Below are 61,476 nucleotides of genomic sequence, written 5' to 3'. Positions count from 1 at the left end.
ATGAACATTCTTACAGCCCTTTGGGCATAGTTCCAAATTGCTCTCCAGAATGGCTGGATCAGTTCACAACTCCACCAGCAGTGTAACAGTGTTCTAATTTTCCCACATCCTCTCCAGCATTTATCATTTTCCTGTTTTGTCATTTTAGCCAATTTGATAGGAGAGAGGTGGTACCTAAGAATTGTTTTGATTTGCATTTCTCTAATCAGTAGTGATTTAGAGCATTTTTTCATATGCCTATAGATACCGAAAAAAGAATTTTCTTAACAACTTGGTCTTGGTGCTACGGCTTTTCCCTCCTTTCAAAATTTTAGTCACTTTAGAGATGATTATACGCTAGTATTCAGAATAATTCTTGTGTGTGTGCATGTAGATAATTATAAAGATACATTAGGACCTTTAGGTCTTAACTCTAATTCTGAGATCCTCAATGTTACCTCTCTATCTTACTTAGGATGAATAAATGAAAATTTAGCCTGTAACTTTTAACTACATATGGATCCCAGCTGTAAATGGGGAAAAAAAAATTGAAGCTACGAGCACTTATTTTTAAGAAAGCCAAAGTTTAGCTTCTTTGGGCAGCTGAATGGCACAGTGGATAGAGCGCTGGGCCTGGAGTCAGGAAGATGTGGGTTCAAATCCAGCCTCCGATACTAGCCACGTGATCTAAGGCAAGTCATTTAACCCTGTCTGCCTCAGTTCCACATCTGTAAAATGAGCTGGAGAAGGAAATGGCAAACCACTTTAGTATCCTTGCCAAGAAAACCCCAAATAGAATTGTGAAGAGTCAGATAGGACTTCAGAGAACAACAAAAAATTCAGCTTTGCCTCTGACTTGGGTTGTACCTTTGCTGACATCTAGAATACAACTTTGCCTATTGAATTCTTTCCGATGCCTCCCACTTAGAAGTGATTTTTACTTAGCAGCCTTTAAACTCCTATGCTTGATATATTCACAAATGTGAAGAAAACAATTTCGAACTATTAGCTCAATATGAGCTAAAACCCAGACAAGGTATACAGCCTTAACTGCTAAAAGGGTCACTGAGACATATGTTTGCAAACAGTAATACAACACAAATGTTCTGCCAAAATAATCGTTCTAGGTGTTGCAGCAAAGGCTAGACGACCACTAGGCACTGGTTTAGGTACAGGGTGGAGGAAGGAGATAGCCTCCAGGTCTCTTCTAACTCAAATCCTATGATTCACATAAGCCCAGGGAAGAGGCAGTTGACACTGACACCCCCACCCCTAATAACTCACAACTCATAAAAGAAAACGACTCTGATGTAGCACTTTATATATAAGTTTACAAAACATCATATATACATTCTCATTTTAGCCCTTCAACAGCCCTACGAGGTAGGAACTAGTTCATTATCCCCATTTACAACTGAAAATATAGGCTTAAATGATTTTGTCCATGGTTTCCTAGCCTGGTAAATATCAGAGATGGGGAAAGTTTCCTTACTAAGATTGGTTAAATCTTTACAAGTTGCAGTTTTCCTAAAATAGCATTACTTTGAAGTAAGAAAATACACAAACTTATAAATGCATCTGAGTGTTAAATACAAGAGTATAAATCCTCATTTATGTGTACAGTTCACTGGTAGCAATTTACCCGAAGGCTCGATTTACTATCATGTTCAACATTTCCTGAAGTTTAGACAGCTGTTCCTCTCTCCAAATTCTGTTTGATTTCAGCTGTATATTTTCCATAGAATCTCTCTGCTTTCTTGTTGAATTTGGCATTTCTTTCATTAATGTAGTCAATATCAGAGTCATCGTTATAAGGACGTCGCCGACTGTACTTTTCTCGTTTCTCAATTCTGAAAAACAGGTTTTTAAAAAAATTAAACTTTTAGGTCTTCTGGAAATGAAAATGACTAACGATCAAAGTAAAGGATAAACTTAGAACTGGCTACAATCTCCCACATTTTGAACCCCTGGCAAACCAGTTTAGCTCAACGTTCCTCTCAAATACTGCCCCCCGCTTATTTTGCCTTCCCAAGCCTCGGCTCTGGATCACTCCTATTATGTATTGTCTTTGCTTCTACTCATGAATGAAGCTGGAGGAAATCATGAAATTGTGCCAAATGGGTCAACTTACATACTTTTATTTTACATCATTTCAACTGGGCCTAATCAATTCACTATGCCACCCACAGTGGCTTTTCTAAACCTTTTCATCTTTCCTCAAACATCTCACCCCAGGTGAGAAACCTGCCTCATATGAGGCCTTTTACTGAGAGCTCCTTTCCCCCTCGTCTCACACACTACATCTCTACCTGTCTCGCACAATGATGTGTGGTCCTTCTTGCCAAGGATAGTCCCCCCACGTGCCCAAGTGATGCTATTCTATCTCATTCTCTCCAAACAAACTGCCTCTATTATCCCAGCTCTCACAAATGTTCAATTTCTCCCAGTGCACTGGCTGCTTCCCTGCTGTCTAATATGTTTGTCCCCTCCCCCAATCCCTCACTTGGTCCATCCATCTCTGCTATCCTTCCATATCATGCCCTGTCAAGGTTAAACTCTTTGAGAAGGCCTTCTATGATCAGTGCCTCTCCTTAACTCTGCATTCTAGCTTTTGACTTCATTCCACCGAAAATGCTCTTTCCAAAGTAACCAGTGATCTCTCAATCACCAAACCTAATGGTCTTTTCTCAATCCTCATTCTTCTTGATCTTTGCAGCCTCTGAAACTGTCAAACCACCCTCTTCTCCTTGATATTCTCCTTCAGATATTCTATCTGAACAGTCCTTCTTAGATTCCTTTCCAGGATCCTCACAAAGGCCCAGAGTTAGCACTTACTAAAGTGTTCCCCAAGGCTCTGTCCTGGGCCCTCTTCTCCCTCTGTGCTATTTTGCTTGGTGATCTCATCTGCTCCCATGGATTCAATTATTAACTATGCGGACGATTCTCAGATTCATTTGTCTAATCCTAATCTCCCCCAATCTCCAAATACCTACTGGACATTTTGAACTAGATGTCCCACAGATATCTTAAACTGAACATATATAAAGGTGAACTGGTTACCTCTCTCCTTCAAAACCTTCCCTTCACCCCCTCCTAACTTCTCTATTACTGTTCAAGGTTATCACCATCCTCTCAATCTCTGAGGTTCAAAACCTGAGGGTTTGCTTCGACTCCTGATCCTCCACTATTCCCTGGCTCCCCTCCCCCAATCCAATCTCCAGAACACATCCTCTTCTCCCCTGACACTGCCCCACCCTGGAGCAAGCCTTCATCACCTCACATCTGGACTACTGCAAAAGCTGCTGGTGGCTGTGCCTGCCACAAATCTCTCCCCTCTACAATCCCGCTTAGCTGTCAAATTCATCTTCCTAAAATTATTGCCAATTCAGTAAGCTCCAGTGGCTCCCTATTAACTCCAGGATTAAATGTACAATCCTGTTTGGCTTTTAAAGTACTTAATTTAAAGCCTGGTCCTCTCATCATCCAGTCATCTTCTACGTTACTCCCCTACATTAGCCTCTGGCCTCCCTGACATTCCTTTCTCTCCTGACTTGGGGCATATTCACTGCCTGAGAGTTTCTTCTTCTTCATCATTGCCCCCTGGCATCCTTCAGTTGCAGCTAACCTCCTAAGAAGTGAAGCTCCTCTCCTGATCCCCATTAATGCTACTGCCTACCCCCAATTCCCCCTCGTGCATATCTTGCTTGTACACTGCTGCTCCCCTATCAATCTTTGAGAACAGGTACAGTTTTTTGCCTTTTCCTCTCCAGTGCTTAGCACAGTGCCCAGCATATGTTGATTAATAAACGCTTGATTGACTTCAAGGATCAACTACTCCAACCCCTACAACCTCTCAAATTAAATGTCCACTGACCCTAGTGCAGAGAAAAAAGAATCCTTTGCTCAATACTCTATTTCTTTTCTCCTTTACTAGACTACTAAACTCCACAGGAGGCCCTGGAAAATATCTTGTTCAGGGGAATCTTCATTCCCAATCCCTTCTGATAATGTCCTCTTAACAACTACTTATGTGTATTCAATTAAGCAATGTAAATAACCCAAATACAACATGCACTGTGATGTTACAAAGTAAAAATGGGTATCATTTAATTCAGAACTTACTCTTTTAATGACTAACAGTTTCATCAATACTCTGCTTTGATTTTTTAAAATACTACTGAAATCCAACTTCATAATAATCTCTTCGTAACACTTCACAGAAGTGACAAGTTCAAAATTAATTGTTCTACGAGAAATCTGTATATGACATGCAAAGTCAAGAGATACAAAGATTCTCGGCATGTTAGGTAGACGGCAGTATTTATAGGAGGATATGGACAACAGTTTCGGGATTGCAGTCTGCACCACTGAAAGAAACAACTGCCTCTATGAGATCAGAAATGCATTGATATAATAAACAAGTTAAGACACTGTAAGAATTCAGGGTGACTTCTGGTTGTCTGAACGAAAACTGCCAAACTCCAAGGATTGTGTTAAGCACTTACTGTTTTTCTAGATCTATAACCATCCTATCAATTTCCTCTGTAGAAGGTACATGTGTTCCATGAAGAAGACTATTGGATGTTGGGTAGAATTCTTCTCCACTGCAAGAAATCAAAATCATAACATCAAGAACACATATTTTGTCACAAATGTTGAGCAATGGGAATAAAAAGATTTACTCTGAAGCACTAAATTTAGTATTTATTAGAATCCCTAAGAATGTTAAACCTTGAGAGGCCTTTAGAGACCATTTATCCCAAGACTCCTCACTGGGACCTAAGGACATCCTCTGGGGGTGTGCAGCACTAGGGACAGACAGTGTATTGGTAAGCAAAATGGGCTCCTTAGCACTTAGTTCAACAAGTGATTGAAGAGTTTGGCTTTTGTTCCATTTGAGTAATTCAGTGTATTTCATTGAGCCTTACTAGGTGCTAAGCCCCAGGCCCAAACCCCTATTAGGTGTGGAACCTATGTGGGTGTGGATTGATGACTGGGGTGGAGCCCAAGGTGGGGCTGGCTAAGGGGAGGTGTTAACTCCAGAGCCATGCCCTATTAGGTGTTAACCTAATCTATGTGGATGTGAACCTGCCAGGGTCCTAAGGGGAGGAGCCAACTCAAGAACCAATCACCAGAGCCTAAGCTCTGGTCATTCAGACAATGTTTGATGATGTGGATAAGAAGTGAGGACAGAGCCATTTGTGCAGGGCTCTCGAGATGGTGTTGATGAGGAGACTCCAGCAGCTGTAGCTAAGGAGCCCTCCAGCTTGTAAACCCGGATGCTGAGACTTTGTTGAACTCTGGTAACTATGTATTGGGATTTGAATCAGACAAGGTCTGTCTGTTGATGTTTGTAATTTGTTTGTATTTTGTTCTGAATTTCAGGGTGCTGGATTTTTCCTCTGAACTAAGTGAATAATATTTGTGTGCTGAATTAAAGTAAGCTTGTCAACCCCTTCACCTTGCTTTCCTCAGTTAAGCAGATCAAAAAAACCTGTGCTGTTGGCAGCTTTCTGGGTGCTGGCTGTGGGTGGATCTTATACCCCCACAGAAGCTGCTAGCCAGATTATTGAAACAGAAGTGGAGTCAATGGTGTTTATCTTAGGAGAGGAAATAAAGTCTGATCGATCCTGGGTCCCAGTACTTACTGTTTTTCTCTCAGTTTTTCATATGTTTCCATATCAGGTTTGATCTGCTTGGTCAACCGATGATACTGGCGTAACTGAGCAGCTGCATAGTCTTTAAAATAAAATGGGAAGTTGTTTGGTTATGGAGATGGTAAGTATTCATTTCTCAGTCCGAGTCCTGAGGTAACAATAGAGTGCAGATCAATGGGGTAAGGGCTCCGTTCACCAGTTCAGATGGCAACCCTACCACACCCTAGGAAATTAGCTTCATCAGTTGCTTTGACCAAAAAATACCCATAACTTAGTGGCCAACATGCCTCTGAGGGCACACGTAGGAGCGGTGGATAGAAACTGCACAGAGGCACATTTTGGCTGGATGTGAGAAAAAAGCTTTTTAAGGACTTGAGCTACCCCCAAATGGAATGGGCTGCCTGGAAAGGTTAGGAGGCAGGGTTTCCCATGGCCAGAAGTCTTCAAGCAAAGACTACTTCAAGCACGGGCCTGGTACATGGCATATGCATAATAAATGCTTTTTGGTTTACTAAATGATCAGATGACTCCTTGTGTTGGGTATACTGTAGAGGGTTTTTTTTTGTTCAGGTATAAGCTGGACTAGATGGACTCAGATCCCTTCCAAATCTGAGACTGTCTGAAGTTTGCAGGTCCACAGAAGAAACGGGGTGGCTGGGGAGAATGGCTAGTTTGGTTTTCAAAAATACAGCAAACAGCAGAGAAGTTACATGAGATAAACCCTTATTTCTGCTCAGGCCATAGCGTGTTTCCTTGACCCTCTCTGTGGAGCTTTGGAGACCATGCCTACAAAATTCTTCTAACTGTTAACACTTAACCCCTTGGCTCTTGTTACCCTGCCAGTTCTGGTTTGACCAGTATTGTGGCATGGCAAAGCACTCCAGTCACTTTTATGGATGAAGAGCTGTCTCTTACCAGCCCTGTTCACCGATAATTCGATTGAAGAACTACAGAAAGGCCAAAAGGAGCTGGCCTGGCCAATGAGTTCTGCACTCCTCTAGGCTGGTCCTCAGGCACAGGCTGATATCTGAAACCTTCACAGACTGGCAGAAGTCAAACAACTTGAACTCTGCTAGAATCAAACCAAGCTCACCTCCATGCCATAAAGACAACTTTAGGTGGGTGGGGTGAGAGCAGACATGGTTATCACTGATCAAGTCAAAACCCCAAGCTTTCCTGTAAGAGATGTCTGAGAATGACAGGATGCCGGATACTGTCCCTGTCCTTAGGAAACTGATGATATAAGCTTTAACAAAGTTTTGGCCACGGAGCAAAAAACAGCCATCTATCTATTAACAGCCTGTCCCCCACATCCAAACCAGGATATGATGGCTCTTGGATGCATAAATGGTGGCATTTCTGACAGCGGGCAGAATTACATTTTAGTTATTACACAAGACTTTTCAATGATCCCAAGCTGTTTTTAGACAGACAGACACAGACACAGACACACACACTCTTTTCAACAGCAATGTTCTTCTGGTTATCCTATGAACACACCTCTATCTAAAAAAATCAAAATTATAGGTGACCCAAAGGCGAGCAGAGAGACAGCTGGTAAGAGTAAACAGGCAGTGGCATGTTACCAAAGATGACCCACATGAGAGGTAGTGAAAAAGGCATCACTGAGGAAGGAAGGGTCTGCCTGACAAGAGAAGTGGGTAGGCTATGTGGTGACAACAAAGGACAGGCTCCATGCTGTGAAATGAGAAGAGCTCTGGTGGACGCTCCAAACAAGCTGGTCAGATCCTTTACAGAGGATCTGTAGGAGAACATGATGAGTAGGCAGGATAGGCTGTAAGCTTCACAGGCACGTGTGGGCTTAGCATGAAAGCATTCTCCTGACACTATAAGCTTTTGTTGATTTACTCTTTGAAGGTCTAGACTGCTGAGGAGGTGCCTCACGCTGAATCACTGGACGTCTTTTTAAAGCAAACCTATTCAGTGAGAAGGATTTACCTGAAAAGCCCAGATCTGGGTTTTTCCTCTTCTTTTTTCTCTCCCATCTTTCTGCATCTTCAGCACTGATCTCTAATAGTTTCACTCGTTCATAGTCTTCCCCCCTTGCGGCACATTCCTAAAAGATCAAAGTTCTTTTTAAAAATAATAGCTGAATTTGTATCTTTGTGTGACACTTTCAGCTACCAAAGGCTTCCCACATGATATTAAATCAAAGGAACAGAGACTGAGAGCGAGGAGGGACCTCAAAGACTATGAAGTCCAACTCCCTTGCTTGACAGATGAGGAACCGAGATCAAGAGACACAGTGACCTGCCCAGGGTCACACAGTTAAGAAGTATCTGAGGTGGAATTTGATCTCAGGTTTTCCTGGCTCCAGGGCAGCTAGGTGGTACAGTGGATAAAGTGCCAAGCCTGGAGGTAGGAAGACTCCTCTTCATGAGTTCGAATCTGGCCTCAGACACTTACTAGCTGTGTGACCCTGGGCAAGTCACTTCTTCCCATTTGCCTCAGTTTCCTCATCTGTAAAATGAGGTGGAGAAGGAAATGGCAAACCACTCCAGTGTCTTCGCCAAATGGGATCATGAAGAGTCGGACATGACTTAAAAAAAAAAGACCTTCCTGAATCCAGATCCACCACATCACACTGCCTCTCCATAGGGCATTCTGCACACGAGGCACCTGAAGCCCAGAGAGGTGAGCCAACGTTACAGTGTTACTGAAGGATGCTGAGGGGACTTAAACCTAGGTTTTCCAGGGGTTCAGTTACTCTCTTTCCATGTCTCTTCTGAGCTCCAGTCTCATGTCACCAAGGCCTGCCGGACATTTTAAAGCAGATGTTCTTTAGTACCTGAGCATCCAACCTCTCCATAGCAGCCCCAAGCCTACTCTACTTCCAGACTTCACTCTCGCTGTGCAAGGACCACCATTCTTCCTCCCAGTTTTAAAACATCTGTGTTATCCTTAATGCTTCACTCTTCTTCAGACCACTCAGCTGCCAGAGACCCTGTTATCTCACCATTTCTCACATCCATTCCTAGCTTACTACGCAAACAACCACAGCTGTCTCCTATCATCTCCCACCTTCAAGCCTGTCCCCATTCCAGCATATCCTGCACAGATGTACCAAAGGGATTTTCTAAAGTGTAGGTCTAAATATGTGACTGACTTCTGCCACTCCAAGTCCCTCCCAGCTAAATATCTTATGATCCCATAACCCTGACTTGGGGTCCCAGTTTTTCTGTGTCTTAGGTGCTCTCTCTGTAAAACCAGAGTTAGATAAGATCACCTCTAAGTTTCTCTCCAGCTCTAAATCCTATGATTCAATGACCTGATTTAAAAAATAAATAATGACCTGAATACATTTCCACAGTGCTTTTTCACAGTAGGCAATGTTTTAAGATTTGAGGATCAGCTTTAAAAACAAGCCGGATTCCACGTAGAATCACAGGTTTAGAGTTGGCATCGACTGTGGAGATCACTTAGTGCAGCCATCTCATTTTACAGCTAAAGAAACTGAGGCTCAAAGAGGTTGTGAGTATCCCAACAGAGGAACCACCTGCTCAACCCCTGCCGCCTGACTCTGAATTCAGCACCCTCCCCATGGCACCATGCTCCCTCACCTTGAAGTACAGGATGGTCGTACTTACCTTCTTCTTTTCTTCGACTTGAAGTTCCCACTCCAAACGAGCCTTCTTAGCCTCCCAGTTTGCTGGCAGCTTGAGCCTTTTATCTTCCTCCACAACCTCCTGATGATTTAGCTTTCGGGCCTCATTCTAAAAACAGGAAAATAACATGTCGTCACCACAAAAGACTAGCATGGATAAATACCTGGAAGTTGAAAAATCAGGATGAACACAACAATGTGGGTCTCGAGTCTCAGGGCCCAGAACACCTCTGAAAAATCTCCCAGAGTCTCTTACTGACTGTTAAAAACCTGATGGATGGGGGGCAAGTTTTAGATGCAGACTATCTTTTCAAATGAATTTGCCAAATGGCTACTAAAAGCTAGATGCAGATAAATAGGAAAAAAAAGAAACAGACCCAGTATTAGTCTAGTGGAAAGAATAGATTTGGAGTTGAAAGAGGATTAAATAGGTCATCTAGTTCAACACCTTCATTTTACATTTCAGATGAAGAAACTGAGGCTCAAAAAGGTTCTCAGTGACTTGTTTAAGGTCACACAAGCACTAAGAAGCTGAGCTAGGAATTAAAAACTGGACATGAAATCAGGCGACCTGTGTTTGAATTCCACTCTGATATTAGTTATGTGTCCCTAGGCAATTTACGTGATGTCTATCTCAGTTTCTTCACCTGAAAAATGAGGATAATGTTTCACACTTTATCTTTAAGGATGCTTGAGGGGAAAATGCTTTGGAAACCTAGAAAAATAAAACAAGTCAAGTTGTCAAAGCATATGAACAAATTGTTCTCAAGAGAACCACTATTAATATCCACATGGAGGAATGTTTCAGATCACTAAAAGTAGTAAGAGAAATGACCATCCAAATTCAGTGAACTTTCTTGTTATTCTCAAGTGCATATCCAATCCCCTGCCATCCTTCCAATGACCTGCCACCCTTCCAGTTAGCAAGGACCATGGCTCTTTACTCTCACTCACCCCACACAGCCAACCAGCTGCCCGATTTTGTTGTTTCTATTTCCACATTTCTGAAATGGATGTCCTCCTCTCCTTCCACATCAATCCCCCTCATTTAAGCTAACAGGCCCATTCTCCTGGATGACTACAGAAGCTTCTTCTTTGGTTTCCCTGCCTCCAGCCTCTCCTAACTCCAATCCACCAACCATATAGCTACTGAAATGATTTTCCTACAGTGAAGGTCTCATACCCCTTTCTAAATAAATTCCAGTGGCTGGCTCCTTATTACATCTAGGATCAAATCGAAACTCCCATTTGGCATTCAATTCTCTTGACAACTCAGGCCCTTCCAACCTTTCCATTCTTGTTACACAACACTCCTCCCTTGCAATCTATGTTTAGCCATACTGACTGACTTGCTGTTCCACCCACAACACTCCACATCCTCTCTCCATTCTAAATGCACCATCCGCTCACCTCTTTTGGCATCTGTGGTTTCTTTTAAGGCTCAGCTCAAGCAGGACCTTCTAGTGAAGTCCTTCCTAATTCTCTCAATTGCTAATATCTTCCATCAAAACATAAGGTCCTTGAAACTAGGGGCTGTAACATTTTGTTCTTTGTATACTGGCACGTGGTCAGCACTTATGAATGACTCATAAATTCCTAGAATTGCTCCCTTTCTCTCTGCTCAGTCTTCACTCTAGGTCAGGGCACAGTTCTCCGTAGTCACCTCTGGCCTGGACTACAGGAGTCTCTTGATTGGTTTCCTGGTCTCCCACCTCTCACTCTCTAAGCCATCCTCCATAGAGCAGTGATTTCCCCAAAGCACAGGCATGGCCAGGTGCCCTTTCTCAGTAAACTTCAATGGCATCTGGATTACTTCTAGGCTCAAACACAAACTCCTGTCTGGCATTTAAAGGCCTTTATGATTCATCTCCAGGTGACCTTTCCAACCTTATCTATCAGCCCCTTCATGCTCTTAAATAACTGGCTTTCTTGCTGTTCCTCAAACATGGCATTGCTTCATCTGCTCTCTGCACATTCGCACTGGCTGTCGCCTCCATCAGTTTAAAATGTCATCTCCTACATCAGGCATTTCCTAAGCCCCTGCCCCCCAGCTCTTAGTGCTTCCCAACAGCAGCCAAAAAATAATCTTTATATCAACTTGGTTTCCATGTCCATGCTCCTAAGACAGAAAAGGTAACTTTTCAGGCATGAACTATGACTTTAGTCTTGGTAGTCCTAATGCTGAGCACAGAGGAGGCAGGAAATAAAAGCTTGCTGATCGATGACTGCCAAATCTTGGTCACCAGTTCAGCACTGCCAGCTTCCTATGGGATTATCTCTGCTTGTATATCCACGGCACCTCAAACTCAATACAACCCAAAGGACCCTGATCTTCTATCCTGTGTACTTGCTCTTCTTTCTAGCTTCCCCATTAATATCAATGGTTTCACTATTCTTTTAATCATCTGGAACTGAAACCTGGATGTCACCACTAGAGACAATGTACTTACAGCCAGAAGGCCTTGGACTGGCATCCTGGCTGTGCCACTTACTATCTGTGTGACCTGAGCGAAGTCACTGAATCTTGCTGGCCCTTAGTAGCTTTATTTGAAAAGGAGGAAATACTTGCTCTACCTAGGCTAGGAGTTGTGAGAAAAATGTCTTGTAAACTTTTAGTTGTCACATAAATGTGAACTCTTGTTTTTCTTGGCTTCTTCCTTTCCTATATCACCCACTTTTTCCTTTTTTTTTCACTGAGAAAAAATCTGATTTTTCTCATTCATTCAACCACCATTTATTAAACGCTCACCTCGAGTGAAGAACACCTGAGGAAATACACAGAGAAGCAAGACGGGAGCTTGCAATCTAGCAAGGGCTCAGTGACCACCAAATATGCAATTCAATATAATGCACTGATAATCACACTACTGAAAAGTGGAAAATAATGAGAAGCACAGTAAGCTAGGATTCTTTCTGACAGTACACCACTGCCCAGCTCGGAAACTTTCAGTTGCTCCTCACTGAAGCCTCTTCCTCAGCATGTTTGTTATTCAAAGCTCAGTTCAATTTGGCCCCACCCCTCTCTATTCTCATGTCTAGCCTTGTCTATTATTTTTTAATTAATTTTTAGTTTTCAACATTCACTTCCATGAGATTTTGAGTTCCAAGTTTTCTCCCCATCCCTCCCCTCCCCACTCCCCAAGACAGCATGCAATCTGACATAGCCTCTACATATACATTCATATTAAACATATTTTCACATTAGTCATATAAACAAGAACTAGAACCAATGGGAGAAACCACGAGAAAGAAGGAACAAACAAAAGAAAAGAGCGAATAGTCTGCTTCAATCTGCGTTCAGACTCCATAGTTCTTTCTGTGGATGTGGATGGCATTTTCCATAATGAATCTTCTACATTGCTGAGAAGAGCTATGTCTATCAAAGTTGGTCATCTCACAATGTTTCTGTTACTATATACAGTGTTCTCCTGGTTCTGCTCCCCTCACTCACTATCAGTTCATATAAATCTTTCCAGGTTTTTCTGAAATCTGCCTGCTCATCATTTCTTATGGAATGATAGTATTCTATTACATTCATATACCACAACTTGTTTAGACATCCTTCAACTGATGGGCATCCCCTACAATTCCCAGTTCTTGGCCACCACAAAAAGAGCTGCTATCAATATTTTTGTACATGTGGGTCCTTTTCTTTATGATCTCTTTGGGATACAAACCTAGAAGTGGTATTGCTGGGTCAAAGGATGTGTAAATTTTTATAGCCCTTTGGGCATAGTTCCAAATTGCCCTCTAGAATGGTTGGATCAGTTCACAACTCCACCAACAGTGTATTAGTGTTTCAGTTTTCTCACATCTTCTCCAACATTTATCATTTTGTCACTTTAGCCAATCTGATAGGTGTGATGTGGTACCTCAGAGTTGTCTTGATTTGCATTTCTATAATCAATAGTGATTTAGAGCATTTTTTTATATGACTATAGATAGCTTTAACTTCTTCATCTGAAAACTGCCTGTTCATATGCTTTGACCATTCATCAATTGGGTAATGATTTGTATTCTTATAAATCTGACTCAGTTCTCTATATATTTGAGAAATGAGGCCTTTATCAGACACTGGTTATAAAAATTCTTCAATTTTCTGCTCCCCTTCTAATCTTGGTTGCATTGGCTTTGTTTGTGCAAAAGCTTTTCTATTTAATGTAATCAAAATTATCCATTTTGTATTTTATAACGTTCTCTATCTCCTGTTTGGTCATAAATTCCTCCATTCTCCATAAATCTGACAGGTAAACTATTCCTTGCTCTCCTGGTCTGCTTATAGTATCAGCCTTTATACCTAAATTGTGTACCCATTTTGACTTTATCTTGGTATATGGTGTCAGCCATTGGTCTATGCCCAGTTTCTGCCCTACTATTTTCCAGCTTTCCCAACAGTTTTTGTCAAATAGCGATTTCTTATCCCAGAAGCTGGAGTCTTTGTGTTTATGAAACAGGAGATTACCAAAGTCATTGACTACTGTGTACCTAAGTTATTCCACTGATCTACCACTCTATTTTTTAGTCAGTACCAAGTAGTTTTGATGATTGCTGCTTTATAATACAATTTAAGATCTGGTATGGCTAGGCCACCTTCCCCTGCATTTCTTTTCATCAATTCCCCTGATATTCTGGACCTTTTGTTCTTCCAGATAAATTCTGTTATTATTTTTTCTAGCTCTATAAAATAATTTTTTGGTAGTTTAATTGATATGGCACTAAACAAGTGAATTTAGGTAGAACTGTCATTTTTATTTTATTAGCTTGGTCTACCCACGAGCAACTGATGTTTTTCCAATTATTTAGATCTGACTTAATTTGTGTGGAAAGGGTTTTGTAATTGTGTTCACACAGTTCCTGGGTTTGTCTTCGCAGGTGGACTCCCAAATACCTTATAATGTCTACAGCAACTGTAAATGGAATTTTTCTTTTTATCTCTTGCTCTTGGGCTTTGTTAGGAATATACCGAAATGCTGATGATTTGTGTGGGTTTTATCATCCACTTTCAATCCGTTGTCAAGTGGGTGGATTTTGCTTTCACAAGACTTTTGCCTTTTGTCTTCTTCTATTCATTACTGATATTACCTTGGTTCAGTTCCTCTTGCGCTCTGGCCTGGCCAACTGCAATTACTTAATAGGTGTCTTGGCTTTCAGTCTCTCTCCCTTCACCCTGAACTCCACACCAATACAAAATCATCTTCTTAATGGGGAGATCTAATCACAAAGCTCAGCACCTCAACACCCCTCAGCTGATCCCTTCCCTTCACAGAATAAAATGTAAGCTACTAGTTATGTCTCTATGATGTGGCTCCAGCTTACCTTTCAAATCTTATTTTACAAAAGCTCAGAGTTGAAAGGGACCCAAGAGGCATCTAGTCCAAGCCTTTCCTGAACAAGCACCTCTGCTACACAATCCCCCACAAGCGTCCATTCACACCAACTCCTTTCATATGCTCTTTCCTTCAGCCAAACTAGTCTCAGAAAGCCCTAACTATGCACCTAAAAGCACTGTGCTAGATGCTGGAAATAGACAAATACAAATATTCTGCCCTCAAGAAACTTTTATATTCTACTTTGTGGACAAAACATATATACAAGTAAGTAAATACAAGGTCATCTGAGGAGAGGGGAGTGCATCTAACCAATAGGAGGATAAATAAGTTCTTTACAGAAGAGGTCATACCTGAGCTGAGTCTTAAGGGAAGATAAAGTCATTCTGAGAGGCTAAGATGAAGCATAGGGATCTATTTGTGCAATTTATATCGAGAGAGGCAGCAGATAAAATGAGGGGTTCAGGAAATAGCCAGTGGGCCAGATTCACTAGAATATCTAGTGTGGACTGAATGATGTAAAAGAAGAATGGAAAAACAGGTTGGAATCAGCCTGCAAAAGGCCTTGAACATCAGGGTGAAAGTTTCTATTTTATCCCAAAAGTAACAGATTTTTATTCTTAAAAGCAGGACATGACATAGTGAAACCTGTGGTTCAGAATGATTGCTCTGGCAAATGCCTGGAGGACTGGATGGAGCCTAGAGAGATAAAGCCCAATAAGGAGGCTACTTCTGGGACCATGCCCAAACCTTCTGCTACTGTACATTTCATTCACTAGAAGCCACTCACATCTCCACCTGGCAAAATTATTACTTTCCTTTGAGGCCCAGCTCAGGTGCCAGGACCTCTGGGAAGCTTTCAATGACTGCCCCATGGGATTCTCCGAATCCTGATGACCTCTCTGACTGAAATCTCCACTTAATAACCTAGCTTGTAAAATAGTGGATGGTTTACCTTTAGGTTTTAAGCTCTTTGAGAGGCTGGGTCATCTTTGTTTCCAAAGCAGAAGAGATGCAGTAGAGTCAGGAAGACCTAGGCTCAAATCCTACTTCTGACATACACGGGATTTGTAATCCAGAGGCAGTCACAATTTTGGGGGGCCTTAAGCAGCTTTCTGGGAATCTAAGCTGCAGAGAATTCCAACCTGAATTAGTATATGTAGTTCCTATCCCCATCCTAACCAAAGCACAAGATCTGGACCTGGCAGGCACTTAATGAATGCTTGCTGGCAAAGGAGTTTTGTCCTGATTCTTCTTTCAAAGCATGACTAATGTGGAAATTATGTTTAATATGATTGTACACGTATAGCCTAAGTCAGATTGAGTTCTGTCTTGGGGAGAGAGGAGGGAAGGGATGGGGAAAAAGTTTGGAACTCAAAATCTTATTGAAGTGAATATAGAAAAACAAAAATAAATTATAAAAAAATGCTTGTTGAATTAAGCCGAATGGACAAAGAATGGGGATATGTCCTCTTTCCCCATTAGACCCGAGTGACAATACTACCACTATACAGCTGTGTCATCTGAAACATGTCACTACCCCTCTCAGGGACTCAAGTTTCCTTATTTAAAATGAGAGTATGAACTAGATTTTATCTGTGGTCTCTCCTGGCTCTGGAACACCATTCAAAGGTCCTAGCTCTGATATTCAATGTTCTCAGGTCCCTCTCTAGGACTTAAGAGTCTATGACTCTCCCAGCTCTGACATTCCATTTTGTGAGCTCTCTTCCAGCTCTGACATCCCATTTCCTAAGGTCTCAAAAAGACTCAGTAGCTCCCTACTGCCTTTAGGATACAACACAATCTTTTTTTGTTTGACATTTAAAGTTCTTTTCAATCAGGCTTCAGCTTACCTTTCCAAGCTGACTATATATTTCCACTTTGAAGCCTCACTGGCCCCAGTGGCTCTTCCTCATACAATCATCTCCAGTCTCTGGGCCTCTACCCTTGCCACCCACCTTGCGCTACCCCGCCCCCATTAGAATTCACACTTCCTTCACATCCACCTCTTAGTCTTGGACAAGGAGACTAGATTTACACCTAAGCCTTATACCTTAGCCTGCTATATTTACACGTAAGCCTGTTAATTTAACCTTATTTTTTGCCCTATAATCAGCCATTTGTATGAGTATCAAATGAAGAAGGCACTATAGATGTTCCCTGACATTCTAAATTCTTTAAAGCACAATTCAGCTGCCAAACAAGCATCTATTAAACACCTACCATATGCCAGATGCTAAAAGACCTTTTCTTATTTCCCAGCACCTGGTGCCTCCCCCTCCTACACAAAGTTTATATTTTATATATTTGTAATTTATTTATATGCGGTACTTATTACAGGTGCTCACTACAACAAGAGGATGCTTATCACTGCAAAGGAAAGCAGGTGTTCCTTGTTAGCACAGCCATTTACACTAGCCTTCACAGGTCAACTCAATGGGCATTTGTTAATCATACGGTAACTGTTTTATCAGACAGGACAAAGAGAAGGTGACTACTTTTCTGAACTATCAAAGGCCTCTGACTTTTCTTTTGTAGTCATAAATCATTTGGGAAGGGAGCTATAAGGGAGACGTTTTGCTTTTAAGCTGTCTCTGCGGTACAAGATTTAGACTTCACACAGCCTTAAAAAGAAATGGTAAATACAAAATACGAAAAACAAAATGTAGTTACGGTGGCTCTTAACAGATGACCTTTAGCTCTCAAAAAAAAAAACCAAAAAACCAAACAAACCCTCTCTCAACAAAAGATAAGTCACTTAGCCTGTGTCAGCCTGTTTCTTCTTCTGTGGATCGAGGACAATGGGCACCCGACCTCACAGGGCGGTTGGATCAAATGAGGTAATACATAAGGCGCCATACAGACCTTAAAGAGCTATATAAATGCTAGTCATCATTACTAAGATCGCAGATTTGGAGTCTGAACGGCCCTCGGACACCATCCAGTCCACCCTCCTTCATTTGACAGAAGAGGAAACTGACGTTCGGAGAGGCTAAGTCTCAGGGAGGGAGGATTTGAAGCCAGGTCTTATCTCGTGGTATCTTCATAACAACGCCGCAATGGGGGTAACATCATCACCCCCGTTTCACAGAGCAGAAAACCAAGGCTGAGGGGCGTCCTACAGCCGTTACGTACCCGAGCTCCCCATCCCGCCGCTCGGCTGATAAAAGGCAGTCCTAGCCCCGACCTTCGGTGACAGCAGGAGCTCCGAGGCAGATCAGGGCCACGGCCCCTCCCCCCATCTCCCCGCAACCCCCCCCCCCGCCCCCATCACTGCGGGGCCCAACTTACCCTTTTCATGTGCAGCTCCCGGAACTTCCTTAATCTCTCCTCTCGCTTCTGGGCAGCCAGGGCCTCCGCCGCGGTCAGGGGCCGCTCCTCTTCCTCCTCCTCTTCCTCATCTTTGGGGGTCTGCCTGCGGGCCTGCACCGCGGAAGGGACAGTCAGCCAGACCCGTCTTCCCTCCGCGGAGACAGTCCCGCGCCCACGGCCTCCCCGCCACCCCGGGCTCCCCAACCCCCCTGGGCTCCCCAACCCTCTCATTCAGAGCTCCCACTACCTCAGCCTCCACTCCAGACGCCATGGCCGCAAATCTCTCTCCTCCGCTGCCGACTTCCGGTAAAAACAAGGAAATGACTTCTACAACATCCGGTCTAACGCTCTTCCGTCAGTGACGCATTTCCTGAAATGGGTGCCCGCCCCTGCTCGAGACTCCGCCCCCGACGCAAAGCTGTGCTAAGAAGAGAAAGCAGACAGGGGTGGGGAGGGGAAGAGCAGAGGACTTTGCGCAGGCGCAGAGGTAGTTGACGATACCCGAGGATGAGTGGGCAGGAAAGGTTCCTGGAGGAGAGGCGATTTGTAAGTTCATGGAGGAAAAATAAAGCATGTTAGAAAAAGATCCTAGACCCAGCTAAAAAATAAAAGTCACAGGATCGTAGAATGTCAGAGTAGGACGGGATCTCAGAACATAAAATGAATGAAAAAACATTAATTAAGCAATCGTATATCTTGTTTGTGCAGAGTTGTGTGCACGTTGTTTCCCTCATTAGAGTGTAAGTTCCTTGAGGGTAGGGATTGTTTTTTGTGTCCCTAACACTTAGCACAGTCCCTGGCACACAGTAGGAGCTTAATCAGTTTGCTTGTTAATCAGTTTATTGACCGTCAAGTGTGGTGCAAAAGCAAAGACAGTCCCTGCCCTCAAAGGAGCTTACCTTCTAATGGGGGAGACAACACATACAGGAGAATAGACAGGGAGACAGTATTTTGGTTCAAAATGTTACAGGGAAGATGAGTGGATCCATAACAGAGTGGACTTAACATCTTTTCCAGTAGCAAAGGCAGCATCAAATTGGTTACGGTTCCAGAACTGGAAAGATTGGGATGTGCAGAGGGTACAGGTAGCTGGAGAGAACATCTCTCTGGGCAGGGAGTGTGAAGTGATGTGGAACCACCCTAGACATAGGGGGCCACTGAGGCGCTCACCAACATGGAATGTTAGAGCTGAAAGAGACTCAAGAATCAAAATGTCAGAGCTAGAAGGCATATAGAACATAGAAGAGTTGGAAAGGTCCTTAAAGTTTATCTAGATGAGCTCCCTCACACTGAGTCTCTAAGAAGGGAGTTGATTTGGATATGGTTTCCTAGTGAATACAGAAGGAAGATTTGAACCTATGTCTTCCTGAACTCAAATCCAGGGCTCTTTCCCCAATTTCACGCTTCCTTGATTTAGTCTAGCCTCATTGATCGCCAAAGTTATTTTAAAATTAATTTTGTTCAACTAAAACTTTTTTCTTTTTCAAAATAAATTTATTTTGTATTTTTAGTTTACAACACTCAGGTCCACAAGTTTTTGAGTTCCAAATTTTCTCTCCTTCCCTCCCCCACAAGACGGCATGTGATCCAATGTAGGTTCTACATACACCTTCACATTGAACTTATTTACATGATAGTCTGGTTGTAAAGAATTGTAACCAATGGAATGAATCGTGAGAAAGAAGAAACAAGACCAAAAAGAAGGGAAAAAAAGAGAGAGCAAATAGTTGGCCTCAATCTGCATTCAGACTCCATAATTCTTTCTCTGGATGTGCATAGCTTTTTCTGTCATGAGTCCTTTAGAGCTGTCTTTGAACCTTGCATTGGTGAGAGGAACAAAGTCTATCAAAGTTAGTCCTTACAGATACTGTGTGTCTGTAATCATGTATAATGATCTCCTGGTTCTGCTCCCCTCACTCAGCATCATCAATTAAAATTTATTAAGAGGGTGTAAGTAGTTTTTGCAAAACATCTATCCTTGCTGTTGGTACAGGGAGCTGGGAGGATGCCCCTAGGAAGGAAGCACCCACCTGGGGGGGCTGCCTAGGGTTTGCTCAGGGTCTGTCTCTGCTTAGGCTGGGAGCTCCTGGCTAGTGCCTGGCTTCATAAATGCTTATTGAAGGAAATACCCCAAAAGGGGGCTGAAGACCAGCCCCTGCCCTCAAGGAGTTTACCATCTAAGGAAGAGCCAACATGCAAACACCTCTGTGCAGACAAGATAAAGGCAGTTCATTGGAGAGCATCACTAGCTAGCTTGGCGGGGTCCTGGAAAAGCTTTTTGTACCCTGTGTTGTAGTTATACCTTCTCCAGAGGAGGATGAGGACACAACTTCTTTTGAATAATAATAATTGTACTTGCTGTTAAGAGCCAGATTGCAAGAGAGTTTAAAGTGCCCTCAACCCCTTATGATCTAAAAATGAAGGGAGCTGAATATGGTGGGCATGATCAGATAGATTTGTATGATGACGTCATCTCTTCATCTACAAATAATAGAGATGCCCCAGAGGGTTGATTACATGGATGCTCTCCTACCATCTGTTGGTGGTGATGTAGGTAAAGCATCAGATGTTGTCTATACATATGCTGGAAAGACAATTGCATTGTACACTGGTAATCTTAAATGGTGGACAACTGATGAAGATTTAACTGAAGCTGTCCGTTCTTTGGGAGTAAATGATATTTTGGAGATTAAGTTTTTTGAAAACTGTGCTGATGTCCAGTCAAAGGCGTTTGCCCTTGTTGGTGTTGGAGCAGAAGCATCCTCAAAAAAGTTAATGGATCTGTTGCCTAAAAGAGAACTACACGGTCAGAATCCTGTTGTGACTCCTTGTAATAAGCAGTTCCTGGGTCAATTTGAAATGCAATTCAGGAAAACTACACAATCGGGACAAATGTCTGGGGAAGGTAAACCTGGGCCTCCAGGAGGCAGTCCACGTGCAGCCTTTCCACAAGGTGGTAGAGGACCGGGCTGTTTTCCAGGGGCTGTTCCAGATGGGGACAGATTTCCTGGACCAGCTGGACCAGGAGGGCCACCCCGACCTTTCCCAGGAAATTTGATCAAGCATCTTGTTAAAGGAACTCGGTCTTTGTTCCTGGAAACTAGGATTCCATGGCATATGGGGCACAGCATAGAGGAAATACCCATTTTGGGTCTAAAAGCTGGACAAAATCCACCACATCCACCCTTAGGTCCTCCAGGCCCTCCCGGCCCCTAGGCCCTCTACCTCCTGGTCAGGTTCTTGCTCCTCCATTAGCTGGGCCTCCTAATCAAGGTGATCACCCTCCACAACAAGTTCTTTTTCCAGGACAGCCTTTTGAGCAGCCTCCATTGGATCCACTTCCTCCTCAGAAAGGACCACGTCTGCCTCTAGGCCCTTTTCTACCTCACCCACCTGGCCCTCTGGGGCCACCCTTCACACTTGCTCCTCCTCCGTATCTTCCTGGACCACCTCCAGGTGCCCCCCCCCAGCTCCACACGTGAACCCAGCTCTTTCCCCCACCAGCCAACAGCAGCACGCCAACATCAGACAGCCGGGGTCCACCACCCACCGACCCATATAGCTGACCTCCCCCATATAATAGAGGTGACTATGGGCCCCCTGAAAGAGAAATGGATGTTGCAAGAACACAGTTAAGTGACCAGAGTTTGAAGAAATCATGAATAAAAGCAGGGCGAGTTTGAGCAGGGCCATTTCAAGAGCTGTGTCTGGTGCCAGTGCTGGTGATTATGGGAGTGCTATTCAGACATTGGTAACTGCTATTTCCTTAATCAAACAATCCAAAGTATCTGCTTAGTTCCTTGCAGGATCGCCTTCACGCAACTGAGTCTAAATCTTATGGTTCTGGATCAAGAAGACATGAAGGAAAAAAAAAGAGGGTGTGAGTAGTGTGCTCCGTACTAGAGGAGTGCAAAGATAGAAATAAGACAGAACTCTGCCTTCAAAGGGTTTTCAATTTAGTCACGGGAAATAACTGAAGCACATAAAACGCATCATTTCAATGAAAGCCCAGTCCTGGGAGCATACACAGGGGACCCATGTGGAGTTTAGTGAGGCTGCTGCCAGGCATGTGCTTTCCACCTCAGAGTGCAAACAAAAGGTTTCTCTCAGCTCTTCTCTCAAATGAGAGATGCATTGAGTGTGAGTGTGAGTATAATCACTTCCTTCATCCAAAGGTCCAAAATGCAAGTCAACAGCAGCTGTGATTCTTGCCCAAACACGATCACTAACACTGTGTAAAGCCTGTAGCATCATTCCTGCTGGAATTGTATGCATATATCAGAAATAACAGATATTAACTCTACTGAGCTTTTTATTCCAGTCTCAGGCTGCCCATCATATTCATCAGTGTGTGATAGAAATGTTCAGGCTGTGGGTTTCTTTGCTGGATGGCAAGGAATAGTTCTAGACTTTTTTGATATCTGTGGATGCTAGATTTTCCTTGAGTAGCTCGCTTCTGTGAACCATTTTTGAGCTCCCCATCACCTGAGAAAGGTCTAAAGCCTGGATTGGCCAATCAGGAAAAAGACATTTTGGCCCACTCTGAGCTCAACCTACCACAATGCTTTGTGTGCTCTGGCATGACAGACATGCTTTGCTCTGCTCTCCGAGTGAACCTGAAATGCCTTTTCCTGTGTCAGCAACTACAAGGCCAGATGAAGCTGACCAGGAATATTCTTCTGTTTATGACTACCAAGGACAAGGAGTCTTCAACCGGAAGTCATATTGAATAATGAAACTTTTCTTGGTATTTTTATGGACACATGCTATGCTATGCTATACAATGATATATATATATATATATTATATATATATATATATATATATATATAGTATATGTGTGTATATGTATATATGTAAAGAACAAGAGAGAGAGAGAGAGAGAGAGAGAGAGAGAGAGAGAGAGTCATGTTAAAGATGAAAGAAACACAGACATCCTGGATCTATAATTTCAATTGACTCCTTGACATTCTCTTATCTTACTGAATTTACAACCTATCCCATTAAGGAATTCCTTTCTCACATTATGGTTAAACACATATGGAGACTATAATTTCAGGTCAACACAGACATTCTGACTTGAGATGCTCTAAGTGAATAAAGGGTCTCCTTAAGCTGGTTTATCTCTAAGTTCAGAATTATTTTCTGACTCTATCATGCATGATTCTCTGGCTTAATGAGAATAAATAAGCATGTTATAGCACATGTACAACTTAATTTTTTTGTTCCTTGTTCAAACCTTTGGTAAGGTGAACCCCATTCTGTTTGTTCTTGAACAAACCTTTGGTAAAGGGGGAACCCCATTCTGTTTGTTCTTAAGACAAACCTTTGGTTAATGGGGAAACAGATGCTGTTGGTTTTTTTGGGACCAAACCTTTGGTAAATCGTTGACACTTCCAATTTTCCTTTTAGTCCAAGAAATCCATAAACTGGAGAAAAATTTCCCTACAACATTTTGCTTTCTGGTTTCTTGTTGGATATACTTGTGCATACCTGGTGAAATGCACAATCATCAGTAAGATACGAAGTTTTACTATCTCTTCCCAGAGATAACAAGTCAATACATCCAAGTTCCCCAGGCATATTGGTACTTATATTCTCCAAATATGCAGCAAGGGTGGGTAATATTTATGGCGTGAATTTCATACTTCACTATCTCTGGCCAGGAAGAATCTGTTAACATGGCAGATTGAACCCCAAAGTGTGTCCAGTATACATTCCACCCCCACCCCCTGGAGAAAGCAGGCTGTTAAACATTTACTAGAACACCTCTGCCTCTATCCCAAAATGACTTTGTATTTATTCTGTTTATGTGTTTCTATGTACAAAGTTGTTTCTCCTATAGAATGTGTAGCAAGGGGTTGGGCTTGAACATTTCCTGTCAAGTTGGATTTATCTGGTCCCTTCTGGTAAGATGGGCAGGGTGTTCTACCACATGTATCCTCAGGCCACCCCTGAGCTAGAGTGTGTGCCCAGCCCTATGCCCACCCTGCCTCCCTGCTCCTGGAGAGGATATTCAACTTGTATCTTTGCATTGGCATATGTTTTAGCATTTAGCATAGTGCCTACCACATAATGGACACTTAATAAATATTTGTTGATTGATAAAGGACAAATAGTCATTTAACAGGTGAAGAAGAGGACATCCTAGTGTGGTGGGAAGATTCTCACAACCTAATTTGAAATCCCAATTCAAGTCCTTTCTAATTGTGTGACCTCCTGCAAGGCATCTCCCTCCCAAGCCCCAGTTTACTCATCTGTAAAATGAGTGTGTTGGACTGCATGATTCCTAAGGGCCTTTTAAGTTCCCTCTCAGGAGAGAGAGCTCATTCCAGGTGCTTAGATTAAGATCAGCTATGGCTTAGAGATCATCAGCCCCGGGGGTTGGCAGAAATGTAGGGTGTCTGGAAGGGACAAATATAAGATCAGGCTGGTTAGGAAGGGGGATGGCAGATTGTGTGTTCTTGAATGCCGAAGTAGTTTGAAATCCTCAGTGAGCAACTGGGAGGCACTGAAGCCATTTCTACTGAGTGCCAGATTCTGAGACTCACGTTGCAAAGTGGTTCAGAAAATCATCCGTGTCAACGTCTTACCCGAGCTCCCCTGACTTCGCTCTTAACTTGAAACCTCTCTCTTACCTCAACACAATTCTCAACCACATAGATCACTTTGACTTCTGTTTAACTAGGCTGCCGCATAAAATGACAGTCTGGGTTTTTTTCTGCTATAAGAAGAGTTTTCTAATCAATACTATGTTTTGTTTAGTTGTTTTTCAGTTATGTCCAACTCCTGGTGACTCCATTTGGGGTTTTCTTGGCAGAGATACTGGAGAGGTTTGCAGTTTCCTTCTCCAATTCATTTTGTAGATGAGGAAACTGAGGCAAACGGGGTTAAGTGACTTGCCCAGGGTCACACAGCTAGTTTCTGAGGCTGGATCTGAACTCAGGAAAATGAGTTTTCCCAACTCCAGACCGGGCCTTCTATCCATTACACCACCTAGACTTACCAGATGATAAAAGAAATAAGATTGGTGGGGATTTAAAGCGGGGGGGGGGGAAGGGAAAGGACTATTAAGTAAGGCCTTAGATTTCCAAGCAAAAATGTTGAGATTTGAGGCTAATAAAAATGTATGTTTTTATGCAGGAAAGTAATGTGAAGCTTTATCTGTCATAGTTATGTTGTTTGTCCTTCATTCTCAAAGAGGACCATGAAATCAGGAAGGTGATGCCATGACTTGCAAGTGAATTGGATTTAAGTGAGGCAGGGCTGTGCAAAGTCACCAACCTCACTTTCCCCTCTGAAGTCATCTGGGTGCAGTGGCCAGATATATATCAGGATGACTGGAGATAGGTATGTGCACATACAGGAAGGAAGGAGTAATGCCACTTAAGAGGCTAGTGCAGCTATCCAGGGGGAAATGGTGTTGTCCTCAGCACTAACAAAGGTTCAGACTCAGATAGTGCCTTTACAAGGTGCTAACGGAATGAGACTCACCTGTCATATTTCAAGGCCTCAGGTGATGTGAGAATTTGTCCCCTAGTGTGGGGTGTCCTTGTGTGGCTCCAAGGGAGGTGGAGTAGAGACCGAGCAGCTTCTTCTTCCCCTACCTTTCCCTAAGGGAGACTTTTATTTTACTCCCCCACAGGAGAGGAGGGAGGGAGTTGGGACTGGAGGCTGGAGATGGGGATACCAAGTTAGAAATATATCCGTCTGCTCCCTTAAATATTATTTGTCTAGGGAATATGATCAGGTTTGGACTGGCTTCTGATTTCTATTATTGGGGGGAAGGAGACCCTAAGCTATCTATCCAAGGCTTGACCCTTCCCCCACCAAATACCAGTTTTACAATGAACATGTATAGAGAATAGCAAAGAAAACCATTAATCTAAGTTGATAGCAAAAAAGAAATCAGAGAAGGTAATCCGTAGGAGAATATACACCAGACAATACGGAATGAAGTAACTCTCTCATTGGGAGTGACATAACTCAGCTCAACCAAGAGAAAGAGTCTTGGATTTCACCCAAGGGAAAACTCCCCAAAGCTCTAATGCAGAAGGCTGGGGATGGGAACATGATGGAAATGGTTGGCTTCTTTCTTGTTTTCCCAGAGTCAGTGACTTGAAGTGGAGTTGGCCTCTTCTGCCTTTCCTCTGGAAGCTATAAGCCAGCAATGCCTGAAGGAACTCAATGCTTGGAGAGTCCCCAAGAAGGCTTAAGACAGTTGGTGTCTCCTCTGCTCTTGCCCACCTCCACCTGGCCCCTCACGCAGGACAAGAGGCTCATTTCCCTCAATAAGGAGAGCATCCCATGCCCATGATCTCTGGGCAGGGGTCACACTTGGTTTCTTCCCAACAGTCCTGGGACTTCTCAAGGGATCTCCCCATTCCAATCCATCCTTTTCTAGGATGTCAAATTGATCTTCTTAGAGTTTGGGTCCGCCCATGTCATAGCTCTCCGTCACTCCCATTCAGTATATTCCAATGGCTCCCTATCATCTCCAGGATCAAACATAAAAGCTTCTGTTTGGTTTTTCAAGCTCTTTATAACCCAGATGCTTCCTATCTTTCTATTCTTCTTACAACTGAGTCTTCTCTATGGACCCTGCAATCCAAAGGCATCAGTCTCCTTCCTCTTCCTCACATACATCACTCAACTCCACGCATGTTCAGGGCTGCCTGCCTGCTTGGAATTCTGTCCCTCTGCCTTGACCTCCTGGCTTCCCTGGCTTCCAGCTTCAATCCCATCTTCTGCAAGAAACCTTTCCTGGTCCCCCTTAACGCTAGTGCCTTCCCTCTGTTGATCACCTCCAGCTTATCCTGCCTATAGTTTGTTTGTACACAGTTGTTTGCATGTTGTCTCCATTAGATTGTGAACTTCTTGAGAGCCGGACAGTCTTTGCCTTTCTTTGTATCCCTAGAGCTTAGCACAGAGCCTGGTGTACGATAGAAGCTTAGTAAATGCTAGTTGACTTGACCTGAGGTGTGGCATAATTTTTTTTTTTTGGCAAGGCACTCAGGATTAAGTGACTTGCCCAGGGTCACACAGCTAGTAAGTGTTAAGTGTCTGAGGTTGAATCTGAACTCAGGTTCTCCTGTCCCCAAGGCCAGTACTCTATCCACTGCTTCACCTAGCTGCCTGGAAGTATGATCAATATTCTCATTTTGCAAATAGGGAAGCCTTAGCATTATTAGAAAATTTAAATGGCTCACCCATTGTTGCTAGGAAATGTTAAGGGTCAGAACTAGGAGTTTTGGCAGTAGGAATGAAGACTGATAGATTCAAGAGGTTTTTGGAATCTTGAATGTGCTTTCTTTCTTAATTATATGATTATTGAGATAATATTGATAACATAATAATTAGCATTTATGTAACTATTTAAAATTTGCAAAGCACCTTATATGTATTATCTCATTAAGCGTCACGTCAACTGTATCAGGTAGGCGTGACAGGTGTTATTATTCCCTTTTTATAGGTGAGAAAACTGAGGTTGAGACAAGTTAAATGACTTCCCCATTATCACCCTGACAGAGAGTGTCAGAGGTCAGATTTGAACCCCTGCACTTCCTAGCTCCAAGTCTAGCATTTTAACCACTTTATACAATACTGGCTCATCTACTGGCTACAAGGACCTGGTGTTTAAGAACTGTTTTCCCAGTATTCCCACTTTTCTCCTCAGGATAAACATGCAAAGTGTTTTACATACATTTAATCCTCAAGAGAATCCTTCTAAACACAAACTCAGATCGATTAGCACAAGAAGGGAAAAAACAGTGCCAACATCTCGGAAGAGTTAACACATTAAATTATCAGCAATTCACACCTTACCCTAAATTAGTTTAATCAGATCATTTCCAGCTAAAAGTGCTTGTTTTTTTCTTTTTCTTTCCTCTCTTTCTCTCTCCACTCTCTTTTCTCTCTTTCCTTCTCCTCCTCCTCCTTCTCTTCTTCTTCTTCTTCCTCTTCCTCTTCTTCTTCTTCCTCCTCCTCCTCCTCCTCCTCCTCCTCCTCCTCCTCCTCCTCCTCCTCCTCCTCCTCCTCATCCTCCTCCTCCTCCTCCTACTCCTCCTCCTCCTCCTCCTAGTCTTCTTCTTCTTCTTCTTCTTCTTCTTCTTCTTCTTCTTCTTCTTCTTCTTCTTCTTCTTCCTCTTCCTCTTCTTCTTCCCTCTCTCTCCTCTCTTTCCCACTCTCTTTTTTCTCTCATTCCTTCTCTCTCCCTCCTCCTCCTCCTTCTCCTTCCTCTCCTTCTCCTTTTCCTCCTCCAGCAGCAGCAGCAACAGCATCATCATCATAGTGGCAAATGGGTAAGAACCCTTGACTTGGAGTCAGGAAGACCTGAGTTCAATCCCTGCCTCAATCACTGCCTAGCTGTATGACCCTGGGTAAGCCCCTAAACCTCTCTCAGCCTTGATTTCCTCCTCCATAAAATGGGTATAATAATGCCACCTCCTTCAAAGGGTTTTTTTGAGAATTAAATGAGATAACCTTTGCAAACCTTACATCACTACCTAAATGTTAGCCATTATTTATTTTACAGATGATTTGAGACTTTGTTCACAACGCTTTTTTTTTTTTGGAGGGGAGGAAAGCAGGGCAATTGGGATTAAGTGACCTGTCCAAGGTCACACAGCTAGTAAGCGTGTCAAGTATCTGAGGTTGGATTTGACCTCAGGTCCTCCTGACTCCAGGGCCGGTGCTCTATTCACTGCGCCACCTAGCTACCCCTCACAATCCTTTTTTGGTCCAGTGGGTAGAGTAGCTGGCTGAACTTGAAGTCAGAAAAACCTAGGTTCAGAGGCTGTCTTGGATGCTCACTAGCCGTGTGACCCTGGGCAAGTCACTTAACCTTTCTGTGCCTCGGTGGCCTCATCTGTATTGGACTCATTGACCTCCAAGATCCCTTCCGCCTCTAAATACATTCTCTTATGATCTAAATCTTACTTTCTTGGGACCAGCAGCTTTGGAAAAGTTACCAAGGTGGAGTATGTGGAAGACTGCGGTCCTCCCTTTGGCATCTGTATCATAATAATCGTAGCAATAATAACAGCCAACACTTACAGAGTGCTTCCTGTGTGCCAGGCTCTGTGCCAAGCCCTTTATAGTTACTGTCCCATTTGATCCTCACAGCGACCCTGGGAGGGAGGTGCTGTTATTATCCACATTTTACAGATGAGGAAACTGAGGCAGGCAGATTTTTTTTCTTTTAAGAATTTTATTTGGCACATGAGGGTTTTGCTAAAGTAGTATATAAACTAAAAATTGTTATTGTACTCAATAGTCACATCATTATATCTGTATTGATGTATACAACACACAAAAAGAAAGCACAAAGCGATTTTGATACAAGGCTGACAAAAATTGAATTATTCTGTACTTTCCATTTTAAAATAAATGATAAAAGATGGCTCCACTGCCTTTATATTCATTTTACTCATACAACAAACTTAACTTAAAAGAATGGATTTCACTTAGATAATAAATTTTAGATTTGTTCCTTTTAGTATAGGAAAATACAACCAAGTACGGTATATGTGTAAAAGAGATGTAAATATATTTACACATACATGCACACACATACGTGAAATGTAGCATAGTGTAGTGAATAGAAGTCTGGCGATGTAATAAAAAAGATGTGAGTTAAAATATTGGGTTGGAACCTTGTAACCAAGAACAAGTTGATTAACATCTTAGGGCCCTAAGCAACTGTGTAAGTGATAGAGGAGTTGCTGGTGTGCATTTGTACAGGGGATTTCCATATCACCAATTAAATCACCCTCCTCCTGAGGGGAGAGGTAACACACGCATACATGTACATAGATGTCTATACCTCTCTCTCCATATATATGTATATGTGTGTATGTATACATAAAACACGTGTTTGAATAGGCAGAGAACGTACAAATGATGGTACTGATCCACCCTGCTATGTCCCTGCTATGTAACAGTTCCAAACATTATCGTTCAGCTATTTTCCAGTTGTGCCTGACTCTTCGTGACCCCATTTGGGGTTTTCTCTGGAAGGATACTGTAGTGGTTTGAGGCAGATAGAGATTAAGTGACTTACCCAGGGGTACCCAGCTAGTAATTGCCTGGATTTGAACTCAGGTCTTCCTGACCCCAAGCTGAGGCTCAGAGGGATTATGTGCCTTGCCCATCCGTGAGCACACAGCTACTAAATGTCGGGAGCAGGATCTCTCCTAACTCCAGACCCATCTCTCTTTTTGCTCGGTCATGTTGAGCTTCTAAACTACGTATTATGCTCTGGACTTCTCGGCCCCTTTTTGCCTTCTAATGTTGGAAGCACCGTGTACAATCGGGCTTTCACATCCCAGAAAGCTGTCTTCATGCTAATGCTTGAAGAGCCTGCACCTGTACCAGCAAAACGCCCTGGTGAAGACGTGGTGCCTCCCTGCCGGATGACCCCATCCTCCACTGAGGCCTCGGCCAGATGCCTTGTGGTAGACGGTTTTCTGGAGGGTGAACAATTCAAAGAAGCTTTTGTAGAATCACAGAGTCTCTGAGGTGGAAGGGACCTTGGAAGTCGCTTAGTTCTGCCTCTACACTGTCTTGGACAAGTGGACATTCACTACCTGAAGACCACTAGTCAAGGGGACCCTGCTACTCCCCCAGACGACCCACTCCCCAGTGGATAGCTCTGAACATACAGGAAGCTTCTCATAGCACCATAAATCTGGAGCTGGAAGAGGTGATCTAGCCCGACCCCCTTTTACAGATGAAGAAACTGAGGCCCAGAGCTTTTGAGTGAGCACAGTTACACAGGTAATAGTGGGCAGAGCTGCGGTTTGACTTTACATTTTCTGGAATCCACTAGATCGCCTCTGTGCACCAATAATAAATACTTGTTGGGTCAGACAGATTGGATCAAACCTAGTTCCTCCAGGCTTGTTACTTCTTATTCAAGAGAACTAGCTGGCGGAGGAAGCGATGCCATTCATGCTCCTCCATTTTCTATCTGATTTTGGAGAAAAATGTATGGTGAATTCAACTGGTCCTTGCTTCTACTTTTCTTTGGGAATGGGTATATTTAGTCAGTGCTGGTCAGCTTGAAACTTTCCAGTGAATGAATACTCCCAGCTTGTCTTTGTTGGATGGATTTTCTAGTTGTCTGGAATCAAGAAGACTTGAGTTCAAATCTTGCCTCAGACACGTATTAGTTGTGTGACCCTGGGCAAGTCTTTTAACCTCTCTCTTGGCCTTAGTTTCCTCTACTGCAAAAAGTGGAGATAATAATAGCCCCTATCTCACAGGGTTGTTGGGAGTGTCAAATAAGATCCCATATGGAAAAATTTTAAATACATTTTAAAGCGCTTTTAAAATACTGTTTTTCTTATTGCTGGTAGTCATTTCAGTCATGTCTGACTCTTCATTACTTCATTTAGGATTTTCTTGGCAAAGATACTGGAGGGGTTTGCCATTTCCTTTTTCTGATCATTTTACAGATGGGGAAACTGAGGCAGACAGAGCAAAGTGACTCGCCCAGGGTCACATAGACAGTAAGCTGAGGTCACATTCAAATTCAGGTCTTCCTGACTCTGGGACCAGCTCTCTATTCATTGCACCACCCAGCAGGCAGCTGTTATTATTATTGGAAACCAAATTTATGGTGCGAGAACTCCTCTAATTTGTTCAGCTGTTCCCCAAGTAGTGAACATCTACTTTGTTTCTCATTCTTGATGTAATAAAAAGTTCTGCTACAATTTTTTTTAATGCATAGGTCCTTTCCCTGTCTTTGACTTCTTTGAGGTATATGCTTAATGGTGGTATCATGGGTCAAAGAACATACATAGCATAATAACTCTTTGGGGAATAGTTCCAAATTACTTTCCATAATGGCTAGACCAAATTAGTGCTTCACTGATAGCATCTATCCTCCCATAGCTCCCCCCTCCCCCCAACAATCTCCATTTTTCCCTTTTGTCATCTTTCTCAATCTGATAGGTGTGAGGTAGAACCTGAGAATTGCTTTAATTTTCACTTCAATGATTTATTTAGGCATGGTGCATTTTTTAAACTGGTCATCAATAGTTTGCTTTTCTTCTTTTGAAAATTGCCTTTGTATATTTTTCTAATTGGCAACGACCCTTGTTCTTGTATATTTGTATTCATTTCTGATGTATTTTGCCTATCAGATCTTTATCAGAGAAATTTGCCTCAAAGATTTTTTTCCCAGTTGACTGTTTCTCTTCTAATTTTAATTGCATTGATTTTGTTTGTGCCCGTACTGTTTCCTCTCTGTTTGAGTCCTTTCCAAATAGTCTTTCCTTGCATTCAGGAGTATTCTCCCCCTCAATCCCACCCCAAAAGGCAAGACTTCCCTTTCTACTTGGGCCCCAGATTTTAAACTTGCCTCTGTGAAGTAAGATTTCATGGCAGCATGGGCTGTTAAAAGTCTTTGCCGGCTTTCTTTTGGTAAGCAGTCTCAGTACAGCATCTGTCTTTATACCTGTCAATCTGATCCTCTGAAGAGAACAAAGTTCTATAGCTTTTAAGCCTATTAGAGAATTCAAGACCTAAGTTGCCCCTGGACAGCAGTCGATCAGGCATCAGCAGCTGTGTGATGCATTACAGAATGATGGGCTTGGACCACTGGGAATAGATGGCACTTATCAGTTAGGACAAGATTAATTCAAGACTCTCCCTGGAATTCTTCTCCATTCAAAGAGAGTTAGATTCAAAATCTGGTTTCTGAGAAATGACTCAAGCAGACAGCAGAGGAGTCAATAGAGGAATGTTGATAAGAAAAGTAAAAATAGACCTTGGCCTTCCATCTCGTTGGTGATACCCTGTGAAAGAGCCCAATGTCTTTTTTTTTTAAACAAGCTCAATGTATATGGAGACTCTAGCCCCCAACTAAGACATCTGCTCTCTACCCCTCCACCAGGAACCTGCCTTTCTGACACCAACAGCTTCTTAGGAGCTCAGTTACTGCCCAGAACTGATGAGAGGCAGTGGGGAGATGGATGGCCTTTAGTCTGGGAGTCAGGGGTGGCCTGGTGGGCCAAGTACTGGACTTGGATCCATCCAGGGAGTCCTGGGTTCAAGTCTTGCATCTGACATTTACTTAGCTCTATGACCTGGGGCAGGTCCAATAACCTGTCTGAGCCTCAGTTTCCACAACTGTAGAATGAAGATTACAATGCTTGCCTCACAAGTTTAAGGTGAGGATCAGATGAAATGATGGGTGGAACTCAGTCTGCAGACTTTAAAGCCCTAGGCAAACATCGGCTAATCTTTCTTCTCTTGGCATATTGTAGAGAGCCAGCTCTGAGAAAGTCCATTCTGGGATAAGATACAGGCCAGAGGCCCGTTCTTGCCCTTGGGCTGGTAATGCGGAATGTGGGCTCTCCATCCCTCCCTTGACATGCATGTGCTGCTCAGGATGAAGGCTCTTCAAACCTCCTCAGTACACATTGCTCTCTCAAAAACCCACCCGTGGGCTATTAACACAATATTGTTTATGGCAAAAGGGGAACAAAAGCAGAGGAAGTCATGCGTTATGCAAATGCCTCGCATGTGGATTTGTTGATTCTGCTTGTCTAAAAGGTATATAAGCCCTGTCCCTCAGTTAAATAAACGGAGCTGTTCTTTACTCTTCTACCTAGCCCGTGTTTTTCTTTTCACTCTCTCTGGCATTTGGCCATCTCTGGCCATTTCGGCGCCATAGCCGCTGGGGGCAGTATATTCTAAAACTTGCCCATCTCTAACCCTGATGGGTGATACTGAGTCTCTGGCTCTCCAGGTCCCTATGGCTGCCTCCCTAAATTCACAGCTTGTTCATACACAGTTGTTTGCATGTAGTCTCCCCATTAGACTGTGAACTCTGGGAGGGCAGGGGATTTTTTTTCTTTTTTAACCTTCCTTTGTATCCCCTGTGCTAAGCACAGTGCCTGGCACATAGTAGGCACTTAATAAATGGTAGTTGACTTGAAATATACGATCATGTGGTCATATTGAATTATTATATAGAATTTAGCTCCTACTGCCAAGTGAATTCAAATGAACCTATGATTTCCCACCCCCCTTTACAGGTACAGTGACAGCCTTCTCAGTGGGATTGCAGTGTGTCAAGCTTCATGAGGAAAGAGCAGCTGCATTGCCCTTGATCCCCTTTTAGAAACTGGCTTAGAAATCTGTATGTACCTGGATTGTGATCTGTCTTCGAGATAGCACTAGCCCATCCAGTTGGTATTGCCTGCTAAGCAGCACGTAGCCTTGAGATGGAGCAATCAGGGTGCAGCAGAGATGTGATGGCCCATCCCCTTTACGATGTTTGCTTATCGGAATAGTCTTTCTTTGATTATGAAAAATTGTCTTTAAAAGCTGTCTGTTTAAATTCCTGGGGCCGATCCTCAGTGATCAGTCCGCCAATGCTTTGTTTCTGTCTTGGTGTTTTTTTTAATAAAGTCCTTTGAATTATTCCCCGCTCCCCTGAGTTTTGCCTCATTAATCAGGAGAAAAGCCCAAACAAAGAATTTTCCTTTCAGCAGTCATCTAAGAACTTGTTTGGAGACCTTTAATGAGGGAGAGTTCAGTCCCTTCCAAGAAAGCCCATTTTAATTTTGGTTAGGTCACTTTAAGGCTCAGTTTGTCTCTCTGAGGCTTCCACCCATTTCTCCTGGTGCTGACATCCAGGGATCAACAGAACTAATATAAACAGAATCACAGGCTTATAGGAATTCCTTTCTGCATTGGAAGGGACCTCAGCAGGTACTGATTCTAATTCAGATATGAAAAAAATCTCCGCTGTAATATACTGGGCAAGGGTGATCCAACCTGTGCTTGAAGACCTCCCAGATGGGGAGCCCACACCTTTCCAAGGCATTCCATCCACCTGGTGGTATAAAACCTGTCTTAATGGGCTTCTTTCCAACTTGCTCCTGGTTCTGCTTTCTTGGCCAAACAAAAGGTTTCCTCCTCATGACAACTCTTCAGACACCTGAAGTCAGCTTTGATCTACAAGCCCACCTCCAGCCCCATCCCCACCCCTAGTGTTCTCCTCTCTAGGCCCAGTTCCTTCAATCAGTCCTCCTCACATGACATGGACTTAAGGCTTTCCATCATCCTGGTTGCTCTCCTCTGGAGCACTGACAACTAAACATAATACTCCAGATGAGGTCTGATGAGGGCAGAATATGGTGGGGCTATTGTCTCCCCATTCCTGGAGGCTCTGGCCCTTTTAATGTAGCCCATTAACATTTTTGGATGTCACACCACACTGCTGCTTCATATTGAGTTTCCAATCCACTAAGACTTCTAGATCTTTTTCAGAACAACTATTGTCTATATTCCCTTTCTAATACTTGTGAAGTTGATTAGCTCTTGTGGTGTAGCATCATAGAGTGAGAGCTGAAAGGGACCTTAGAGGTCATCTAGTCTAACTAAGGACCTAGGTGGGGCAGTGGATTGAGTGCCAGGCCTCGAGTGAGGAAGACTTGAGTTCACATCTGGCTTTATGACCCTGAGCAAGTCACTTAACCCTGTTTGTCTCAGTTTCCTCAACTGTAAAGTGAACTGAAGAAGAAAATAGCAAGCCACTTCAGTATCTTTGCCAAGCAAACTCCAAACTGGGATTGTGAAGAGTTAGAAACAACTGAGAAATGATTGAACAAAAGTTTAATTCTGATATTTTATGGTTGAAGAAATTGAGATGAAGTGATTTACGCAAGGTCAAACACATAGTAAGTGGCAGAGCTGTAATTCAAACTCAAATTCAAACCCAGTCTCTTTTTAAAAAAATTTTTTTTTACCTATGCTATGTCAGTCAGTCAATAAGCATTTATTAAGCACCTACTATGTGCCAGGCACTGTGCTAAGGGGCTGAGAGTACAAAAAGACATTCCCTGATCTCAAGGGCTCCCAATCTAATGGGACATCAATGTCCTTTCTAAAATGTGGTACTCAGAACTTCACTGATCACAAAGATAATTAACTGCTTTAAAACGGTCGTGTCAAGTAGAAATGGAGGCTACTGGGTACATGAGGATCCCTGCAGGCTACATATTAACTTAGAAAACTACCTATTAACGTCATCTAAATTTTATTGTATTTTATTTATTTTGATAAATCTTTCCCACCTAAATTTAAATCCAGTTTGGGCCACACTTGGGAGTGTGGTCTGCACTCTCTACCCATCTGACACCTCTGTTTTAAAAGACCACATAAAAGCTAATGTCCCAGTGGCAGCCAGTCACCCAGGAGCAAGAACAATTCTTCCAGGAGAGTTCATCTCTTTCCCTCCCTTCCCCTCCCCTCCCTCCCCTTCCTCTCCCCTCCCCTCCCTCCCCTCCCCTCCCCTGACCTCCCCTCCCCTGCCCTGCCCTCCCCTCCCCTGCCCTCCCCTTTCCTTCCCTTCCCTCCCCTCCCCTTTCCTTCCCTTCCCTCCCCTTCCCTTCCCCTTCCCCTTCCCCTTCCCCTTCCCCTTCCCCTTCCCCTTCCCCTTCCCTTCCCTTCCCTTCCCTCTCTCCTTCCATTTCTCCCTCCCTCTGTCCCTCTCTCTCCCTTCCTTCCTTCCATTCATCCATTTTATTGATTGTGACTGGTTCTTACCATCTATGGGCTGGAAGTTCAGTGGCCACTCACAGGCCAATATTTATTGTCTTGGAAGCTTTGATCTGCTTGATTTTTCCAACCTGGCCTGGTTCAGAGGCCCACCAGATTGTCTAAAGAGTAGGGAACTGAGTCAGGTTGGGATAACCAAGCAGATCAAAGACTGGCCCTCTCCTTAGACAGCTTGGTGGCCTCTACTCCTGGAGGCTCACCATATTGGTGACAGAATGAATGCAGACACCCAATTTGCTTTAGCCCTACCGCTGCTCAGAAGTCCCCAGGTCAAGAGATCCACCAATCTCAGCCCCCTTCAGTTGCAGGGATTACATGCATGGGCCACCACTCCGGGCTTTATACCACTTTCCCTTATCTCCCACCCCCAAATTTAACATACTTTGCAAGGGACATCTTCCCACAGAGACAACTTTCAAAGCTGAAAGAGAAAAATGGCTCGATTTTAGGCTAGAATATTCCCAGTATTGTATTGTGATGGATAATTAAGAAGAAAGACTGGACCAGGATCTGACAGTCAGCACTGGTGACTGTCCAGGCAGAAACACGAGACCCTGCAACTGAGAGAAGAGTTAAGCTTAGGAGGATTCTGTGTGTACGAGGGTCAGGTCATTGTGTGGTAAAAGATCATAGAGGATGAGGGGGCAGGGACAGAGTGTGCATGTCAGAGAACCAAGTGTTTAGGGAGAAAATAATGAAGGGAGGTAGAATCAATCCGCAAATGACGCAGTGGAAGAATGGCAGGTAGGTGGTAGGATTGCAGCTGTTTGGACGCCCCCTTGTGGTACTCTGCTGGTACAGCACCAGCATTTTAATCTAGGCCCCAGATTCCCATCCCTTGGAATATCTCTTACTTTAGCAGCTGGGTGCTATAGTGGATGGGGCTCTGAGCAGGAGTCAACATTGACTAGCTGTGCGGCCCCAGGCCAGTAACCTCATGTCTCTGGGCTTCAGTTCTTCACCTGTAAAGCGGGGACGCGATAGCAGCGCCTTCCTCGTAAGGTTTCAGTGAATATCAAATGAAATAATGTATGTTAAAGCTCTTTGAAAACCTTAAAGAGTTATATCCGGGCTTGTTTTTGTCATTACTTTGTGTCACCAGGCTTCAAACTGAGTTCAGACAAGAAAACTCATACAATGAAGAGGCTTATAACTCAAGCATCTCAAGCTCTTTGAGAAAGGGACCTTCATAAGGATGGTTCTTTTAAAAGCCTCCTGGGGCTCCTTCAGACATTTACTACTTGAGACTCCCCCCCATCCCTCAAGGAGGAAAGGATAGAGCGGAAACAGAAAGGAAAAGGAGACGACTCCCTGGCAGTTTTGAAGGTGATGGTTTCAGGTAACAGCTAAATCAATTAATTAATAAAGATTTATTGAGTGCTTTCTATGTGCCAGGCACTCTGCTAAGTACTGGGGATACAAAGAGAGGCAAAAGACATCCATGTCCTCAAGGAGCTTACAATCTAATGGAGGAGACAACATGTAATGAGTCATCCTTACTTTATTGGCACACAGTACAGTGTTGTGAGCTGGTCTGAGCTCAGGAACACATGGGTTCAAGTCGGCCCTTGTACGCACACTGGCTGTTTGATCCTGTACGGGTCACTGATGCTCTCACAGTGCCCCAGGCAGCTAAGCTGCATAGCAGGTACCCATCTATGCTGGCATGGGCATTTTCCTCACTGGGATTTCCCCGTGCTAATGAAATCTCAGGTCCAGTTTAAAAAAATTGTGTAGATACATGTGTCATCATGCGTTTAAGACCTATTTGAAAAATAGAGAATAAGCAGAAACTTCCTTGTCTATAAAGTGAGCGATTTGGACTAGCTCTGAATTAACCATCCAACTCTAAAATTCTATGCTCTTAACATTCTCTAAGATTCTCTCTAGCTCTGACATTTTATGGTCTAACATTTTATGTTCTGAGGCCCTTTCCCTCTGTAACATTCTTTGTTCCAAGATCCTTTTCAACTCTGACACCCTGTGTTCTAACATTCTATGTTTTGAGGTTTCTTCTGTGTTCTAAGATCTTGCCTAGCTCTGACATTTGAAGCACCGATGTTCTACATGGGAAGGGCCCCTCCAGACGTGACACTGTTTATGGTGTAGTGGAGAGTGGACCGCCCTGAGAACCAAGAAGACACTTACTGTGTCTTATAAAATGCAGGTTATTTGAATTTCTCAGCCCTCCAACCTGCTCAATCCTTCTAACCCTGTAGGTTCCAGCTGAATTGTTGATCTATACTGATGGAGAGAGTTTCCGGACCATGGCTTCCCCAAACTGTTGAAAATCTCAACCAAAAAGAGAAAAAGTTCCTTATAATTCTGACAATCTGATTCTATGAGGTGGTTAAGGGGTAGTAGGGAGGATTTTTTTAAGGCGGGGGGAGGTGCTGCAGTGTTTGAGAGAGTGAGGGAAGTGCTAATTGCCCCCAAATTATCCCAGACTGAGGAAAGTTCCCAATAACTTCTGGAACCAAAAGGAGTAGCAACCTGAAGATGTTACTAAAAGAATGTGACAGAAGACCTGGGTTCAAATCCTACCTCTGACACAACCTGTGTGACCTTGAGCAAGTTACCCTTCAACTCCCTGGGCCTCAGTTATACCATAAAATGAAGGGCTTGGACCAGCTGAACTCTGATCTCCCTTTCAGCTCTGGCTCCTTTCTCCTTTGGCTGGGAAAAAAATGACAACAACCAGCAGCCAATCAAGTTCAAGTTAGATGTGGGTCTCTGATGCAGAACTGGGAGGGTTTTTGAGGTCCTCTATCTAGTCCAGGGGTTCTTAATCTGAGGTCCACAAACCTCTGGATAGATTTCAGGAGGTCCATGAAGTTGGATGTGAAAAAAATGACATCTTTATTTTTGCTAACCTTTAATTAAAATTGAGTATTTCCTACACTTATAATTCAAATACAACCACAGTTACTGAAGACCCAGAAGGGAAGCAAAGTCCTTGGTATTGTCAAATGGCCCAACATTAGAAATGGATAGAATTTTATCAGCGATGACATTAAAGAAGAGACATTCCCGTCTGCCAAAATTTTCCATATATGTTTTCTCCCCCATTAGAATGCCAGCTTCTTGGGAAAAGGGATTGTATATATTTTTTTATTTGTATCCCTAGGACTTTGCACATAGCAACCACTTAATAGGTGCTTTATTCATTCAATTATATATGTTTTTAAAAACCCCATTATTCCAATGAATCCATAGGCTTCGCCAGACTGCCAGAGGGGTCTAAGGTCCCCAGATAATTAAGAATCCCCGATCTAGTATAACTTCTTTATAGGTGAGGAAGACAAGGCTCAAAAAGGTTGATTATTTTACAAGGTCACACAGTTAGTACTTAGCATATCCATGGTTTAAACAGTGACATGAAGGTATTGGCGGAGAACTAAGTGGGGAATCCAGGGTATGGACTTGCCTCTTATGTCATTTGCTTTTGGACTCTGAGAGCAGGCTCCATCCAGAGGGGGTGGCACATCTGGCTCCACATCTGGGGCAGGGGTGGGGAGGAGGGAGGTGGGTGGAGGGGCAACTTTTGCACATGTGCAGGTTATTTCTCCCAATAGAACTACAGAATCACAGAAAGTGGTCATATGTACAAGGAAGCCTCTCTGTGATATCTCACTAAGTGCCTATCCATCCTCCACTTGAAGACCTCCAAGGTGTGTGTGTATGTGTGTGGGAGGGGCAGCTGCCCATCCCTCTTTTGGACAGCTCTCCCGGTTAAGAAGCTTTTCCTGAAGTCAAATCTAAATTGGCTCCTTTGTATCTTCTACACTTGAGGGGCAGGGGCTGTTTCACTTTTACCTTGGTTTTCTCAGAGTGCCTGGGAAAAAGTCGCTGGCCCATTGTAGGCTCTTAATAAATATTTGTTTATTTATTGATTTTTTTTCAGGTGGTTGGACTAAGTGGGCACTGAGCTCCCATGTGACTTTGAATTTCCATGATTTTGTGATTTGGCAATTGGAAGGGAATCGGTGGTCTTGGAGAGAGCATTTCAGTAGAGTGATAGGGGGGCAGAAGCCAGATCAAAGGGTGTTTAGGAATAAGTATGGGTGGTGAAGAAATAGAGACTAGTCTTTCTGGAAGATCAAGGGGGTTGAGCTAGCCCTCAGGGTCAAGATTTTTTTTTTCACGTAAGGAAGAAGAATGGGGTCACATGTATCTAGTGAGGTTCTATGTGTTTCAAGGGGTCACCCTTTTATGTGGCTGGAAGGAGGGCAGAATAGTATCTTCTCTCCGCACCCTTCTCCAAGGGAGACTTTCATTCCTACCAGGAGGGGAACTGGGAGGTTGGGGCTGGAGGCCATCATTCTGCTCTTCTCAGAAAGAAGGAGTATCAAGCTCGAATCTACCTGCTGTCTTCAATATTGTTAGCCTAGGGGCTATGATCAGATTCAGGCTGCCTCGTAATCAGTTTGTCATTTTGGAGGGAAGGGTGGACCCCAAGCTCTATAACCAAGGCTTGACCAAATACCAGTTCCACAATGAATACACATAGAAAATGGCAAAGAAAACCATTCATCCAAGTTGATAGCAAGACAGAAATCAGAGAAGGTATGCATAGGAGAATCCATATCAGGCAATACAGAATGAAGGAGCTCTCCACTTGGGAGCAAGATCACTCAGTTCAACCGAGAGAGAGTCCTAGATCTCACCCAAGGGCAAGCTTCAGGACAGTGACATGTCGAAGACTTCCAGCTCCTTTTATGGCATCTTCTCCTTCAAAACTGGAAGCCTTGGAGTTTTCTTGGCAGAGATACTGGAGCGGTTTGCCATTTCCTTCTCCAGTTCATTTTACAGATGAAGAAACTGAGTCAAACAAGTGACTTGCCCAGGGTCACACAACTAGTAAGTGTCTGAGGCCATATTTGAACTCAAGTCTTCCTGACTTCAGGCCTGACACTGTATTCGCTGTGCCAGCTCACTGCCTCTGCTTACTTGGAGGGTCCTAAAGAGGCCCTGGCTGAGAACTGGAGCTCTGGCCTCTCAGTAACTCAGCTCCACTTCTCACACAGGTATGTATCTCTGCCAATTAGGAGAGAGTCTCCTATCTATGGCTTTGGGACAGAGGCTTCATCAGAATAGAGAAGCCCAGCCAGTAGAGAGGAAAAGATTGAGGATGAGAGAGAAAGAAAGAATGGCTGAAGGAGGTAGGCCCCAGGGAAATAATAGCTCATTAATAGCCACAGTGATTAAAGGAAGGAGCTTTCTATACAGGACCTCGTTTGATCTCCCAAGAGCCCTGTGAGATGGATTCTATTATTATGCACTTTTATACTTGAAGAAATGAGGTTTGGAGAGGGTACGTGACTTGCTCATAGATGCACAGCTAGCATTTGAAGTAAGATTTGAATCCAGGTCTTTCTGACTCCATGTCCAGGGCTCAGTGGATCAACCGTTAGATTTGGAGACAAAGCTCTGAGTTCAAATCCTATCTCTGACATTTAGTAGCTGGGAGCCCTTGGGTGACCCTGGGCAAGTCACTTAGTTTTTCTGTGCCGCAGTTTTCTCAATTAGAAAAAAAGGGGGTTGGACCTGATGGCCTCTGAGCTCCCTTCCATCCCTAGACCTACAATGCTATAATTGAAAGGTTAGCTTGGTCAATGAGGTGGGGGCTACCATCTCATCCTTTTAAGACCCAGATCCAGGAGAAGGCTATACATAGTAGGGCCTTCAAGTGTGGAGAAGAAGAGGTGAAGGGGCTCCCAGCAGATGGCTTCAGGCTTCTTAGACTACGTGAATTCCAGGGTAACCTGCAGTTACTATGCTGGTGGTCCGGCACACAGTTGCTCTAAAATAAACTTCATAGGCTGGTGCGGTCTCTAGTTGTGTTGACTCATCTCTTAAGAGTTTTTGTTTGTTTATTTATTTTTCTACCAGAGGGTGAAAAAAGGAAATCAGGAGGCATACTTTATTAAGAGTTTTGAAAAACCTGTGAGAAGACTCCACTGCATGATCTTAAAAAATGGAGTTGCCCCCAGTATGCTAGGAAGCAAGCTGCTGTTATGGATAGGGAATCAAAAGAGAGACCAAATAGAGCCACTCTCAGCCCTTCCCACCTCCTCTTTCCCCTGCCCAAGAGAGGCACTTCCCCCTCCCCTGCCCCCATCTCCATCACCCCTATGCACCATCTTTTGCTCCAACCCAAACCAGGTTCTTCTTCCATTTTCCTAGTACCCCCTCCTCTCCAAGGACTTGGCTACCAGACACCAATATGGCAGTTGTTTTGTGGATATGATAGGGCTTAATTCTCTTCTTTGGCCTGGTCCCAAGGATGGTGTTCTCCTTAATCTCCATCCTCTTCTCATAACCCCCTACAACAGACACACCAATGCTGGGATTGCAACTTCCAATGGAACTCCTTTGAAGCTCACAGCCCTCCTCTTCCTGAAGGAGCTGCTGCTCATCAAAGACGAAAGCCTTCAGGACGGCATGTGCAAGACCCAGGGGTGGAACAGCATGGGGAAGAAAGAGCTAGCTAGAACATTGTATCAGAACATAGAAGGTATGAAAGAGGGTACTATTAGATCCATCTGGGAAGGTGGGTTTAGATAATTTTGTTACTGTGATTTTTTTCATTAATTTAAATTGACCTTCATCCTAATTAATCCATTTAAAAAACTGTAGTGGGGCATCAGTGTCATAAAAAACCCTGAAAGTAATTTTTTTCCTTCTTGTAATACGCATGAAAAGTCCCACTTGGATGCCTCTGGGTTCTTGAAGGCTACGCCACATGAGGACAAGCACTATATGGTCTGAGGACCATGGTCTTGGCCACATACTACATCTGCTTCCTGACGATAAGCCTTGCTGAATACGGGGTATTATTACCGCTAGGTTGGCCACTTGGGGATGAATTCTTTGGCTATGGTATTTCATATGTACAAGTATTTTTAGATCATATCTTCTAACATAAAGCTAATCTGCACCAAGTTCATTTTTGGGGTGCTCCCATTACATTGAATTATAAAATCATAGAATTGCAAGGACCCTCCTTGGCTCTCTCAGGGTCTTCTCTTTCTTCATTCTCTTTCTTGGAGATTTCATTGGGCCCTAGGGGTTTAGTTATCATCTCTGTGCAGATAAGTCCCAAACCTATGTAGTTCATATAAGCTCTTGGGGCCCTTTTGCCAACTCCCATTCCTACTGACAAGCTGGGTTCCCATAGGATGGTTATATTCCCCTCTTGGGGTTCTAGGGGTACCCTGGAGGATTTGGGAGTACCTTTCTAGTGTCATTGGTTTGAGACCCAATTCTAGTGTGTTTTCTCCAACACAAATTGCCAGTTATAGTTAGTCTTTTCCATATATCATTGGTTCACCTAATGATTAGAATCTCAGTATCGTTTAACCAATTAACACCAATTAGCCTTTAGATAGGGGATACTTTCCCCAGTTGATAAATGGTCAAAGGATATAAACAGGCAATTTTCAGAAAAAATAAAAGACATCATTGGTCATGTGAAAAATACCCTAAACTACTAATAATTAGAGAAATGCAAATTAAAACAACTCTGAGGTATCACCTCAACTTATCAAATTGGCTAACATGATAGAGATGCAAAATGACAAATGTTTGAGGGGATGTGGAAAAACTGGAACACTAATGCACCATTGGTGGAGCTGTGAACTTGTCTAATCATTTTAGAGAACAATTTGGGACTACGTCCAAAATGCTATAAAACCATGTATAAAACTTCAACCCAGCAAGACCACTACTAGCTCTGCATCTCAAAGAGATCAAAGGGGAAAAGACTTACATATGAAATATTGATAGCAGCTCTATTTGTGGTGTCAAAGAATTGGAAATTGAAGGTATGCTTATCAATTGGGGAATGGTTGAATACGTTGTGGTATATGATTGTGATGGGATACTGTTGTGCTATAAGAAATGATGAAGGGCATGGATTTAGAAAAAACCTGAGAAGACTTATATGAACTGAAGCAATACATCCTTCCTGGCTACAGCTGAATATGGTGGCCAAGAGTCAATCCACAGCTGGGGTGGGTAAGTAGGTTACTCCTGAGGGCTGTGTTGGTACCTTACCTGGGTCAGTGGCCAACAAACTCTCATATGGATTCCAGTTCTTGAACTTTTCAAGTTCTCACAAGGTTGCATACGTGTCTGTTCCATAGCCAATACTCATTCCCTCAAGGCAAGAAAGAATAAGGTCAAAAGAGTCTGAGTCCTCTCTACCACCTAGAGACCCATATATTCATCAACCATACTTGAACACAGCTGGAGATGGGGGGAAAAGGGACCCCTTTGACTGGTTAGCATTTTTTTATGAATGTTCACTTATTCCTGGCTCAGTAACCATCCAAAAGGTCTTTTCTTTACTGTTTGGTAACCAGATGTATGCCTGCGAATCTCTAAAATCCTTGGGAGAATTCGAATCAGGCAGATAAGGACTGGGGCATCACTGTCTCTTCCACCTGTTTATCTAGCTCAAGTTTCTTTTAAAGGCCAGTCCTGTACGATGGGTCTAGTGCCTGCTGGATAAGTCTACTCTGATGCCCTAGCGGCATTTCAGACTCAACAAGTTCAGAGTGTAACTTGTGCTATTTCCCCTAAAATTCATCCCTCCTCCAAGCTTCCCCATTTCTGTTGACAGCTCCACCATATTTTACAGCCACCCAATTTAGCAACTTTGGAGTCATCCTTGATCCTTTTCCTTCCTCAACACCATATCCAAACAGTTTTTAAGTCTTGCCAATTCTTCTTCCACAACATTTCCTTGAATAAATTCTCATCTCTCCACTCATACAAACTATACATTTGTCTGGGCCTTCATCACCTCTTGCCTGGGGCCACCTTGCCTCTCCCAACCCATCCTTCTTCCATATGGCTGCTGAATTGCTATTCCAAAATCATGCATCTGGCTACGTCATCTCCTGACTCATTGCCTTTAGGATGAAATACAAAGTCCTCCTTCTGGCGTGTAAAGCCTCTCACAATCTGATCTCCACCTGCTTTTCCAGCCTCATTTAATATTACTTCCCTTCATGGACTTCCCTTTTCACACTATCTGACATTCCCTTCTTCCTCCCTTCCTTTGCCTGAGGGAGCCTACCATGTCTAGAATGTACCCCCCCCACTTCTATTTTGTTGAATCTCTAGCATCTTTCAAAGCATAGCTCAGGTGCCTCCTCCTCCAGGAAGCCATTCCTGATTCATTATCATTCTTTATCTTGAAATGACTTCCCCACCCCCACCCCGCCCTCCAGGTGAGGAACTTCCCTCTGCTAATGCATATTGGCAACCATGCTACAAATTACACTTAGAGGGTGTCCCAGGGCACTCGTAGCTTGAATGTCCAGGAGACATAGCCAGTATGTGTCCAAGCTGGGGGTTGAACCCAGGTCTTCCTGATTTAAAGGCTATCTCACCCTCTGTCTATTATCCCATGATGCCCCTCAGGAATCATGAACAACTTAGCATACACAGAATTTTATACTTGCTTGGATACATGTCATATTCTGCCCCTTTCCCTCTAGTAGAATGTAAGCACTTTGAGGGCAGGGATTGTTTCAATTTTGATTTTGTATCCCCAGTGTCTAGCTCAGGACCTCATACACATTAGGTGCTTAATAAATACTTGTTAAAATAAAGTGAGTGTCAAGGACCTTAGGGGTCATGTAGTCATACTCCTATCTGAAAGAGGATTTCTCTCTACCATAGATGGTCTTCCCATCTCTGGCAGTAACACCTACAGCATTGGGGAGTCTATTCACACACCAGATAGCCCATTTTTCTTCTTCTTCTTCTTCTTCTTCTTCTTCTTCTTCTTCTTCTTCTTCTTCTTTTCTTTCCTCCTCTCCTCCTCCTCCTCCTTCTTTCATCTCCTTCTCCTCTTCCTCCTCTTTCTTCTTCCTCTTCTTCTTTTCTTCTCTGTTCTTCCTCCTCCTCCTCCTCCTCCTTCTTTCCTCCTCTCCTCCTTCTTTCTGCTTCTCCTCCTCCTCCTTCTTTCCTCTCCTCCTCCTCCTCCTCCTCCTTCTTCCATAGTTCTACTTGTTTGGACATTTTCTGCACTACTGAGCTTAAATTCCATGTACCTTTCACCCAGTTGGCTCTGCTTGTGTCATCTGGGGCCAGGAGGAACAAATCTCATCTCTCTTCTATGTGACAGTGCTTGTGTCCCCTCTAAATCATCTCTTCAGGCCCAGTATCTTGGTCCTTCCAACCATTTGCCCGATAAGACATAGTCTTGAGTTCCCTGCCCCACACCCCACCCTATCCCCCTTCTGGGCTTCAGTTTCTTCATCTGTAAAATCCAAGAGCTTGTTCTAGCTGATCTCTGAGGTCCTTGCCAGTTCTGAATTCCATGATCGTATTCCAGATGTGCCCCAGTTTGTCCCTTTTAAAAATATGGTTGCCAGAACTGGAAGTGATACTCCAGGCATGGCCTGATGAGGATGGTGGGATTATCACCCTCCCTAATTCAGAATGCAATACTTCTGTTGAAACATCATTATACACTATTAGTGGAGACTGAATTAATATTGAAGTTTTAATGTACTATAGACATTACTTAACAAAAAAATGAACCTATTTGTGTTTCATAATATAGCCCAGTTAGGTTCTTAAGTTCATTTAATGCCTATTAAAGGAGAGATCAATATTCTACCGGTGTTGTTGTATGGCTATGAGACACAGAACACAATAGTCTCTGAAGAATTGAAAATGAATATCGGACAAAGGGCAATGGAGAGTCAAGTGGTGGAGATGAGCAGACTGTAACACATAACCAGGAAGGGACTTTGAAAAAGAGCAGGAGGCAGATATCATCAGGAAGATGTATGATAGGAAAAGAAGATGGGCTGGTAATTTGGTGGGCATTGGGGGTGGTGGGGGAAGGTGATAGCTGGAGTGCTCCACTGTATCCTTATGATGCGTGGATGACTTATAAGCTGCATACATATCAATGAGATCACAGATCCACTGGAGAATTTTGAGTACATCTAGAGGAAAAAACACTCGAATTCTCAAGAAAAATAGATGGCACGGTAGTAGTATATGTGGGGTTCTATCCCACAATTAATGTAATTTTAAGATGTTAAGTATAAAAGTATTCAAATGTAATGAAATTTTAAATGTATAAACCAAGTATTTTGCACCTATGTTCTCTTATGCAGTGTGAAGCATTGAGAAGGTCAAGAAAGGTGTACCTTATTGTCTAACCAAATAAGGTTAAGCCCTCTTTGGAGGGCTTTAAATATAGAAAGAATTTCAGCAGTTGACTCAGTCCAGCAATAAAGAGCTTAGTGGTGAAGGACTCTAGGATCAGAGGGAAATGCTCATGGGGAGGGAGAATAATTTCTCTTTTCTTCCCTGCCTCATTCTCGCCCTACTATGTTACGAGAAAGATTAGGGGGTAGGAGACCACACATCAGCAGAAGGAGACATGCTAAGGACAAACACAGGCACAGCTAGGTACAGAAACATAGCAACCCATGGGAGGAAGCAGCTTCAATGTGTGTGATCCCTTGTACCAACATGGAATGCCAGCTATGGACCCAAGAAAGGACTTTCAGTAAACAAGAGTTCTGAATTTACCCTTTGGTCATAATGTGTTCTCAACAGTGAGAGCTCACTCTCCAGGGGAACTGTGTGTACTTTTAGAAGAGTATGCTCCAGACTTTGGGGAGGGATGCTTTGTACCAAATGTTTTCACCGTATCACCTTAGTAAATATCGTTTTTCAGCTGTTTTTAGTTCATGCCTGACTCTTCATGACCTCATGTGGGCTTTTCTTGGCAAAGATACTGGAATGGCTCACCATTTCCTTCTCTGGCTCATTTTACAGATGAGGAAACTGAGGCAAATAGGGGTAAGTGACTTGCCCCAGTCCACACATGTGGTAAATGTCTGAGGCCAGATTTGAACTAAGGAAGGAGAGTCTTTCTGACTCCAGACCCAGCACTCTATCCACTGTACCACCTAGCTGCCCCTATCTTAGTAAATATTCTTTTCTAATTGGTATCTACTGGCCAATTGAAATGGGAAGTACACTAGTGGGGGCTTGTGTAAAAGCTCATAAAAAAGCTTTTGCTCATGCAAAAGCGCTAGAAACCCTACAACCAGTCAGAGTTACCCAAAGAACCCCAAGGATAAAAGTAGTCAGGGGTCTTCTTGATAATATTGGGAAAGCGGACCCAGAAGGGGTTCACAGATTTAGAGCTAGAAGGGATGTTAAAATAATCTAGCCCAACATTCTTGTTTTTATTTTATTTAAAAGATTTCTTGTTACTTTTTGTTTTTCATCATAGTACTCTCTCCTTAGTACCACCCATACTGAACCCTTTCTTATAACAAAGAAGACCAATACAGCCAAATACAGTCAACTAACACAGCACCCAGGCCTGACGGTGTATATCACATTCTGCATCCATAGTCCCCTGCCTCTCTACTGAGAAAACTTTCTCTTAGTTTCATTTTCAGCTCTCCAGGATGGATAGCGTTCACTCCAATTCAACAGAGTTTAACGGACGGCTTCTTATTGTTATCATGTACATTATCACAGTCATTGCATATATTTTTCCCTTTGCTCTGTATCCCATTATAAAGCTTTCCTAGACTCCTCATTTTATCAGGGAGGTTTGCAGGGGTGGGGATGGGGCACGTAGGTCATCAGTGGCAGTGCCTGGGATCGACCCCAGGTTTCTGACTCCAAATCCCACGCTTTCTTCCCTGTCCTGATGTTCGTCACCGTACCATCTCTGGACTTTTATTTATTCATCTATCAAATGTGAGAATTGGACTCAGTGATATCTAGGTTCCCTTCTAGCTTTAGATCTGTGACCCCCATGGCCCTGTGAGGTCAAGGTCACAATATTACGATTTCCATTTTCTGGATGAGGAAACTCAGGCTCAGAGAGTCAGGATTCGAACCCAGCTTTCCTGACCCGAGGACTAGCCCTCTCCACACTACTGGCTGATTGTTCAGCCTTGTTGCTGCTGCGCCTTCATAAACAGTTCAGTAACATAATGCATTGTAATTGCTTTTTCATTAGTAGCCACAGAATCCACATTCAGTAGCTCCTGACCACTGAGGCTTGAAGTTAATCACGGTCCTCAGATTCACAAGGACTGCACCATGTTCCCTGCTTTCTTGGGAGGGTGGAAATGGCCCCCTCATTAAAGAATGCCACTTAATTTCCCACTGGGGGGTCAAGTGCTGGAGAAGTCTTTTTCCAGATGCGCCATGTGCTGGCGCTCTTTGCTCCTCCAGAGTGCGGCCTCATTCCGGAGGGGTTCACAATCAAAGCACGCTCTGGAGAGGGCCAGCACATTTTCACACTCCCCAGGCCTGAAGCATCTGGGGAAAAGAAGGGACCTTCACGGATCTAAGTCAGGCTAATTAGCTTTCAGCTGCTTCACATCTGGAGATCAAATATAAACGACTGGCCTCCGAAAACCCGTTCCGGTCTCTTAATGACCCTGGCTGTCATATTTGCCTTCTAATGGCACTAAGTCATATGCTGCATCCCATTCCCATGAGGGCCCATGAAACAGAACTCCTGAATCATCAGCAACAGTGGGGGAGGAGGGCGGGGGTGGTGTCGCTGCTTTCCTGGCCTAGAGTTCGAGGCTGGTCTCCTTTACTGGGAAGGGGTGCCACGTCAGGTCTCTGGGAGATGGCCAGGCATAGGGGATAGAGCGTTGGCCTCTGAGTCAGGAAAGTGGGGTTCCAATCTTATCTCTGACACTTAGCAGCCGTGCGACTGATCACAGGCAAATCCTCTCTCCAAAATAGTATCCTCCTCTGTAAAAGGGGGAAAATCGTATTTGCAGCATTTGCCTCATAGATTGATGTGAAAAAAGTGCTGTATTTAAGGGCTAGAGAAGTATTGGTCATTGCTTCCTTGCAGATTTTCACAGATCTAGGATGTTATCAACGGGGATGGGTCCTTTCTCCAAAAGGGACAGAGAGTAACCAATATGTGAACTCTCATCCTGTGCACCTCTTGTCTCTGTCCTTCCATGAATCCTCAGTGGGGGTGCCTCCCAGTGTTCCCAGGGCTTTCTATTAGATCCTTTGACATTTCTTAAGGAACAATAATTATTCCACAGTACATTCAGCCTTTCTCTAATTGGCACAGAGGGGGTCTCTAGTTTTTCGCAAATAAAGTCATTATGAAGGTTTTGCACAGATAGGCCCCCTTCCTCCCCTTTAATAAAATCCTTGAGAAGCAATGTGGCATAGGGGTTGAATTTCTAGGAGCTGCTGAGAAGATCTGGGTTCAAATCTTGACTATGATATTCAGCAGTGTGTGGCCATGTGGTCAGCTGATGGCAATTCTCCGAGACTTATCTTCTTTATAGATGGGCTGCTATCTGCTTGGAGGCTACACCCATGAAATCACAGAACCTGCATGTATGGACCCTGAGGCTATCATCTCAGTGCTAAACGTAGCTGTAAACATATCACTCCCCTGCTTCACCTAGAGCTTCTAGGATAAAGCCCTTTGTTTGCCTTTCAAAGCCCTGCAACCTCTTTGCACCATTTTCTGCCTCCTTGCTTCATGCTTTTGCCCAGGCTGCCCCTCACGCCAGGGATGCTCTCCCTCCTGACCTCCATCTCTTGGATCCTTAGCTTCATTTATGGGCTGTTTGGTCTTCCTATCTGTAAAATGAGAGCCCAGACTAGAGGGCCTTCTGGGGTCCCTGCCGGCTCTGGATCCAAGAGCCTGATGCCCTTCCTGGACCAGTCCTGGCCTTGTCAGCACTTCTAATCCCTGCAGTAGAATATAAGCTCCTTGAATTCATGGACTGTTTCTTTTTGGACTCTGTATCTGTAGTCAAGCACAGTGCTGGGCACTTAAATGCTTATTGAATCAAATAGATAGTGAATTGACTTTCTGACTCTAGGAACATAAATTACAGCCCTCCCTCCCCTACAGTCCTTAGATTGTAAGCTCCTTGGGGGCAGGAACTGTTTTTTTTTAACCTTTCTTTGTGTTCTTGGATCTTAGCGCAGTGCTTGGCATGTTGTACGTGCTCAATCAATGTTTGTTGATTGACTGTTGGGGTGGCAGAAGCTGGTGATTAAGTTAAGATTGAATGTTAACATGGCATGAGAACTCGTGACCACAGCCAGGGCCCCGGTTCTAGATCTTTCTTCCTAACTCTGAAACTGATAGGTTTTGCCCGTCTTCACAGTGTCTTCTATCCCAGAGCATTACTCAGAGACCCCTCAGAAGCCCCTGCCTACTCATTCCCAAAGCACAGTCTGGGGTCAGCCTCGATCAAACATCTGCTTCAGCCCTTGGCCGGTTGCTTGCTTGGAGTAGGTTAGAGGTCTCAGCTTTTCAGGCCGGGGCCTGAGGGCAGCACCATGGAACAGCGGCCCAGGCATTTAGCCAGCAGTCATTTTATTAGATTTAAATATTTAAACAATTTTTTCCCCAATGGGAAGCCGGGTTTTGGTCGAAGGAGGCTAAAAATCGCCGCTGTCTGGTCTTTACCGGAAACGTGACCCCTGGTTTCTCAAAGACTTAAAAATATGGCAGACCCCCATCACCTAGAATGTCAGTTGGATATGCTGTCCTCTAGAATGCCCACAAGATGGCAGTATGGCTTCAAGATTTCTTCTGCTGATAAACTGCTTGCCTGGGCTGTTCCTAGGGTCTGAAAGGGGTAGCGATCACAGACTCGTAGAATCCCTAGATCTGGAAGTTGGAAGGGACCTCAGAGACCATCTAGTCTAAGACCCTCATTTTTCAGATGAAGTAACTGAGGCACGGGGCGGTTAAGTGACTTGCCTGAGATCACATGACCCATCCTGGGTATGTGTCCTAGGCATAGGCAGGATAAGTGGTCACTTACAGGGCTTGATATGAGAAGCCCCAACCATCCTTCCTGCAGGGACTTTAGAGTCCAAAGAGCTGGATTCAAATCTGGACTCCGTCACTTACTACCGGGGTGAGACCTGAGCAAGTTTCTTCCTTCATTTTCCTCTTTAAGAAGACACGGTTGGCCCACATGAGCTCCCATAGCCTCTTCTCCTCTACCCCTTCCCCCTAGGATCTGGAATCCAAACCATGAGAGCACTAGAGTTTTCAGAAAGGCTGAAGTGGAGAGGGGTCTCAGGAGCCCCCAGGACCAACCTGGGCAGGAACCTCCTACAAGGCCCCCAGCCTCTGCAGTTCTTACTGTTAGAAAGGCTTTGTTGACACAGAGACTACAATTTGCTTCTTTTTAACATCCATTGTTTCTGCTTCTGCCCCCTGGGACCACGCAGAAAAGACTAATCCTCTTCTGTTCGATTGGCCAGTAGTGAGCCCAAGTAGATAGAGCTGCTGGTCCTTATTTCAGAAAGATCCGTGCTCGAATATGGCCTCAGAAACACTAGCTGTGTGATCCTGGGTAAGTCACTCAATTGCTATCTGCCTTAGCTTCTTCGTCTGTAAAATGGGGAGGATAATAGTTGCATCTACCTTGTTGTGCGGATCAAGTGAGATCATTGTAAAGCTTTGTAAACCTTTAAATGCTATACAAATGCTAGCTATTATTAGCCTTTCAAATATTTGGAGACATCTGTCATATGCCCCAAGCCTCTTCTAGGCTAAACATCCCCATGTCCTTTAACTGAACATACTCTCAAATAGTCTTAATGTGCAGGACAATTCAGGTTGTCTTCTTCCAGATGTACTCCAGCTTCTCCTCCTCCTCCTTCTCCTCCTCCTCCTTCTCTTCTTCCTCCTCCTCCTCCTCCTCCTTCTTTTCCTTCTCCTCCTCCTTCTTCTTCTCCTCCTTTTCCTTCTCCTTCTCCTCCTCCTCCTCCTTCTTTTCCTTCTCCTCCTCCTTCTTCTTCTCCTTCTTTTCCTTCTCCTCCTCCTTCTTATCATCATCATTATTTTATAGGCAAGGAAACAGACTGAGAGGTGAACCAGCCCAGAGCCACACAGCTTACTCAGAGTCAGAGACTTTTATATAGATCTTTTATAGAGATCTCTTCATATCAAGTTTAGGCATCTTCCTCCTTCATGTCCCTCCTGAGTTTTCTCTTCTACAGGCTTTTATTGTTGTTGTTCCGTCATGTCCAACTCCTTCTGATCACATTTGGGTTTTCTTGGCAAAGACACTGGCGTGATTTGCTATTTCCTTCTCCAGCTCATTTTACAGATGTGGAAACTGAGGCAAACAGGGTTAAATGACTTGCCCAGGGTCACACAGCTAGTGTCTGAGGCCAGATTTGAACTCAGGGAGTGGAGTCTTCCTGATTCCAGAATTTCTTTACCCCATGGCAGGACGGTAGATTGGTGCCCAACCGCGGAGAGTTAATAGGAAGAAACCGTAGAAGATGGTGATAAAGCTTTAGGAGAGTAAAATGAGGTGGCCAGAAATCTAGGCATCTGCCCTTGGCACCCACCATTCTGTGTCTCCTCCTTCTGGGCTTTTGCTCATCCACCAACATTTGCCACTCTTTCAATCTTCCTCCAGCTCTTTTTTGCCTACCGGGAGCTGTTCCAACCTCTCTCTCCTAATACATTAATTTTTATTTTAGTCATCTCTTTGACCAGCTCAGGGGATAATGTCCATGTGTTACTTCTAGGGATCATTAGAGCTCCCATTTCTATAGTTCTTGAAGATTGATAAAATTGATAATATATGTTCCCATCCCTCTACAACTGCCTTGTGGGGATAACAGCGACTGTTATCATCTCCACTTTACTGCTGAGGAAACCGGCGCCCTGAGAGATGAAGAGGCAGGTGGTATAGACTGTTGGACTTGAAATCAGGAAGATCTAGGTCTGTCCTGCCTCAGATCCTTGTTAGACACGTCATTGAACGTGTCTGGGCCTCAGTTTCCTCATCTGCAAAAGGACAAGCTTGAACTTAATGACCTTTTGTGTCTCTTCTGACTGTAAATCTATGGTCCAATGACCTGCTCGAGGAGCTGTTCGAACCCGGGTCTCTTGAGTCAAGGGCTCTTCCCATTACGATGTTACATCATTTCTTCTTCATCAGAAACAGTAGTAAGTTTCTCACTAATTAACTTGTTAGTATTAATTTGTGACACGGCGTCACTATTGAAGCAGGGAGATTGCTGGTGGGAGATTCTGGTGGGAAGGAGGGGCAGAAAAGGAAATATTGTGAATGGTGGGGAGGCTTGGTCAGCAAAGGGTTTGAACGGGGCCTCGAAGGGAGGGAGGAAGAAATGGTGGTAAGGCGATGGTATCTGGGAGCTGTGGCACCTTTCCTCAGCTGGGGAATGAGGACGCTTGACTCCATAGGCTCCAGGTTCTCTTCCAGCTCTAAATCTGTGGTTCTCTGATTGATATTACACCGTGGTGCAGTGGTTAGAGCTTGGGGCCTAGAGGCAGGAAGATCTAATTCAAATCCAGCCTCAGACACTTACTGGCGGTGTGACCCTGGGCACGTCACTTAACCCTGTTTGCCTCCGTTTCCTCTTCTGTAAAACGAGCTGGAGAAGAAATGGCAAGTCATTCTAGTATCTTTGCCAAGAGAACCCCAACGAGGGGGTCACAAAGAGTGGGGCGTTACTGAAAACAACTAAGGCTATTAAAATTGCACCTCATTGGAGGCTTATATCGAAGGAGAATCTGTTCTCTGAGAGGTAAGCTCTGGTTTTATTATTAGCCCAATTTTACAGACGAGGAAACTGAGGCTCGAAAAAGTTAAGTGACTTACCTAGGTCATGTAGCAAGTAAACATCAGAAACAGAATTTGAACCCAGGTCTTCCTGATCCCCCAGCCCAGCACCCATTCCACAGTGTCATGCTGTCTCTCCCCAGAGCCCCCCTTTACTATAGCACCCTTATTCGTGGGTGAATTCTTGGCTACAGTAGCTTTTCTCTCTAGTCCACTGACTCCACCTGCATTCAAGGCTTTGGCCAGGCCACTTAACGCCAGCGTTGACTAAATCTCTGGTGTTCCAGGCAATTGAATCTCAACCACATGAGAGACATCAGCATCAGAAGGATCAAAGCAGAGAGGGAGAGATCCAGGACAGATGCACCTGCTACTTGCTATCAGCCAAAGAAAATGAGATAGAAAGAAAACCCCTGGGCGGGGGTGGGGCAGGGCTGTAACTAGGAAGATTTTCATCCTAAGCAAGTAGCACTTAGGTGTGGCCTAGGCAGGCAGGAAGCTCTAGGACTGCCTTGTGCTGGAGAGGGAGGGAGGCTGGGAGGGTACGGCTGTCAAGGAGGGACTGCCATGAGCCTTTGGCCCCCCTGAGGTTTCTATGCCCCTGGAAGGACAGAAGCTGAGGGAAGGAGGCATAGGTATGGGAGCACGGGCCTGGTGTGTTGGCACACCCTTGGATACAAGGACAGGATCAAAGGGAATGCTTGCCCCAGGCCATGCCAGCATATCTGGGCACATTGGGCTTTATATGTACCTACTGGAGGGGGAATGCTGTGGCTATGGGGAGTGGAACTGTGCTGAGGGGAAAGAACTTTTAGGAAGGGGCTATCAGTCCTGTCTAAATGTCCAACTCTGGGACAAAGCCCCAAATGTCCCACCCTAGTTACAGCTTTGCCTAGAACCTAGGCTAAAAACCTTTACTTTGGACTGGGAAGGAAGAAACTTGTCAGACTTGGCCTGAAAGCCTTTTCAGGGTACAGTACCACACTCTGGGCAAGAGATAACACAGGTTTGTGGCAATGGCCCTCAGAATGGGGCTTAGGATCCTGGGTGGGTATCCCAGGTTTATTACCCCCTTTTTCTGAATCTCTGAATGGAGATAATGACATTTAGATGGCCCACTCATCACAGGGTTTTGATGAGGGAAAAGCTTTGTGAATCCGGAAATGGGAGCTTAGCATTTGTCTCAGGGAGGTGAAGGGGAGAAAAAAGCTGCCTCTGCCAAAGAGTAGAAACCATTGCCACGGGACAGATTGGGGGCAGCCAAGGAAAATGTCTCTTTGGTGGGCAAGGGATTGTCTGGGAATTCCTTGGCAAGGGATCAGGTTTTCTGCCTGCTTCTTCACTCCTTATGGTCTATTGCCATGAAGTGAGTGGAGGGATGAGGGAAACCAGGAATCAGGGAAGTACTTCCTTATTTCCAAAGAGAGGTCTTCCCTTTCCTTTCCCAGTTCAACAAGAATTTATTAAGTGCCTACTGTTTATTGGGCTAGGGGAGCAGGCTAGAAAGACAAAAATGAAACATTCCCTGCTCATGGGGATCTAATAGTCTACCAGAGGAGAGGGAGGGGGACTGTAATAGTAACTTACATTTTTGTAACACTTGACAGTTACAAACCATTGGTAGGATCTTATCAATCAACAAACATTTATTAAGTACCTTCTATGTGCTAGGACCTTATTAAGTGCTGGGGATACAAAAAGAGGCAAAGACAGACAGACTCTGTCCTCAAGAAGCTTGCAGTCTAATGGACCGAGGACCTAGAGCTGGCAGGGAGCTCAGAGGCCATCTGGGCCAGGTCCTCTGATTACAGTGTTCTGTCCATCGTACCAACTGCCTCCTTCACAGTGCCTTTCCATCTGCCCTCCCAACGATGCTAGGGGCTTGTACAAGTAACACCCCCAATTTACAGATGAGGAAGCTGAGGCCAGAGAGTTTAAATGATTTTCCCTTAAGTAACCCAGCTGACAAGTGGCAGAGCCAGGATGCGGACCCAGGTCTTCTCCTTCCAAGTCTGGGGCTCATTCCAATATACCATGATACCTCTCAACTTTTTGGGCACTCAATAGAATAGGAATGAACCTTTTAGATACAGTCTGAAGGGCAGACAACAACCTTTGCTGAATCCAAAGATTTCTTGGGGTACCTCTCCCCCATCAAGTATACATTGGGTCTACCATTAAGTCACCTGGTCTGAAATTCCTCCATTTTGGGTTAAACAACAAAGCCAGTGGCATTGTTTTTAGCCCTTTACAATTCAAAATTGAATGTTACCTGGGATAGAAGTGACTGGAACAGGGATCTGCTCTAACCTTTTCCCATAAAACACAGAATTTTGTTTATTGGACAAGTTCATTGTCTCCTTGGAAGACTCGACATATACCAGAAGATGCCTGGGAGTATGGAGAAAGAGGGCTGTTGTAAAAGCGAGCACCCAGAAGCAACCCTGAAGTGACCCTGATAGGGATGAGATACCCTCAAGATAGAAGGGACCATCAGGGAGGTGGGAGGCCTCTGCACCCAGCAGGCGCTTAATACGTGTTTGTTTCATTGAATCGGCCAGGATCAGGATGCCCATTCCATGGCCGTTTAGCCAGCTCTGGAGCTGGGAACATTTGATCTCTTGGCTCCCATTGTCCACTGGCACCTGGAGCAGCACCCCCTAGGCTTGGGACAGAAGCTCAGACATCCCATATGGGCTATGACCCACCCGGCAGCCTGGGAACATGGGAAGAGACCTGGACTGGAAGCCAAAGTATCTGGCTCTGAGTCTTAGCTCAGGTTTTTGCTGCCTGAGTAATCTTGGGAACCCTGATCTCCATCTCTGGGCCCCACTTCGCTCCTATGTAAAATGAGGGTGTTAGCTTGGAGGATCTTCGGATCCTGTTCTTTTCTAAATCTTAAGATCCCAGGTAACTTTACTGGAGGCTGGCCCAACTCTTTTTTTTTTTGAGACTAGGTTTCCCTATCTCTCTGAGGCTAGAAGTACAACAGCCACTCATGGGCCCAATCCCACTGCTATTTGGCATGGGGACTTTATTCTGCTCCATTTCTGAGCTAGGTCAGTTTGTCTCTCTTTAAGGGGCCTGGAGATTCCCCTCCAGGGCATCACCATATTGATACCAGACTTTGTGGCAATATCTGATTGGCTTTAGCCTTTTATTGAGGTTTATAACGCCTGACCTCAGCCTCCCTTGTAGCAGGGATTATAGGTATTTGCACCCATGCCCAGCTCCAGCTCAACTTTTTAGGGTTTTATGGAAGGAAGGTAGGCAGACAGACAGGCAGGAAGGAAGGCAGGCAGGCAGGCGGGAAGGAAGGAAGGAAGGAAGGAAGGAAGGAAGGAAGGAAGGAAGGAAGGAAGGAAGGAAGGCAGGCAGGAAGGAAGGAAGGAAGGAAGGAAGGAAGGAAGGCAGGCAGGAAGGAAGGAAGGAAGAAAGGAAGGCAGGAAGGAAACAAGCATTTATTAGGTGGCTGCTATGTGCTAATCACTTTACAAATATAAATGTTGGCTATTATTAGCTATCTCATTTTAATCCCCACAACATGGTTGGTAGCTACTATTATTATTCTCATTCCACAGTTAAGGAAACTGAGGCAGAGATTGAGTGACTTGCCCAGGGTCACACAGCTAACAAGTGTCTGAGGGCAGATATGAACGCCAGCCTTCTTGACTCCAGGCCAAATGCTCTATCCAACCAATGCACCACCCAGCTGCTCTACAGAGAGAGGAGGTATATCATGGTGGAAAGAGGGTTGGTCTTGGCCAGGTTTCAGTAATACCTGGGTTCAATTTCTGCCTTTGGTATATGTGTTAGGTGTTTGACTCTTAGAAAGTCGCAACTTGCTAAGACATATTGGACCACCACTGGCTCCCTGTTCAAAGGAAAAAAAATATAGAGTGGTCAAGAGGCATCATAGTAAATTCTTCAAGAGCAGGGACTATTTTTTGTCTTTCTATTGTAGACAGTTAATAAATGCTGGTTGACTTGACTCGATTGAGTGTTGAGATTGGAATTAGGAAGACCTGGGTTCAAATCCCATCTCAGACACTTCCTATTTGTATGACCAAGAGTCACAATCTCTCCGCATCTCCAGGTGGAAATCCCTGCTGGTGGAAGGAATTCCTGCATCTAGATGCATTACTGCATAGGCAGAACTTCCTGGATTGAGCAGTTCAGTCTGTACCTTAGGTGGTTTGACATGCTCATCAGGGGCATGTAAAAGCGCTTAGATTTTTGGGTGTGTTTTGGCCACTAAAAATGTTTTTTAAAAAAGAAAAATTTGTGAAAATTTGGAAAAACACACCAATTTACACCGAACCATTAGTTTATTTTAGTAAAACAATTACTTTACTCAATATATAGACTTTATGCATTTATTTTTTTGCAATTGTTATAAAACCGTCACCCTCTGTTGTAACCTAAAAGAGAATTCTTATTCTTGGCTACTTTTTGCTTCTAACCATTTCCATTTTCTTCTGAAGACCATAGTGGTGAGTTATTGTAATATACGGGTTTTCCAATAAACTGTTATTTAAAGAAAAAAGTTTTTAAAAAGCTTCTTTATCAAATCCCCTCTACATTGTTTAATCCATGCCACTCATGACTGTGTAGCACAGGGGAAAGAACCCCCTGATTCTGGAACCAGATGCTCTGGGTTCAAATCCTCCCCTGGATGCTTACTACTTGAGGGATTTTGGGTAAGTCACTGAATATCACCAAGATTCAGTTTCTCTATCTGTAAAATGGGGAGTGGACTAGATAAACATATGGCACATCCCCAGAGTTTGGTACTTCATGACAGTGAGGGTTGGGAGGGGGAAGGGAATAAGCATTTATTAAATACCTACTATGTGTCAGGCACTGCGCTAAATGCTTAACAGATATTTTCTTTTTTGATCTCCTTTTTTGAGCAGGTTTTCTGCTGCCTAGGGCCTTCCCCTTATAACTCCTGGACCTGTAGGTGCTCACCACATTGGTGAGGCCCTTCCTGCTTGTTACCATAGTTGAGAGGTACCTGGAGGAGGCTGGCTTGACTCACGGTGTCAGTGCCAAACTGCCAAGGCTATTTCAGAAGGCTGGCAGCTGGCCGGTCAGGGGCCAGGGGCCTGTGAACTGGTTGGAACGCCCTGTCCTGCACTATCGTGCGGAACAGTTTCCTCCGAAGGGGCTTGTCAGGTTGTCAAGCTCGGAGGGCTGGGTGGGGTGGGGGAAACAGCTGGAGAAATCTGGACAGCGTCAGGTTGGATCAGAAGTGTTTAGTGAGTAGATGTCAGAAAATTGCATCTGAAAGATACAAGCTGCAAATAATCCATAATGATCAGGGCTGGGCCTGGCTGGCAGCTCTCTGGGTTTGGTGCAATGTCTCCAGTGATTTTTCAAAAGCTTCGGGTTTGGCCAAACCTGAGATGTCTTTTGCCAAAGGCTCACTTTCCCATAATTTTTAAAGTCAAGTGTATTTCGAGGGCAGCCTTGCCTGCCTGTTTCTGATTCATTTACTCTCGACACATCACAGGGATGTCTGGGGAGAGCTGTTTATATGACCAGATCTTAGGTATGCGGGGGACAGGGCAGGAACAATTTGGCTGGTCCCCATAAATGCACACATACACACACACACACACACACACACACACACACACACACACACGTCTCCTCCCATGGATGATGAAGTCCCTAGAGAAAAGAAATTAGTGAGGACCTGTAGCACACTGGGACCTCAGACACTGTCCCAATGACTTCCATCATAAAGTGAGTGATGAGTGATGCTCACTGTCAGCCTCATGGACCAATTTGTCATGTCCTTTCTTCACACCCCTCAGAACCTGGAACAGTTAACGGCCTTACTTTCCTTAAGGATCTTGAATGGAAAGGCATCTTAGAGAGGACCTGGGTTCAAATCTCACCTCTGGTCCGTACTATACATGACTGTCGTCATGGATAAGTCAGTTAGCCTGCTTAGACATGCATTTCTTCACCTGTAAAATGTTAAGCTTGGCCTAGAAGGCCTCTTGCATCCCTTTCAGTTTTATATCTAGGCACCTATGATCCTGTTATTCCATGCACAAAATTATCTGCTTTGAATCCCCCCTGCCCCCATTTGACAGATGGGAAATTGAGGCTCAGAGTACCAGAGCCAAGATAGGAACCACAGTCCTTGACACCATATGCACTGGTCTTCACCCTCTATAATACGTGAAGAATGAAGCCAAGAAACCCCTGGGATCTGGAGCTTCACCTTTGGAAAATGTGTGTTCTCTCTTTGGGTGTTTGTGTGGGAGGACAAAAGCAACCAGAACTGGGCTTGGGACCTGGAAGATCTGGGAGTAAATTCTATTCCTAGCTGTGTGACTCTGGGCAAGTACCATAAC

At 44.0% G+C, this 61,476-nt stretch overlaps 1 protein-coding gene and 1 pseudogene across 1 annotated transcript; one reads left to right on the top strand and one right to left on the bottom strand.

Annotated features, from left to right (window-relative positions):
* Window positions 1–1,278: 1,278 nt before the first annotated feature.
* Window positions 1,279–18,208, bottom strand: SYF2 (SYF2 pre-mRNA splicing factor). Its single transcript, XM_036742565.1, has 7 exons — window positions 18,148–18,208; window positions 17,880–18,011; window positions 9,245–9,370; window positions 7,596–7,713; window positions 5,628–5,718; window positions 4,485–4,583; window positions 1,279–1,829 (listed from the first exon to the last, which is right to left on the bottom strand). The coding sequence occupies exons 1-7, from the start codon at window positions 18,169–18,171 to the stop codon at window positions 1,664–1,666; spliced, it is 756 nt and encodes a 251-aa protein (XP_036598460.1). The 5' UTR covers window positions 18,172–18,208; the 3' UTR covers window positions 1,279–1,663.
* Window positions 18,209–20,317: 2,109 nt separating this feature from the next.
* On the top strand, window positions 20,318–30,418 carry LOC118836449 (annotated as a pseudogene).
* The last annotated feature ends 31,058 nt before the right edge of the window (window positions 30,419–61,476 follow it).

The sequence above is a fragment of the Trichosurus vulpecula genome, chromosome 2, assembly GCF_011100635.1.
Source record: "Trichosurus vulpecula isolate mTriVul1 chromosome 2, mTriVul1.pri, whole genome shotgun sequence".
NCBI lineage: Eukaryota > Metazoa > Chordata > Mammalia > Diprotodontia > Phalangeridae > Trichosurus > Trichosurus vulpecula.
This window is presented reverse-complemented; position numbering and strand designations above follow the sequence as displayed.

What these genes read in the sequence shown, in the direction of transcription:
- SYF2 (XM_036742565.1), bottom strand. Translation starts at nt 18,171, where the DNA reads ATGGCGTCTGGAGTGGAGGCTGAG. An exon ending in GGGAGCTGCACATGAAAAGG is followed by an intron (nt 9,371 to 17,879) that starts GTAAGTTGGGCC and finishes TCCTGTTTTTAG; the next exon opens with AATGAGGCCCGAAAGCTAAA. An exon ending in AAGTCGAAGAAAAGAAGAAG is followed by an intron (nt 7,714 to 9,244) that starts GTAAGTACGACC and finishes TTGATCTTTTAG; the next exon opens with GAATGTGCCGCAAGGGGGGA.